A 72,089-nucleotide genomic window follows, 5' to 3' on the forward strand; every position below is an offset into this window, starting at 1 on the left:
GTTGCTGCTTGGCTTCACAGGTGGCACTGCTGCTGCTGCAGCTGCTAAGTCGCTTCAGTCGTGTCTGACCTTGTGCGACCCCACAGACGGCAGCCCACCGGTCTCCCCCATCCCTGGGATTCTCCAGGCAAGGACACTGGAGTGGGTTGCCATTTCCTCTCCAATGCATGAAAGTGAAAGGTGAAAGTGAAGTCGCTCAGTCGTGTCCGACTCTTCGTGACCCCATGGACTGCAGCCTACCAGGCTCCTCTGTCCATGAGATTTTCCAGGCAAGAGTACTGGAGTGGGGTGCCATTGCCTTCTCCCTCACAGGTGGCACAGTGTTAAAGAATTCGCCTGCCAATGCAGGAGGCACAAGAGACGCAGGTTCGATCTCTGGGTCAGGAAGATCCCCTGGAAGAGGAAATGGCAACCCACTCCAGTATTCTTGCCTGAAAAATTCTGTGGACAGAGGAGCCTTGTGGGCTACAGTTCACTGGGTCACAGAGAGTTGGACACAACTGAGCACACACACACACACACCATTGGAACTCCAAGCATGCCAAGGTCTTCCCTATACCTTCCAGATGCTTTCTTCTTCCTAAAACCAGAAAGGGTAAACACCTGAGCAAGGAATCTCAGGTGACAAAATTTAGTTCACCAGTTTCTACTCTGTTGAAGAGCTGGGTTCCCATTCTTGAAGAAACAAGCTCATGGAAGGGTGTGTTTTCTAATTATATACTAATAACTTCTTATACTAATTTGTACCAAAATTTCCTTGACTGACAAGCCGAGTAATTATGAAGTTTTCTTTTTCTGAGTATTGCATGAAGGCTACCAAGTTGGAACAGGCAAGTCCTGGATGTTAAAGTTTTAATTCATCTACCTCATTCATGTGTTATTTTTGCAACTATAGTGTCTGTTTTCCTCTTTGATGATGGCTGAAGTGTTTCCAGGCCCTGTTGTAAACCTAGGAGTTGATATATTGGTGGGAGCAGCTGAAGTTCAAGATGTCGTTGTGATTCTTTTTTTCTTTAATCTCCCTTTTATATATGTAATATTCCTAGAGAAGGAAATGGCAACCACTTCAGTATTCTTGCCTGGAAAATTTCGTGGACAGAGGAGCCTGGCGAACTATAGTCCATGGGGTCACAAAGAATCGGCCACAACTGAGTGACTGAGCACATATGTGATATTAAGCAGACGGTGAAGCACAACTCTTGACGATTTAACAAGGAAGGAGAAAGACTCACACTTCTCGGTGGAGAAGTCATTGGCCCCTGTATGAAGAAGAGTGGATGGTGAATGTTCTCAAGTCTGTCTCTCTGTAATTGCAGAGAGAATGTTTTCTGTTTTGCCGAGTTGTCCCTTTCCTTCTGGAATGGTAAGTGAATACAATAAGAGTACTGTTTACACTGTGAAGTGGATATTGTCACAGAAATTACACCAGAGGCATTCTCACTTGTTAAGCTAATAATGTCTTGTGAATGTATGATCTACAGAAAAACCCCTGTAGTTTTTAACCTGCTGATGCTGTCTGTCTGTTGGGGAATAAATTTTGGATGGTTCTTTTTTTCACCAAAAAAAGGTAAAAGATACATTTTACATTTATTTTAAAATTTAACCCTATGTAAAAAAGGAAGCATATGTATATATATACACACACACACACATATATATACATATTTACATAGAACATATAAAACACATCAAAATGTTTGAGCAGTTACATTATAGATGGCTATAATTCCTTATAGTTCTAGTATTTTCCAAATTTTATATAGTGAGCATGTGTCATTATTTCATAGTCAGGAGATAAAATATTATTTTCAAAAAAGCTGTTTAATCTTCAGAGTCTATATAAAATATGAGTAGACAATGCATGGACCTAGAACTGTCATTTCAAATGCACTGATCTCAAGTAATATGAAATCTTTTTAATGACCAGAAATATTGCAAAGCATAGACACATGGGGGCATTGTAACCAAATTTTTATAATCTCAGGGAAAAAAACCCAGAAACCAAAATCCAAAACAGCAAACGTAGTGTGCACTCACTGCTGACCAGGTTCTGTTATAAGCATCTATATGTATTATCTCATTTCATCCTCACATTAACTCTATGGGATAGTACCATTATTATCCTCACTTAAGACATCTGAGACTCCTAGCCACACAACCACCTAAAATTGTGAAAGCATTTACCATGATCTTTTGTATATAATCAAGCTCCTATTGACAGTTGTTTGGTGATAATTCTATAGTGCGCCTCTGTGCAATTCTCTACTAAAGCCTACTTTACATTCTCAAATGATTTCCCCACTGCTGCACTCCCGGTCTAAGAACAGAGAGTAGAGATGAATATTTAAACTTTTTTAGTATTTTTTTTTTTAATCAGAAATAGGAAGTGTGGAAAACAGGAAAATCCCACTCTCTGTTAGTCTTTTCCTTCCGTATGTATATATATTCAAAACATCTTTTTTGATAATTGGGTAATTTGCTTTTTTCATCTATTATCACATCCATGTATTATGTATCTTTACCATATTACTATATATCTTTCAGAACCACCATTTCAGTGTTACATCATTTTCAATGAAGTAGGTATACCATATGGAGAAGGCAATGGCACCCCACTCCAGTACTCTTGCCTGGAAAATCCCATGGACGGAGGAGCCTGGTAGGCTGAAGTACAAGGGGTCGCTGAGAGTTGGACACGACCAAGTGACTTCCTACTTTCACTTTCCACTTTCATGCATTGGAGGAGGAAATGGCAACCCACTCCAGTGTTCTTGCCTGGTGAATCCCAGGGACCGGGAAGCCTGGTGGGCTGCCGTCTAATGGATCACACAGAGTCGGACATGACTGAAGCGACTTAGCAGCAGCAGGTATACCATAGATTATTCAATCATTTCTCTACTATTGTCTTTTTTAGGTTACAGCAAATTCTTAATGTAAGTAATTCAGCAACAAACGTGTTCATATGTATATTTCCCCTCCCTCCCTCATGTTTATTGCCCTATTCTGCAACTGTTGCCTGAACACCTAATGAATACCAGGCACTATATTAGGTTCTGGGTTTAGGACATTTTCCTCTAGGATAGTATCTTAAGGCTGAAAAATCTTATGCCTCAATACATACTGTCAAACTGCTTTCTTAAAGGTTAAAATCAGGTTATTCTAGATGGATTCTTTAATAATAAGAGAAAAAACAGATGTAAAAACTTTTAGCTATTAGGTGATTGATGATCACAGCCTTATGTGTTGAAGAATCAACATGAGTAGTTACAGTAGTAAGATTTGTAGATTTCAAATCACTTATGACAGGAAAAAATTAATGCCAAAATTTATAATAGTTTTCACTAATTGTGACTCAAAATCCAGATATAATAAAAGAGTACACTGATAAATTCAACTACGTAAAAATGGAAGTTATGGCGAACATCATGTGCTGTGCTTAGTCACTTAGTCATGTCCAACTCTTAGTGACCCCGTGGACTGTAGCTAACGAGGCTCCTCTGTCTGTGGGGATTCTTCAGGCAGCAATACTGGAGTGGGTTGCCATGCCCTCCTCCGGGGGATCTTCCCAACCCAGGGATCGAACCCAGGTCTCCCACATTTCAGGTGGATTCTTTACCGTCCCTGCCCAAGATACCTGGAGTGGGTAGTCTCCCAGGGGATCTTCCCAACCCAGGAATAGGACCAGGGTCTCCTGAATTGCAGGCGGATTCTTTACCAGCTGAGCTGTCAGGGAAGCCTGGTAAACGTCATGCTGCTGCTGCTGCTGATTCCTAGTCGCTTCAGTCATGTCCGACTCTTAGCGACCCCATAGACGGCAGCCCACCAGGCTCCTCTGTCCCTGGGATTCTCTAGGCAAGAGTACTGGAGTGGGGTGCCATTGCCTTCTCCAGGCAAACATCATAAACAAAGTCAAAATACAACTATCAAACTGGGTGTTAATATTTGAAATATATATCATAAACATGTTCATAAGAGAACACTTAACAATCAAGAAAAAAGAAACCAAAACTCTTAGAAAAATGTACAAAAGACACATACACTGCTGACAATAATATTTCAATCATCTTTAAACAAATGAAAAATATCTCTAGCTTCACTATTAGAGAAATGCAAATTAACACTACATTTAAATACCATTTCTCGTCTATCATGTATGCAAAAATCTAAAAGTTTGATAACATTCTGTAATTCTGTTGGTTGAAACTAGGAAAATGAATAATCTCTTCCAGTGCTAGTAGAAATAGAAAGTAATATGACTTCTGTAGAGAATCTGGCATTCTCCAACAATGCTACATTTACGCTTACCTTTTTAACACAATCAAATGATTTATTGAAGTTCTCCTTACGTTAAATCTTTCAAATTAGACACTTCCTTTTAAATACGGCAGGCCATTGATCAAAACAGTTAATCTCATCCAATTGGGTGTGCTTACCTTTTAATCTAGCAGTCTCACTTGTAGGAATCTTCCCTGAAGATACACAACCATAAATCTGAAGCAACATATGTGGAAGATTATTGACTGTGGCATTATTTGTAAGAGCAAAATAAAAATACCCTTCAAGCTCTTCCATTAGAGACTGGTTAAAAAAGAAAAGGTATATTCCCAGAGTGAAATACTACTCAGCCAAACAAAAGAATCAAAAAGGGGACATGCCAAAGGGAAATTAAAAGGGCTAAGTAGCAACTAGTGCACCTGAGGTCCAGATCTTGGTTTGTAAACATAATACCTCACTGAAGGAAGCCAGAGCTCCTTGGAAAAATGGCTGTTCAGATCTGGGGCAAGTAAAGTAGAGGTAGGCCTGAAATGTCTCATGCCAGGGAGTGAAAAAGAACTTAAAAGCTGATGGAGATAGGTCAAAAGGTTACAGTAGTGGCTTAAATGGACTCATTGGCCAACTCGGAGATAATCTGGGCAGCAAAAAAGAATACAGATGACAAAGGATTATAATACACTGAATAAACAAAAATAAAATTCTAAGTCCACAGTGATACTAAAAATATAAGAAGATGAAAAGGAAAGTAAAGGTGTGGAATGGGGGAAGCTCTCTTATGGAGAAAAATGTCAAGGGCATGATAGAATTGGAAAGCCACTATTTTACAACTGCAAAGTAATAACTATTAATAGTCTTGAGTATAATACTCAACTTATTTGTATCGTAAGATCATAAAATGATTTCCTGAAATATATTCTGGCTTTATCTGTGATCTAGGATTAAAAGATTGAAATGGAAAACCTTGATCAGATAAGGGAAGGCGATGGAATCCTTACTTTAGCATGCTTTTTCCTTCTTCCCAAAGCTGAAAACTGCTTACAAGTACAGTCCTTAGTGTCCTGACCTTGAATTCTTTTCATCTTTTCTTATGTGGCTACAAGGTGTATTGGAACGACCCACTAAAAGAGGCTTCATCAGTAACGAAATTGAAAGACAAATGTCAAATTGCAAGTTTGATATATACTTGCACATATAATTGATGTATATATAAGCAATATACATCATAAAGTCTCATGTCCCTGATATAAATATTATGTTGTTTATATATTGTTATTTATGTGTTGTTAAAGCTGTAGAGGGAAAAGATTCTGTTTAGCCTGCTGAGCCAAATAAAGCATCCCATTTCCAGTCTAAAGCACGGATCTTCTGAGGCAAGTAAAACCTCCCAACATCTACCTGATTTCCAAGAGACCAGGCTAGAAGTCTATAATAATGGTGCTTCAATTCAGGATAGGGTCTCCACAGGCCACACATCCATTTCATTCTACTGTGTCTGGTCAGACTAGTGTATACCTGTTGACCTCGTGTAAATGTTAAGGTACTCCCTTTCACTGTTAAAAGTGTCTAAGTTTGGACCATATTTGGTTACCCTACTTCAAGGAGACTCCTGACACTCCTTAGGGAAAACTTGACTTGGCTGATGTTGAAAGGTAAATGTCAAGTGAGAGAGAGAGATGCAAGTAAAGACTCTGCAATGTGGTAGGCAGAATAATGGTCCCCCACAGATACCCTGGTGCTAGTCCCTGGAACTGTGAATATGTTACTTTATAGGATAAAAAGGAAAATATGATTAAATTAAGTATGCTGAGATGGGGAGATTATCCCGGATCATCCAGGTGAGCCTAATCTAATTACAAAGATCCTTACAATTGTAGGAACTCCCTGATGAACTCATAGTTAGAGGATGTGACTATAGAAGAATGCTCAGAGGTACAACATTTGCTGGCTTTGAAGATGAAATAAGGGGACCACAATGCAAGGAGTGTGGGCAGCCTCTAGTGGCTAGAAAAACAAGGAAACAGATTCTTCCCTAGAACCTGGAAAGAAATACAGACCTGCCTAAGGAACTATAAAATAATAAGTTTATATTGTTTTCAGCCATTAATTGTGTGGTAATTTGTTACCATAGCAATAGGAAACTAATACGCAGAACTGACAGCATTTCTAGTGAGGACTGAAGGATCCAACAAGCCATTCATTCATTTAACAAATGTTTAAATCCTTATATATGCCAGAACCAATGTGGAATAAGATGGACTTCTTAAAGAGTTTACAGCTCTGGAGGAAGACAATCACTGAAACATATAATTAAGAGTGGTATGAGCTAGTGGTAAAGAATCCACCTGCCAATGCAGGAGATACAAGAGATGTGGATTTGATCTCTCGGTCAGGAAGATCCCCTGGAGGAGAGCACGGCAACCCACTCCAGTATTCTTCAACTTACTCCAGTATTCTTGCGTGGAGAATCCAATGGACAGAGGAGCCTGGGGGGCTACAGTCCATAGAGTCACAGAGAGTCGGACATGACAGAAGCAACTTAACACATATACACGAGTGTTCTGAAAGGGTTAGTAGGGGGTGGCATGAAACTCGTGAGCACAGGGGAGTAAACCAGGATATACAAACATGGGTGGAAGGCAGCCCAGTTTGAAGATACGGCATGTTTGGCCTGGGTGAAAGTTCAGGCAGGGGTTTCAAAGCATGTGGATTAATGCAGTAATAGCCAGCAGCGTAGTTTGGCTGGACCATAAATAGATGGGAAAGGGTAATAGAAGTGCAATTTGGGTCAACTGGTAAAGGACCATTCAGACTAAGAGTTTGAACTTAATCTTTCAAGCAATGGGAAGATATTTTTAAATAAAGTTTTAAAGCAGGGAAGGGGACATAGTCAAATTTGTATTTTATAGAGATACATCTGGTATAAGCTCCACTAGTACAGAGAACAAATTTGTTTTTGTTCACTGCTGCAGACACTTGTATCAATCAGAACACGCTAAGTTATGCTGTGGTGACAAATACCCCCAAAGTCTCAGTGCCTTAAAACAAAAGAAGTTTATTTCCTTCCCATGCTACATAGATCAGCGTTGGTCTCTGCTTATCTTAGCCATTCAGGGGTGCAGGTCAATGCAGTTACCATGATTTAAAATGTTGCCTGCTGCTAAGCAAGAGGGAAAAAGAGTTCTGGAGCACCTCAAAGCAGCAATTAAAGGCTGAGTCTGAGAGTGACAGGGGTCACCTCTATTCATACCTCATCGATTAGGACCAGGAAGTATAATCCCACTATCAACTGGGGAGGGTTAAAACTGGCAGCATTTGCAGCATTTATTAATGATTAACTCTACGGTTTTTCCAGTAGTTATGTACAGATGTGAGAAATGGACCATAAAGATGGCTGAGCAACGAAGAACTGATGCTTTCAAATTGTGGTGCTGTAGAAGACTCTTTGGAGAAGGCAATGGCACCCCACTCCAGTACTCTTGCCTGGAGAATCCCATGGATGGAGGAGCCTGGTAGGCTGCAGTCCATGGGGTCGCAAAGAATCGGACACGACTGAGTGACTTCACTTTCATTTTCACTATGCTTGCTTACTAAGAACCTCATGATCTATGGGTGCCTGTTCACCTACCCCATCTACTACTTTCTGTCTCCCTTGTTGTGCTGCGGAGCCCCCTGGCTGGAATGCCCTTTCTTCTAAATTTCACTTTATTGCCTCTTAAAAGAATCTTCAGATCTCAGTTTGAGAATAGCCTACACAGAGAAGCCTTCCTAGGCCCTCCATTCTAAAGTGGCCACTCAATCATATATCTAAGATTTTAAATTTCTATAGAGCCTTAATCACTTCGATACATGACACTCATTTTTCATTGTTCATCTCTCCACTCCCCAGTTAAGATCCAAGCGTATAAATTCAGTCCAAAAAGCACTTATCTATACTGGGTACCGATGTATTCTCAGCTTGCAGAACACGAGTTCAGCATGTTATTTATACCCTAGTTGGAGTTTAATCATTTAAGTGGTTAATTGTCATAACAGAAATTGCATAAATTATTTAAAAACAAGTGTTTCATGAGGTGTTTACAAAATGTATCTGGTTATGTTAGATGAAAAATACTTTGGATTAAAGAAAAATAGTGTCAAAAATATTTTCTGGGCTTGATGTCAGAAGAATTATTATCAAAGACTTTCTTTTCAAGAATACTAGCAGTTTTTTGTTTTTTAAATGCCTAGATGAATTGCAATGTACTGAAAGAAATTCGGTTTAATAATTCAATCTAAGATATTTGGAATGAAACTCTAAAAAAACAGACTTTTTTTGCATGTATCTTTGGGCAAACTCTCTGTAGGATTCTTGTTGTTCTTCAGTTGCTAAGCCATGTCCAACTCTTTACGACTCCATGGACTGCGGCCCGCCAGGTTCCTCTGTCCATGGGATTTTCCAGGCAAAAATATTGGGGTGGGTTACCATTTCTTTCTCCAGGGGATCTTCCCAACCTGGAGATCAAAACTGCATCTCCTGTATTGGCAGGCATATTCTTTTACCAGAGTCATCAGGGAAGCCTATGTAGGATACTGGAGAATTCCAAATAAAACCCGAAAAGGTGACATTTGAGTCTGGACTTTCAAAGTGAGTAGACTGAAAATATGAGTAGGTGACAAGGAGAGAAACTGGCAGTTTAGGCAGAGGTGTAAATTTGTAACTGAGCAGTACCCTATGGGGGCTTCCAAGGACAGACCCCTTCTCCATATTGTCTGCTTTAGTTCCTTTCTGCTTTAGTACCTAGATAATAGTATCTGATGCACATTTCCTGTGTTGTTTTACTGACATGAAAACCCCTACCAAGTGGAAGAAACTACTTGATTTTCATAAGAACATGGCCCACAGGCCTACCAGAGCCTAAGGATCATAATAGTAACTCCTGTGACACCACCCTGCTACCTCACTATCAATCAGTCAGAGAATTGTGCATGAGCTGAACACACGAGATGGCCCTCCCTCACCTGGCTTTTGAAAATATTTTGTTGAAACCTATGGGGAATTGTGACTTTTTGAGCACTAGCTATATGAAGAGTACATCATGAGAAACGCTGGGCTGGAAGAAGCAGAAGCTGGTATCAAGATTGCCGGGAGAAATATCAATCACCTTAGAAATGCAGATGACACCACCCTTATGGCAGAAAGTGAAGAACAGCCTCTTGATGAAAGTGAAAGAGGAGAGTGAAAAAGTTGGCTTAACGTTCACCATTCAGAAAACTAAGATCATGGCATCTGGTCCCATCACTTCATGGGAAATAGATGGGGAAACAGTGGAAACAGTGTCAGACTTTATTTTTGGGGGTTCCAAAATCACTGTAGATGGTGATTGCAGCCATGAAATTAAAAGACGCTTACTCCTGGAAGGAAAGTTATGACCAACCTAGATAGCATATTCAAAAGCAGAGATATTACTTTGCCAACAAATGTCTGTCTAGTCAAGGCTATGGTTTTTCCAGTAGTCATGTATGGATGTGAGAGTTGCACTGTGAAGAAGGCTGAGCACCGAAGAATTGCTGCTTTTGCACTGTGGTGTTGGAGAAGACTCTTGAGAGTCCCTTGGACTGCAAGGAGATCCAACCAGTCCATCCTAAAGGACATCAGTCCTGGGTGTTCTTTGGAAGAACTGATGCTAAAGCTGAAACTCCAATACTTTGGCCATCTGATGTGAAGAGATGACTCATTGGAAAAGACCCTGATGCTGGGAGGGATTGGGGGCAGGAGGAGAAGGGGACTGCAGAGGATGAGATGGCTGGATGGCATCACCGACTCGATGGACATGAGTCTGAGTGAACTCCGGGAGTTGGTGATGGACAGGGAGGCCTGCTGTGCTGTGATTCATGGGGTCACAAAGAGTCGGACACGACTGAGCAACTGAACTGAACTGAACTGAACTGTCCTGGACTGCTTGTACAGCACCCTACAATAAGTGCTGCAGTTTCCTTCACCACAACCCAGTGTCAGTAGATTGGCCCATGGACTCAAATTTGCTTTGATAACAGGTTCTGTTTGGAAGAAGAATATAAATGAAATTAGTTGAAAGGATAGCCAAGAGTCATATTATCAAGGAACTTAAAATGTGGGTCTTATTCTATGGGGAAGCCAACAGAGATTTGAAATGGAGTTGTGACATGGTCCTCTGTGGTTCAGTCATTTCAGTTCAATCAATCAGTCGTGTCCAAATCTTTGCAACCCCATGGAACTGCTTCCAGTGAATATTCAGGACGGATTTCCTTTAGAATGGACTGGTTGGATCTCCTTGCAGTCCAAGGGACTCTCAAGAGTCTTCTCCAACACCACAGTTCAAAAGCATCAATTCTTTGGTGCTTAGCTTTCTTTATGGTCCAACTCTCACATCCATACATGAGTACTGGAAAAACCATAGCTTTAATTACTCAGACCGTTGTTGGCAAAGTAATGTCTCTGCTTTTTAATATATTGTCTAGGTTCAGTTCAGTTCAGTCACTCAGTCGTGTCCAACTCTTTGCAACTCCATGAATCACAGCACGCCAGGCCTCCCTGATCATCACCAATTCCCAGAGTTCACTCAAACTCATGTCCATTGAGTCAGTGATGCCATCCAGCCATCTCATCCTCTGTCATCCCCCTCTCCTCCTGCCCCCAATCCCTCCCAGCATCAGAGTCTTTTCCAGTGAGTCAACTCTTCCCATGAGGTGGCTAAAGTACTGGAGTTTCAGCTTTAGCATCATTCCTTCCAAAGAAATCCCAGGGCTGATCTCCTTCAGAATGGACTGGTTGGATCTCCTTGCAGTCCAAGGGACTCTCAAGAGTCTTCTCCAACACCACAGTGCAAAAGCAGCAATTCTTCGGTGCTCAGCTTTCTTCACAGTCCAACTCTCACATCCATACATGACCACTGGAAAAACCATAGCCTTGACTAGATGGACCTTTGTTGACAAAGTAATATCTCTGCTTTTGATTATGCTATCTAGGTTGGTCATAACTTTCCTTCCAAGGAGTAAGCGTCTTTTAATTTCATGGCTGCAATCACCATCTGCAGTGATTTTGGAGCCCAAGAAAATAGTGTCTGTCACTGTTTCCATTGTTTCCCCATCTATTTGCCATGAAGTGATGGGACTGGATGCCATAATCTTAGTTTTCTGAATGTTGAGTTTTAAGCCAGCTTTTAAACTCTCCTCTTTCACTTTCATCAAGAAGCTCTTTAGTTCTTCTCCGCTTCTGCCATAAAAGTGGTGTCATCTGCATATCTGAAGTTATTGATATTTCTCCCGGCCATCTTGATTCCAGCTTCTGCTTCATCCAGCCTGGCATTTTGCATGATGTACTCTGCATAGAAGTTAAAGGTGACAATATACAACCCTGACGTACTCTTTTTCCTATTTGGAACCAGTCTGTTGTTCCATGTCCAGTTCTAACTGTTGCTTCCTGACCTGCATACAGGTTTCTCAAGAGGCAGGTCAGGTAGTCTGGTATTCCCATCTCTTGAAGAATTTTCCACAGTTTATTGTGATCCACACAGTCAAAGGCTTTGGCATAGTCAATAAAGCAGAAATGGATGTTTTTCTGGAACTCTCTTGCTTTTTCCATGATCCAGCAGATGTTGGCAATTTGATCTCTGGTTCCTCTGCCTTTTCTAAAACCAGCCTGAACATCTGGAAGTTCACAGTTCACGTATTGCTGAAGCCTGGCTTGGAGAATTTTGAGCATTACTTTACTAGTGTGTGAGATGAATGTAATTGTGCAGCAGTTTGAGCATTCTTTGGCATTGCCTTTCTTTGTTACTGGAATGAAACAGTCCCGTGGCCACTGCTGAGTTTTCCAAATTTGCTGGCATATTGAGTATAGCACTTTCACAACATCATCTTTTAGGATTTGAAATAGCTCAACTGGAATTCCATCACCTCCACTAGCTTTGTTTGTAGTGATGCTTCCTAAGGCTCACTTGACTTCACATTCCAGGATGTTTGGCTCTAGGTGAGTGATCACACCATTGTGGGTATCTGGGTCATTAAGATCTTTTTTATTGGGTGCTTCTGTGTATTCTTGCCATCTCTTTTTATAGCTTCTGCTTCTATTAGGTCCATACCATTTCTGTCCTTTATTAGACTCATCTTTGCATGAAATGTTTCCTTGGTATCTCTAATTTTCTTGAAGAGATCGCTAGTCTTTCCCACTCTATTGTTTTCCTCTATTTCTTTGCATTGATCACTGAGGAAGGTTTTAGTATCTCTCCTTGCTATTCTTTGGAACTCTGCATTGAAATGGATATATCTTTCCTTTTCTCCTTTGCCTTTAGCTTCTCTTCTTTTCTCAGCTATTTGTAAAGCCTCCTCAGACAACCATTTTGCTTTCTTGCATTTCTTTTTCTTGGGGATGTTCTTGACCCCTTCCTCCTGTATAATGTCATGAACCTCCGTCCGTAGTTCTTCAGGCACTCTTTCTGTCAGATCTAATCCCTTGAATTATTTGTCACTTCCACTGTATAATCATATGGGATTTGATTTAGGTCATACCTGAATGATCTAGTAGTTTTCCCTACTTTCTTCAATTTTAGTCTGAATTGTGGACTTCCCTGGTGGCTCAGAGGTTAAAGCGTCTGCCTGCAATGCGGGAGACCTGGGTTCGATCCCTGGGTCAGGAAGACCCCCTGGAGAAGGAAGTGGCAACCCACTCCAGTATTCTTGCCTGGAGAATCCCATGGATGGAGGAGCCTGGTGGGCTACAGTCCATGGGGTCACAAAGAGTCAGACACGACTCAGCAACTTCACTCGCTTGGCAATAAGGAGCTCATGATCTGAGTCATATCCAGTTCATGGTCTTGTTTTGCTGACTGTATAGAGCTTCTCCATCTTTGGCTGCAAAGAATATAATCAGAGCAAGCAGCTGCCGCGGCGTCCTCCGCTCACCCTCACCGGCTCTGCACAACCGGCCGGTCTCTCCGCAGTTCCGGTCTGGTCCTGTGTCGCTCACCTTCTCCTGACCTGGGCAGGCGCCATGGCACAGGTTCTCAGAGGCACCGTGACTGACTTCCCTGGATTCGATGAGCGGGCCGATGCAGAAACTCTCTGGAAGGCCATGAAAGGCCTGGGCACGGATGAGGAGAGCATCCTGACTCTGTTGACATCCCACAGTAATGCTCAGCGCCAGGAGATCGCTGTGGCTTTTAAAACTCTGTTTGGCAGGGACCTTCTGGATGACCTGAAATCAGAACTGACTGGAAAATTTGAAAAATTAATCGTGGCTCTGATGAAACCCTCTCGGCTTTATGATGCCTATGAACTGAAGCATGCTGTTAAGGGATCTGGGACAGATGAAAAAGTCCTGACAGAAATTATTGCGTCAAGGACACCTGAAGAACTGAGAGCCATAAAACAAGTTTATGAAGAAGAGTATGGCTCGAGCCTGGAAGATGATGTGGTGGGGGATACTTCAGGGTACTACCAGAGGATGTTGGTGGTCCTCCTTCAGGCTAATAGAGACCCTGACGCTAGAATTGATGAAGCACAGGTTGAACAAGACGCTCAGGCTTTGTTCCAGGCTGGAGAACTGAAATGGGGAACGGATGAATAAAAGTTTATTACCATCTTTGGAACACGAAGTGTATCTCACTTGAGAAGAGTGTTTGACAAATACATGACTATATCCGGGTTTCATATTGAAGAAACCATTGACCGGGAGACTTCCGGCAATTTGGAACAGCTTCTCCTTGCTGTTGTGAAATCCATTCGCAGTATACCTGCCTACCTTGCAGAAACCCTCTACTATGCTATGAAGGGAGCTGGAACAGATGATCAGAGTTGTGGTTTCCAGAAGTGAGATTGATCTGTATAACATTAGGAAGGAGTTTAGAAACAATTTTGGCACCTCTCTTTATTCCATGATTAAGGTGGACACATCTAGGGACTATAAGAAAGCCCTCCTACTGCTCTGTGGAGGCGAAGATGACTGACGGGAGCCTGGGGAGCCGCCCCGCGCGGTGTCCGCCGGCACCACTGCCTTCCTGCAGCGCAGCTTACCGCACTCTGCACGCCAGTGCTGAGCACACTGCCTTACTCAGCTAGCATGCTGTGGCCAAAACATAAATGTTGTAGAAGAACGTAGCGGTGCTCCTTTCTCATCTTTAGTTAAGATCTTTCTCTTTAACTGTTGTAACACTAAAGTGTACTTAGGTTACTAGGACTAAAGTCTGGATCATTTATATTTTCCTGTAAGAGGCAGACTGCTTTCACCCTTTTTAAAAAGCTTCATTTATATTAAATTGATAACCATATTACCTTAATCAGAACCTTAGCCTTGAAATTGTGAACTCCTGGAAGTGTTATTAATCAAGTTTGCTACCAAGTTAAGCCAAAAAAATTATAGTGGTTGCAATCAGAAGATTAATGAATAATAAACATTTCCGTCTTCCTGAAAGAAAAAAAAAGAATATAATCAATCTGATTTCAGTATTGACCATCTGGTGATGTCCATGTGTAGGGTCTTCTCCTCTGTTGTTAGTGTTGTTGTAATAGGTAACATCACGACTCATTGGACAACATTAGCTATGTAAGTGGACCAAAATAAACCTTACATACTTAACATCTATATATTCCAGGTAACAGTAGATGATTATGAACTAAAAGATCTTCTAGTAGACCTCAGAATTGCATATTAGAGCCAAATGATATATTAAAGAAGATATATTTATTTTTTAGCAGTAATTTATAGGGTACCACTCATGATCAGGCAGGGGGTTCCCTGGTGACTTAGCTGGTAAAGAACCCACCTGCTAATGCAGGAGATGCAAGAGATGCATGTTCGACACATGGGTTGGGAAGATTCACTGGAGAAGGAAATGGCAACCTGTTCAAGTATTCTTGCCTGGAACATGAGCAAGCGGGCACACATGCATGATCAGGCACGTGGTAAGGGAGGGGCAGAAGGGAACCTTGAAGCTATTTTCATTATGTCAAAAGACCTAACAGGAAACTGCATTTCCCCTCAATGAGGCTGAATAGGGTGATTAAAATTCCATGTTTATTTTCTTTGGATTGGAATTTTAAAAGAACTCATTATGAGAACACTGATCATCTCAGGCTGATCAAAAGCTCTGATGAGATGATAGAGGTATCTGGTTTTTTTCCTTAAAGAGAAAATTACCTGAAATTTAATGTAATTTGCTAAGTAAAATTATCCAAAATCTGGAAAATACCATTGAATGGAAGGAAAATGTGCAAAACAGTAAAGTATGAAATTCAAATCTCACCTCTATAGTCTCTTTTACATAAAAGCCAAACCTGCTTCTCCTTGATTTTCCATTTTAGTGATGGCCTCACCATGTATTCAGGCTTCCCTTGTGGCTCAGCTGGTAGAGAATCTGCCTGCAATGTGGAAGACCTGGGTTTGATCCCTGGCTTGGGAACATCCCATGGAGAAGGGAAAAGCTACCCACTCCAGTATTCTGGCATGGAGAATTCCATGGACTGTATAGAATTCCATGGAATTCTGGACTATACAGTAGTCCAGAAGACTGGGCAGCATTCTCCACTCTTGCCTCAATTTATTTCTCCTATTTAATCACACAGCAAATTATTAACTCTACCTCTAAAACTTTTCTAGAATTTTATCCTCTTCTTTATTCAAACTATTATGACCTTGCTTGGTGTTAGCTTTTTGTTTTGTTTTGCTGAGTAGGTAGAATTAACACACTTGAGGAGACTGAGGTCTGTGTGACCTTGTCCTAAAAGATAAATTATGGTAATACAATAGGGGAAAAAACATGTCATATCTGTCAAATTTCTGTGAGGTGTTCTGCATCCAAGAGTTATGCTTGCTTAGCTACTTAGTTTTTATTAGAAAAGAGGGAGGAATGTGTCCTTTGGTGTCTTGAATGAGCTAGAAAGCTGTGACTACGCATAATGGAAACTCTCTCGAGTGATATAAAGCAGGGTGTGATGGGCTTTCACCATAGGCTCACCATTCTGGCCTCAGAAAAAATTATCATGTGGTCAGATCACTCACCTCCTGGGCAGTTGGTTTGGGTGGTGTTCATGCAGAAATGCAAGTCATAACTATTGCTTAGTGGAGTGTTAGATGAGGTTCAGGATGTGCAGGATGGCACCTTGCCATAATGAATATTGTAAGCTGAGAAGTTAGGGAAAAGAGCAAAAGCAGGAAGATCACTTTGAACCTCCTCCCCCAACTTCTTCCCTGAAACAGGTCATCTGACCCTCCTGTGAGGGGCTCTCTCCCTTGCCTGGGAAAAGAGCATTCTTCTCTCTGTAGACAAAGGGCTAGAGAAGAATCCAAATGAATGGTTTGCCCCAGTTTACTACACTTACCTCAGACTCTTTGACCTATTATATTTCTCCAAGACTGTCTACTCTTCATCAATTTAGCATAAAAATATGCCAGATGAACCATTTCTTTGGGTCATCATTTCCTTATGAAGACTCCTGTGTCATGTAAAAATTATATTAAATAAATGTTTATGTTTTTCTCCTGTTAATCTGTCTTTGTCAGTTTAATTTCCAGACCAGCCAGGGACCCTAAAAAGGTTGAGGAAATCTTTGTCTACCCCTATAATAGGTAATAAAAGTTAAGTGTAAAAATAAATTGCAGGGACTTCTCTGGTTGTCCAGTGTTTAAGACTCCTTGCTTTGACTAAAAGGTGTGCAGGTTCAATCCCTGGTTGGGGAACTAAAATCCTGCATGTCATGTGGCCTCACCAATAATAATAATATATAAAATTTTAAAATTGCAGCTTATTTTATGTCCTGATCTACCATCATTTTTACAACTAGAAAAATCAAAGTAAAACCTAGCTTAGTGAGATAGAAATACTAGGTTGTCCACTCAACAGCCATAGCCATTTTTCCTCCTTTGATATTTTTTAATATAAATTTATTTATTTTAATTGGAGGCTAATTACTTTACAATATTGTATTGGTTTTGCCATACATCAACATGAATCCACCACGTGTGTACACGTGTTCCCCATCCTGAACCCCCCTCCCACCTCCTTCCCCATACCATCCCTCTGGGTCATCCCAGTGCACCAGCCCCAAGCATCCTGTATCATGCATCGAACCTGGACTGGTGATTCGTTTCATATATGATATTTTACATGTTTCAATGCCATTCTCCCAAATCATCCCACCCTCTCCCTTCTCCCACAGAGTCCAAAAGACTGTTCTTTACATCTGTGTCTCTTTTGCTGTCTCGCATATAGGGTTATCATTACCATCTTTCTAAATTCCATATATATGCTTTAGTATACTGTATTGGTGTTTTTCTTTCTGGCTTACTTCAGTCTGCATAATACGCTCCAGTTTCATCCACCTCATTAGAACTAATTCAAATATATTCTTTTTAATGGCTGAGTAATAATCCATTGTATATATGTACCACAGCTTTCTTATCCATTCATCTGCTGATGGACATCTAGGTTGCTTCCATGTCCTGGCTATTATAAACAGTGCTGCGATAAACATTAGGGTACACATGTCTCTTTCAATTCTGGTTTCCTCAGTGTGTATGCCCAGTAGAGGGATTGCTGGGTCATATGGCAGTTCTATTTCCAGTTTTTTAAGGAATCTCTACACTGTTCTCCATAGTGGCTGTACTAGTTTGCATTCCCACCAACAGTGTAAGAGGGTTCCCTTTTCTCCACACCCTCTCCAGCATTTATTGCTTGTAAACTTTTGGATGGCAGCCATTCTGACTGGCGTGAAACGGTACCTCATTGTGGTTTTGATTTGCATTTCTCTGATAATAAGTGATGTTGAGCATCTTTTCATGTGTTTGTTAGCCATCTGTATGTCTTCTTTGGAGAAATGTCTGTTTATTTCTTTGGCTCATTTTTTGATTGGGTTGTTTATTTTTCTGGAATTGAGCTGTAGGAGTTGCTTGTATATTTTTGAGATTAGTTCTTTGTCAGTTGCTTCATTACTACTATTTTCTCCCATTCTGAAGGCTGTCTTTTCACCTTGCTTATAGTTTCCTTTGTTGTGCAGAAGCTTTTAATTTTAATTAGGTCCCATTTGTTTATTTTTGCTTTTATTTCCAATATTCTGGGAGGTGGGTCATAGAGGATCCTGCTGTGATTTATGTCGGAGAGTGTCTTGCCTATGTTCTCCTCTAGGAGTTTTATAGTTTCTGGTCTTACATTTAGATCTTTAATCCATTTTGAGTTTATTTTTGTGTATGGTGTTAGAAAGTGTTCTAGTTTCATTCTTTTATAAGTGGTTGACCAGTTTTCCCAGCAGCACTTGTTAAAGAGATTGTCTTTAATCCATTGTATATTCTTGCCTCCTTTGTCAAAGATAAGGTGTCCATAGGTGCGTGGATTTATCTCTGGCCTTTCTATTTTGTTCCATTGATCTATATTTCTGTCTTTGTGCCAGTACCATACTGTCTTGATGACTGTGGCTTTTTAGTAGAGCCTGAAGTCAGGCAGGTTGTTTCCTCCAGTTCCATTCTTCTTTCTCAAGATTGCTTTGGCTATTTGAGGTTTTTTGTATTTCCATACAAATTGTGAAATTATTTGTTCTAGCTCTCTGAAGAATACCGTTGGTAGCTTGATAGGGATTGCATTGAATCTATAGATTGCTTTGGGTAGTATACTCATTTTCGCTATATTGATTCTTCCAATCCATGAACATGGTATATTTCTCCATCTATTAGTGTCCTCTTTGATTTCTTTCACCAGTGTTTTATAGTTTTCTATATATAAGTCTTTAGTTTCTTTAGGTAGATATATTCCTAAGTATTTTATTCTTTTCATTGCAATGGTGAATGGAATTGTTTCCTTAATTTCTCTTTCTATTTTCTCATTATTAGTGTATAGGAATGCAAGGGATTTCTGTGTGTTGATTTTATATCCTGCAACTTTACTATATTCATTGATTAGTACTAGTAATTTTCTGGTGGAGTCTTTAGGGTTTTCTATGTAGAGGATCATATCATCTGCAAACAGTGAGAGTTTTACTTCTTCTTTTCCAATTTGGATTCCTTTTATTTCTTTTTCTGCTCTGATTGCTGTGGCCAAATGTTGAATAGTAGTGGTGAAAGTGGGCATCCTTGTCTTGTTCCTGACTTTAGGGGAAATGCTTTCAATTTTTCACCATTGAGGATAATGTTTGCTGTGGGTTTGTCATATATAGCTTTTATTATGTTGAGGTATGTTGCTTCTATTCCTGCTTTCTGGAGAGTTTTTATCATAAATGGATGTTGAATTTTGTCAAAGGCTCTCTCTGCATCTATTGAGATAATCATTTATTTTTCAATTTGTTAATGTGGTGTATTACATTGATTGTTTTGCATATATTGAAGAATCCTTGCATCCCTGGGATAAAGCCCACTTGGTCATGGTGTATGATCTTTTAAATGTGTTGTTGGATTCTGATTGCAAGAATTTTGTTAAGGATTTTTGCATCTATGTTCATCAATAATATTGGCCTGTAGTTTTCTTTTTTTGTGGCATCATTGTCAGGTTTTGGTATTAGGGTGATGGTGGCCTCATAGAATGAGTTTGGAAGTTTACCTTCCTCTGCAATTTTCTGGAAGAGTTTGAGCAGGATAGGTGTTAGCTCTTCTCTAAATTTTTGGTAGAATTCAGCTGTGAAGCCATCTGGACCTGGGCTTTTGTTTGCTGGAAGATTTCTGATTATGGTTTCAATTTCTGTGCTTGTGATGGGTCTGTTAATATTTTCTATTTCTTCCTGGTTCAGTTTTGGAAAGTTGTACTTTTCTAAAAATTTATCCATTTCTTCCAAGTTGTCCATTTTATTGGTATATAATTGCTGATAGTAGTCTCTTATGATCCTTTGTATTTCTGTGTTGTCTCTTGTGATCTCTTCATTTTCATTTCTAATTTAATTGATTTGATTTTTCTCCCTTTGTTTCTTGATGAGTCTGGCTAATGGTTTGTCAATTTTATTTATCCTTTCAAAGAACCAGCTTTTGGTTTGTTGATTTTTGCTATGGTCTCTTTTGTTTCTTTTGCATTTATTTCTGCCCTAATTTTTAAGATTTCTTTCCTTCTACTAACCCTGGGGTTCTTCATTTCTTCCTTTTTTAGTTGTTTTAGGTGTAGAGTTAGGTTATTTATTTGACTTTTTTCTTGTTTCTTGAGGTGTGCCTGTATTGCTATGAACTTTCCCCTTAGCACTGCTTTTACAGTGTCCCACAGGCTTTGGGTTGTTATGTTTTCATTTTCATTCATTTCTATGCATATTTTGATTTCTTTTTTTATTTCTTCTGTGATTTGTTGGTTAAATAGTACCGTGTTGTTCAGCCTCCATATGTTGGAATTTTTAATAGTTTTTCTCCTGTAATTGAGATCTAATCTTACTGCATTGTGGTCAGAAAAGATGCTTGGAATGATTTCAATTTTTTTGAACTTACCAAGGCTAGATTTATGGCCTAGGATGTGATCTATTCTGGAGAAGGTTCCATGTGCGCTTGAGAAAAAGGTGAAATTCATTGTTTTGGGAACTATAGATATCAATTAGGTCTAACTGGTCTATTGTATCATTTAAAGTTTGTGTTTCCTTGTTAATTTTCCATTTAGTTGATTTATCCATAGGTGTGAGTGGGGTATTAAAGTCTCCCAATATTATTGTGTTATTAATTTCCCCTTTCATACTTGTTAGCATTTGTCTTACATATTGTGGTGCTCCTATTTTGGGTGTATATACATTTATAATTGTTATATCTTCTTCTTGGATTGATCCTTTGATCATTATGTAGTGTCCTTCTTTGTCTTTTTTTCACAGCCTTTGTTGTAAAGTCTATTTTATCTGATATGAGTATTGCTACTCTTGCTTTCTTGTGGTCTCTATTTGTATGGAATATTTTTTTCCAACCCTTCACTTTCAGTCTGTATGTGTCCCCTGTTTTGAGGTGGGTCTTTTGTAGATAACATATATAGGGGTCTTGTTTTTGTATCCATTCAGCCAGTCTTTGTCTTTTGGTTGGGGCATTCAACCCATTTATGTTTAAGGTAATTATTGATAAGTATGATCCCGTTGCCATTTACTTTATTGTTTTGGGTTCAAGTTTATATACCCTTTTTGTGTTTCCTGTCTAGAGAAGATCCTTTAGGATTTGTTGGAGAGCTGGTTTGGTGGTGCTGAATTCTCTCAGCTTTTGCTTGTCTGTAAAGCTTTTAATTTCTCCTTCATATTTGAATGAGATCCTTGCTGGGTACAGTAATCTGGGCTATAGGTTATTTCCTTTCATCACTATAAGTATGTCCTGCCATTCCCTCCTGGCCTGAAGAATTTCTATTGAAAGATCAGCTGTTATCCTTATGGGAATCCCCTTGTGTGTTATTTGTTGTTTTTCCCTTGCTGCTTTTAATATTTGTTCTTTGTGTTTGATCTTTGTTAATTTGACTAATATGTGTCTTGGGGTGTTTCGCCTTGGGTTTATCCTGTTTGGGACTCTCTGGGTGTCTTGGACTTGGGTTATTATCTCCTTCCCCATTTTAGGGAAGTTTTCAACTATTATCTCCTCAAATATTTTCTCATGGTCTTTCTTTTTGTCTTCTTCTTCTGGGACTCCTATGATTCGAATGTTAGGGCATTTAACATTGTCCTGGAGGTCTCTGAGATTGTCCTCATTTCTTTTAATTCGTTTTTCTTTTTTCCTCTCTGATTCATATATTTCTACTATTTTATCTTCTACTTCACTAATCCTATCTTCTGCCTCTGTTATTCTACTATTTGTTCCCTCCAGAGTGTTTTTTATCTCATTTATTGCATTATTCATTATATATTGACTCTTTTTTATTTCTTCTAGGTCTTTGTTAAACCTTTCCTGCACCTTCTCAATCCTTGTCTCCAGGCTATTGTCTGTGATTCCATTTTGATTTCAAGATTTTGGATCATTTTCACTATCATTATTGGGAATTCTTTATCAGGTAGATTCCCTATCTCTTCCTCTTTTGTTTGGTTTGGTGGGCATTTATCCTTTTTCTTTACCAGCTAGGTATTCCTCTGTCTCTTCATCTTGTTTATATTGCTGTGTTTGGGGTGGGCTTTCTGTATTCTGGCAGTTTGTGGAGTTCTCTTTATTGTAGAGTTTCCTCACTGTGGGTGGGATTGTATGGGTGGCTTGGTTAGGGAAGCTTGTGTTGGTGTTCTGGTGGGTGGAGCTGTATTTCTTCTCTCTGGAGTGCAATGAAGTGTCCAGTAATGAGTTATGAGATGTCAATGGGTTTGGAGTGACTTTGGGCAGCCTGTATATTGAAGCTCATGGCTGTGTTCCTGTGTTGCTGGAGAATTTGTATGGTATGTCTTGCTCTGGAACTTGTTGGCCTTGGGTGGTGCTTGGTTTCAGTGTAGGTATGGAGGCGTTTGATGAGCTCCTCTTGATTAATGTTCCCTGAAGTCAGGATTTCTCTGGTGTTCTCAGGATTTGGACTTAAGCCTCCTGCTTCTGGTTTGCAGTCTTATTTTTACAGTAGCCTCAAGACTTCTCCATCTATACAGCACCATTGATAAAACATCTAGGTTAAAGATAAAAAGTTTCTCCACAGTGAGGGACACCCAGAGAGGTTCACAGAGTTACATGGAGAAGAGAAGAGGGAGGAGGGGGTTAGAGGTGACCCGAATGAGATGAAGTGGAATCAAAAGAGGAGAAAGCAAGCTAGCCAGTAATCACTTCTTTATGTGTGCTCCACAGTCTAGACCGCTCAGAGATGTTCACAGAGTTATACAGAGAAGAGAAGAGGGAGGAAGGAGACAGAGGTGGCCAGGAGGATAAAGGAGGGAATCAAAAGGAGAGAGACAGATCCAGCCAGTAATCAGTTCCCTAAGTGTTCTCCAACGTCTGGAACACACAAAGAGATTCACAGAGTTGGGTAGAGAAGAGAAGGGGGAGGGAGGAGATAGAGGGGACCTGGTGGAGAAAAAGGAGAGTCCAAAGGGGGAGAGAGCAGTCAAACCAGTAATCTCGCTCCCAGGTAAAAATGGGTACTGAAGATTGGGTTCTTAAAGGTACAAAATTGATAACAAACACCAAAAAGCAAAGATTAAAAATCTAGAATAGAGGTTGGATTTTCAAAAATACAATATTAAAGAAAAGAAGAAAAAAAGTCACAAAAATTATTATACACACACACACACACACACACACACACACATATATATATATAAAGTGTGCTTTAAAAAATAGGGTCTCTCTTTTTTTTTGCAAAGTAAGAGTAGGTTATAAAAATGAAAATTAAAGGAGTAATAGAGGACTTAAATTTTTTTTTAATTTTAAAAAATGATAGTAAAAATAGTAAAAATATATATAGGACTTTCTCTGGCGTTGTTGTGGGCAGTGTGGGGTCAGTTCATTTTCGGATAGTTCCTTGGTCCAGCTTATATTTCTCAAGATCTATAGGCCCCTTCCTATGTAGTTGGTACTAACTACAGGGTTTTAATCTATTGCACCTGTCACTTCCAAGGCGGTTCCCTCTGTTTTAGCTTCTTCTGTTTGCTGGTCTCTTCAGTGTCTGATTTCCGCCCTGACACAAGGCGGTGGTGGTGGACACTTTTTTAGGCTCACTTGTTCTGTCGCGCTGTGGGGAGGGAGGGACGCTGCAAACAAATAACACTGGTGTGTACTCACAGTGTCTCAGCCACACTGGCCCTGCCCCAGCTCATGGCGCCTGTGGCCTCCCTGCCCACACTGCTCAGGCTCTAGGTTGCTCTGCCGGGAACCATCCAAGGCCGGTTGCATGCACCTCCCAGGTCTAAGCTGCTCAGGTTCAGGCACTCTGGCAGTCCTCAGAGGCGCAGACTTGGTTGGGCCTGCGTTTTGTGTCCTTCCCAGGTCCGAGCAGCTCAGGTGATGAGGTGTTTGGCGAGCATATTTGCTGCCACTTATCGGCTCTCCTGTCCCTGCCGCTCGGTTTTCTTGGTGTACAACTGGCACACCTTCTCAGGCGGATGTTGACCATCCAGAATCCCAAGAAGTCTTAATTAGCAACAAAGCCTGCTTGCAGTTTGGTAGATAATGCCTTTCTGGGGCTGCGATTGCCCTCTTCCGGCTCTGGCTGCCTGTCACCAGACGGGGATGGTCTGCAGCCGGCTAGCTCTGTTCAGTCCTTTGTTCTGTGAGAGGGCCTGACAGTGTCTTAGGTTAGGGCTTTTCACGTGGTAGCTATCCCACAGTCTGGTTTGCTAGCCCAAGTTAGTTCCCTCAGATTGCTCTTGGGGCATTCAGGCCGGTCCTTACTCTAAGCAATGCAGCCCATGCCTCCCTGCCCAGCCCCCGCTTGGTAGTGGCGGATGCAGACATCTGTACTGCTTCTCCACTGGGGGAGTTACCCTTGGGCACGTAATCTGTGGGTTTTAATTATTTATTTTTCCTCCCAGTTATGCTGCCCTCTGTGGTTCCAAGGCTCGCCACAGACTCGGCAGTGAGAGTGTTTTCTGGTGTTTGGAAACTTCTCTGTTTTTAAGACTCCCTTCCCGGGACGGAGTTCTGTCCCTACCTCTTTTGTCTCTTTTTTTGTCTTTTATATTTTTTCCTACCTCCTTTAGAAGACAATGGGCTGCTTTTCTGGGTCCCTGATGTCCTCTGCTGGCATTCAGAAGTTGTTTTGTGGAATTTATTCAGCGTTTAAATGTTCTTTTGATAAATTTGTGGGGGAGAAAATGGTCTCCCTGTCCTATTCCTCCGCCATCTTAGCCTCTTTTGATATTTGACATGTACTTACACTAAAACAATATTAATTCTGTATTTTTCTTGGCCACCCTACCATTGTTATATCCAACAGTCACATTCCTTAGTAGCATACATAAACACAGTCAGATTCACAAAAAAATAAAATTTTACAGTGATAATTATCTTTTTTCAGAAAAAGAATTTCATAGGTAATGAATTGCACCCATCAATACAAAACTAGGACTCCTGTCCTCATAATTTTGAGTAAGTAATAAAAAGCCATACCAGATTTTTTTTTTAAACAAATATAAACTGTATACTATGGTCAGAGAATTAAGTATCCTGACAACATTCAGTAAAATTTGTGCAAGACTTTGAAATGGCAACAAAAGGTAACTGAGTGTTCTGTCTCGTGCGTCCTCCCTAGATTATCTCCTCTGAGTTTCTCTGAACTACTTACAACTCTGTAAATGGTAGACACTGAGGACAATGCAAATGACTCTTGTCCAAAAATGGGCAAATGAATTCTGTCCAGGGGAGGGACAATTGATTTCTCTCCCCACCCTTGTGGAGAAACTGAGTTTGTATCGTTGTCAATTCATGTCAGCATTCCTTATCTATCACTTTGAATTCTCCTTTGAACCAGTTATAATATCTTACTGGTTTCTTCATTAATTATTGAATAACACATTGAAAGAAGAACTTGGATGCATATTCATTTTATATTTATATGAGAATCATGATTTTTACATTTAAAAAATATATATTCTTTAGCAATACATTTTAAAAGATAAATGAGTTCACTGATATTTGGTCATTTAGGACAAGGATACATTCTCAATAATTTCAGGATGATTTTTGTTTTAGCAAAAATCAAAGTTCCAAAGCAAGTGACTAACACACCATTTTTGTCTTGTTTTACCTCTTTCTGTTATTTCCTCTTCAAAAATGTTCGCCTCCTCAAGAATATACAATGGGGCAAAAATAGACTCTTCAATAAGTGGTGCTGGGAAAATTGGACAGCTATGTGCAAAAGAATGAAATTAGAACACTTCCTAATGCCATACACAAAGATAAACTCAAAATGGATTAGAGACCTAAATGTAAGACCAGAAACTAAAATTCTTAAAGGAAAACATAGGCAGAACACTTGATGACATAAATTAAAGCAAGATCTTCTAGGACCCACCTCCCAGTGTAATGGAAAGAAAAACAAAAATAAACAAGTGAGACAAAATTAAACTTAAAGTTTTTGCACAGCAAAGGAAACTACAAACAAGATGAAAAGACAACCCTCAGAATGGGAGAAAATAATAGCAAAGGAAAAAACTGACCAAGAATTAATTTTCAAAATATACAAGCAGCTCATACAACTCAATATCAGAAAAACAAACAATCCAATCAAAAAATGGGAAAAAGACCTAAACAGATATTTCTCCAAAGAAGATATATGATGGCTAACAAACACATGAAAAGATGCTAATATCACTCATTAGAGAAATGCAAATCAAAACTACAATAAGATACCAATTCACACCAGTCAGAATGGCCATCATCAAAGTCTACAAATAATAAATGCTAGAGAGGATGTGGAAAAAAGGGAACCCTCTTGCATTGCTGATTGGAATGTAAATTGATACAGCCACTATGGAAGCCAGTATGGAGATTCCTTTAAATGCTAGGAATAAAACCACCATATGACCCAGCAATCCCATTCCTAGGCATATGCCCTAAGGAAAACAAAATTGAAAAAGACACATGCACCCCAGTGTTCACTGCAGCACTATTTACAATAGCTAGAACATGGAAGCAACCTAGATGTCCATCAACAGATGAATGGATAAAGAAGCTGTGGCTGATTCTTGTTGATGTATGACAGAAAAACCACAAAATTCTGTAAAGCAATTATCTTTCAATTAGAAAAATAAATTTAAAATTCTGGGGGGGAAAAGTTAAAGAAAAAAAAAAAGTCACCCTTATCGTCAAGTTATTTCTATACCACTTACTACCACTAGCCCAAACCCCTTTGTCTTGGCAATTGTTCACAAATTTATTGTTTCTTTGTCCAAAAGTTATGAGTTTCCTGCTCTGGTCACTTATTCTGACCCTTGGTTTTCTTGTGAAGTCTCCTTTGTACATGTAAAAATTCAATAAAATTTACATGTTTTTCTCCTCTTTGTCTTTGTCAGATTAATTTCCAGACCCAGCCAGGGACCCTAAGAAGGTGAAAAAAGCTTACTGCATCAAAGGGACAGGATTCATAGGAGATTTTTTTTTTTTTTTTTTGCCATTTTATTAACTGAATGATAATTGCTTTACAGAATTTTGTGGTTTTCTGTCAAACATCAACAAGAATCAGCCATAGATACATCAATGCCCCCTCCCTCAAGAACCTCCCTCCCATCTCCCTCCCCAAACCACCCCTCTAGATTGTCACAGACCCCATGTTTGAGTTCCCTGAGTCATACAGCAAATTCCCATTGGCTATCTGTTTTACATACGGTAATGTAAATTTCCATATTACTCTCTCCATACATCTCACCTTTCCCTTCTCCCCCTCCCCCATGTCCATAGGTCCGTTCTCTATGTCTGTTTCTCCATTGCTGCCCTGCAAATAAATTCATCAGTATCATCTTTCTGGAGTCCATATATATGCATCAGTGTATGATATTTATATTTCCCTTTCTGAGTTACTTCACTCTGTATAATAGGCTCTAGGTTCGTCCACCTCATTAGCACTGACTCAAACGTATTTATTTCTATGGCTGAGTAGTATATAGTATTTGGATCACAATAAACTGGAAAATTCTGAAAGAGATGGGAATACCAGACCACCTGACCTGCCTCTTGAGAAACCTATATGCAGGTCAGGAAGCAACAGTTAGAACTGGACATGGAACAACAGACTGGTTCCAAATAGGAAAAGGAGTACATCAAGGCTGTATATTGTCACCCTGCTTATTTAACTTATACGCAGAGTACATCATGAGAAACGCTGGGCTGGAAGAAGCACAAGCTGGAATCAAGATTGCCGGGAGAAATATCAATCACCTCAGATATGCAGATGACACCACCCTTATGGCAGAAAGTGAAGAGGAACTAAAAAGCCTCTTGATGAAAGTGAAAGAGGAGAGTGAAAAAGTTGGCTTAAAGCTCAACATTCAGAAAACTAAGATCATGGCATCTGGTCCCATCACTTCATGGGAAATAGATGGGGAAACAGTGGAAACAGTGACAGACACTATTTTCTTGGGCTCCAAAATCACTGCAGATGGTGATTGCAGCCATGAAATTAAAAACGCTTACTCCTTGGAAGGAAAGTTATGACCAACTTAGATAGCATATTGAGAAGCAGAGACATTACTTTGCCAACAAAGGTCCATCTAGTCCAGGCTATGGTTTTTCCAGTGGTCATGTATGGATGTGAAAGTTGGACTGTGAAGAAAGCAGAGCGCTGTAGAATTGCTGCTTTTGAACTGTGGTGTTGGAGAAGACTCTTGAGAGTCCCTTGGATTGCAAGGAGATCCAAGCAGTCCATTCTGAAGGAGATTAGCCCTGGGGTTTCTTTGGAAGGAATGATGCTAAAGCTGAAACCCCAGCACTTTGGCCACCTCATGCGAAGAGTTGACTCATTGGAAAAAACTCTGATGCTGGGAGGGATTGGGGGCAGGAGGAGAAGGGGACGACAGAAGATGAGATGGCTGGATGGCATCACTGACTCAATGGACATGAGTTTGAGTGAACTCTGGGAGTTGGTGATGGACAGGAAGGCCTGGCGTGCTGCTATTCATGGGGTCGCAAAGAGTTGGACACGACTGAGCAACTGAATTGAACTGAACTGAGTATATAGTATATATGTACCACAGCATCTTTATCCATTCATCTGTTGATGGACATCTAGGTTGCTTCCAGTTCTAGCTATTGTAAATAGAGCTGCAATGAACATTGGGGTACACGTGTCTTTTTCAATTTTGTTTTCCTCAGGGTGTATGCCTAGGAATGGGATTGCTGAGTCATATGGTGGTTTTATTCCTAGCTTTTTAAGGAATCTCCATACCATCTTCCATAGTGGCTGTATCCAGTTTGCATAAAGGTTGACTTTAATAAGGTTGCTGCTGCTGCTAAGTCGCTTCAGTCGTGTCTGACTCTGTGAGATCCCATAGATGGCAGTCCACCAGGCTCCCCCATTCCTGGGATTCTCCAGGCAAGAACACTGGAGTGGGTTGCCATTTCCTTCTCCAATGCATTAAAGTGAAAAGTGAAAGTGAAGTTGCTCAGTCGTGTCTGGCTCTTCGCGACCCCATGGACTGCAGGCTATCAGGCTCCTCCGCCCATGGGATTTTCCACGTTAGGTTGTACAAATTTCTTGGCTCCAAATTCCCATCGTAATAATAAGACTGTCTTTGCTCCTCCTAGGGTACCTCTCACATGGGAGTTTTATGACCTATTTCAGGGAAGTAGGGGAAACGGGTAGGTCAGAATGAAATTCAGGAATCTACCTTTCTTAAAATTTTTATTCAGCTAAAGCCATTTAATATGCCAAGTTGCCATAGTTTGGGGTAGTATGTCCTGAACCTCATCAATGCCTTAATTATGTGTAGGGACTGTATAGACTGTATGGACTGTAATTATGTGTAGGGACTATATAGTAATATAAGAAGTAGCACGTACGGGAATCAGCAAACTGGATGGTGGGCGATTCTGGAGTGGATCCAGCAGGAGAGAGGAGCTGGAAGGAGGGAACAACTACAGAGACATGGGGTGTATGGCTCTCTCTTGATTATGTAGTCACTAAGTCATGGGTGACTGATTTGTGGCCCCATGGACTGTAGCCCACCAGGATCCTCTGTCCATGGGGTTTCCCAGGCAAGAATACTGCAGTGAGTTGCCATTTTATTCTCCGGGGGATCTTCCCAACCCAGGGATCAAACCTGAGTCTTCTGCATTGGCAGGTGGATTCTTTACCACCAAGTCATCTGGGAAGCCCCTCTTTCTGAGTACCAAGCACAGTTTTATCAGGCTCCTCAGAGATGGCCATTTACAGATGCAGAGCAATACCTTAAAAAAAAAAAATTTTTTTTTTTTTGTGTTACACTGCAGGCAGCCTATGGGATCTTAGTTCCCCCACCAGAAATCAAACCCAGGATCTTAGCTCCCCACTAAGGGTCAAACTCAAGCCCCTTGCATTGGAAGTGTAGAGTCTTAATCATTGGACCACCAGGGATGTCCTCCACAGTAGTACTTTCTCTCCCTCTTTCCAGGGCCCAGCCCTCCAGCCCCTCATCAGCAGCCAGCTAAGAGCAGTCCCAGGGTAAAAGGCAGAGGTATGTGAAGTCCTGAACACCAGTTATGAGGACAGAGTGTTGAGGGGTGAGGGCATCGTGGTGTGAGTATAGAGCTATGATCTGACAACAGTAGCAGGATTCTAGCATTAAACTTGTGAATTTGGTGAGGACAGGGCCATTTCCCCATTTCTGGGCTATTCTCATAGCTCCCAGAGCCCTGAAAGGCCCCGCTATTGTACCCACAAGTGTAGGCAAATAGGGTAGGGGGTCTGGAAGGAAAAGAGCTAGACATAATTTTCCTAACATAAGAGAAGCCATGTTAGGCCTAAGTCATTTTGGGATCTAAGCCTGGGCACAGTGCTTGCTTTTGCAGGAGAATGGATCTCCATAGTTAATAAGGAAAGAAAGTTAAGGAAACAAAAGGATTGTAAGAATAAACAATTGCTATTAGGCCAAGAAAATAATTTAACAGTGTGTGTGTGCTTGGTCATGTCCAGCTCTTTGTGACCCCTTGGACTGTAACTGCCAGGCTTCTCTCTCCATGGGATTTTCCAGGCAAGAATTCTGGAGTGGGTTGCCATTTCTTTCTCCAGGAATTTAACCATACTGAAGACAATATATCAGTTGCAAAGAGTCCTAGTTCTGTTTTGAAGGTAGAGATTAGCCTGAAACACATTCTTGAGCTGTTTTGCAGGATCTAAACCTTCTTGAACATGCAGCCACTAGACTAACTGGAACCTAAGGAATGATGATGCCGACTTTGCTGACCCTGGTGACTTTAACTAGAGCCTGGATTCTATCAACCTTTGCCTTAATGCTCTGCTGAATTCTCCTCTGTTTAAGCCCCTTCATCAGTATGAATAAACCAACCAAACCCTTTCATGAGTATACAGGTACCCTTAGCTTAAAACTTCCCCAGTTTTGCTGCTTGGGGAGACATTGCTTTGGAAAGATCCTAGTGTACTCCCTAGTTACTGGGAGTAATAAATCCTCATTTCTCCCACTCTTTGGCTTGACACCCACAAAAGGGGCAAAACCAAGTTTGGGGGTAACACAACCCTAATGAGAGTTGTGGGTTCCAAAAATGACTCTCACTCTAAATGATTTTTTTTAATTTTGTGTTAATTGTTGGGCACAGCATTGCCCTTCCTCCACTCATGGTTGCTATTTCTATTCCAGATCAAAATAACTGTAGCAACTTTTTCTGATTATATACTTTATTAAATACTGCAGCATATCTATTTTTATAATCTCTAGTTTTCCAAATAACTCTGCAGGACAGCTATTATTAAAAGCTGGGACTTGAATAGTATAAGCAGCTAAAGAGGGATTTAGCCAAACTGTGAGGATGGCTGGATCCTCCAGAACATAAGGAACCACAGTAGTGTGTGCTGCAAAGTCTGGGGTCTCCAGTGTCCCCTGTTCCCTGTGTACCCTCAGAATATGTCCTCTTCCAGCTAGCAGAGGCTGCTACAGGAAGAGATACTGCCTTCACCCTCACATCTAAACATCCTTCCTGAGTCTTGGTTCAGGAGAAGGCAAAGACCCAGACTTCTGCCAGGGAGAAATTAAGCCAGAGCCCTGATGAATGTGGCCATAGTTGATATGGTTTTAGCCCAAGTCAGTCACTCTTACACAGCCCACTAAAGGAGCTCCTGAGTATCATACTGTCCTGGAAATCAGGCTCAGATCTGATTAGAAGGGTGGCAGAGCGCCAAGAAGGCAGACTAGATGCACAGCTTCACCAGATCTTCTATGTCAAAGTCAGGGCCCTGATAGGAAAGAAAGGGGCCCTGAACGTGGGATTGAGGGGATGAGTCTGAGAACCTTACATCTCAGATTTCCCTGAGCCTTACTATCAGAAACAGCTGTGTCCATATTAGGGCCCTGCAAATAGGTCTCAGTTCAGTTCAGTTCAGTCGCTCAGTCGTGTCCAGCTCTTTGCAACCCCATGAATCACAGCATGCCAGGCTTCCCTGTCCATCACCAACTCCCAGAGTTCACTCAAACTCATGTCCATTGAGTTGGTGATGCCATCCAGCCATCTCATCTCTGTCGTCCCCTTCTCCTCCTGCCCCCAATCCCTCCCAGCATCAGAGTCTTTTCCAATGAGTCAACTCTTCGCATGAGGTGGCCAAAGTATTGGAGTTTCAGCTTTAGCATCAGTCCTTCCAAAGAACACCCAGGACAGATCTCCTTTAGAATGGACTGGTTGGATCTCCTTGCAATCCAAGGGACTCTCAAGAGTCTTCTCCAACACCACAGTTCAAAAGCATCAATTCTTCAGCGCTCAGCCTTCTTCACAGTCCAACTCTCACATCCATACATGACCATTGGAAAAACCATAGCCTTGACTAGATGGACCTTTGTTGGCAAAGTAATGTCTCTGCTTTTGAATATGCTATCTAGGTTGGTCATAACTTTCCTTCCAAGGAGTAAGCGTTTTTAATTTCATGGCTGCAGCCACCTCTGCAGTGATTTTGGAACCCAGAAAAATAAAGTCCGACACTGTTTCCACTGTTTCCCCATCTATTTCCCATGAAGTGATGGGACCAGATGCCATGATCTTAGTTTTCTGAATGTTGAGCTTTAAGCCAACTTTTTCACTCTCCTCTTTCACTTTCATCAAGAGGCTTTTTAGTTCCTCTTCACTTTCTGCCATAAGGGTGGTGTCATCTGCATATCTGAGGTGATTGATATTTCTCCCGGCAATCTTGATTCCAGCTTGTGCTTCTTCCAGCCCAGCGTTTCTCATGATGTACTCTGCGTATAAGTTAAATAAGCAGGGTGACAATATACAGCCTTGATGTACTCCTTTTCCAGTTTGGAACCAGTCTGTTGTTCCATGTCCCATTCTAACTGTTGCTTCCTAACCTACATACAGGTTTCTCAAGAGGCAGGTCAGGTGGTCTGGTATTCCCATCTCTTGAAGAATTTTCCACAGTTTATTGTGATCCACACAGTCAAAGGCTTTGGCATAGTCAATAAAGCAGAAATAGATGTTTTTCTGGAACTCTCCTCCTTTTTCCATGATCCAGCAGATGATGGCAACTTGATCTCTGGGTCCTCTACCTTTTCTAAAACCAGTTTGAACATCTGGATATTCACAGTTCACATATTGCTGAAGCCTGGCTTGGAGAATTTTGAGCATTACTTTACTAGCGTGTGAGATGAATGCAATTTTTCAGTAGTTTGAACATTCTTTGGCATTGCCTTTCTTTGGGATTGGAATGAAAACTGACCTTTTCCAGTCCTGTGGCCACTGCTGAGTTTTCCAAATTTGCTGGCATACCGAGTGCAGCACTACCATAGCATCATCTTCCAGGATTTGAAATAGCTCAACTGGAATTCCATCACCTGAACTAGCTTTGTTCATAGTGATGCTTTCTAAGACCCACTTGACTTCACATTCCAGGATGTCTGGCTCTAGGTGAGTGATCACACCATCGTGATTATCTGGGTCATGAAGATCTTTTTTGTACAGTTCTTCTGTGTATTCTTGCCACCTCTTCTTAATATCTTCTGCTTCTGTTAGGTCCATACCATTTTTGTTCTTTACTGAGCCCATCTTTGCATAAATTGTTCCCTTGGTATCTCTAATTTTCTTGAAGAGATCTTTAGTCTTTCCCATTCTGTTGTTTTCCTCTATTTCTTTGCATTGATCGCTGAGGAAGGCTTCCTTTTCTCTCTTTGCTATTCTTTGGAACTCTGCATTCATATGTTTATATCTTTCCTTTTCTCCTTTGCTTTTCACATCTCTTCTTTTCACAGCTATGTGTAAGGCCTCCCCAGACAGCCATTTTGCTTTTTTGTATTTCTTTTCCATGGGGATGGTCTTGATCCCTGTCTCCTTTACAATGTCACAAACCTCCATCCATAGTTTATCAGGCACTCTGGCTATCAGATCTAGTCCCTTAAATCTATTTCTCACTTCCCCTGTATAATCGTAAGGGATTTGGTTTAGGTCATACCTGAATGGTCTAGTGGTTTTCCCTACTTTCTTCAATTTAAGTCTGAATTTGGCAATAAGGAGTTCATGATCTGAGCCACAGTCATCTCCTGGTCTTGTTTTTGCTGACTGTACAGAGCTTCTCCATCTTTGGCTGCAAAGAATATAATCAATCTGATTTTGGTGTTGACCATCTGGTGACGTCCATGTGTAGAATCTTCTCTTAGGTTGTTGGAAGAGGGTGCTTGCTACGACCAGTGCGTTCTCTTGGTAAAACTCTATTAGCCTTTGCCCTGCTTCATTCCATAGTCCAAGGCCAAATTTGCCTGTTACTCCAGGTGTTTCTTGACTTCCTACTTTTGCATTCCATTCCCCTATAATGAAAAGGACATCTTTTTTGGGTGTTAGTTCTAAAAGGCCTTGTATGTCTTCATAGAACCGTTCAACTTCAGCTTCTTCAGCATTACTGGTTGGGGCATAGACTTGAATTACTGTGATATTGAATGGTTTGCCTTGGAAATGAACAGAGATCATTCTGTCGTTTTTGAGATTGCATCCAAGTACTGCATTTTGGACTCTCTTGTTGACCATGATGGCTACTCCATTTCTTAGGGATTCCTGCCTGCAGTAGTAGATATAATGGTCATCTGAGTTAAATTCACCCATTCCAGTCCATTTTAGTTTGCTGATTCCTAGAATGTTGATGTTCACTCTTGCCATCTCCTGTTTGACCATTTCCAATTTGCCTTGATTCATGGACCTAACATTCCAGGTTCCTATGCAATATTGCTCTTTACAGCATTGGACCTTGCTTCTATCACCAGTCACACCCACAGCTGTGTATTGTTTTTGTTTTGGTTCCATCCCTTCGTTCTTTCTGGAGTTATTTCTCCACTGATCTCCAGTAGCATATTGGGCACCTACCGACCTGGGGAGTTCCTCTTTCAGGATCCTATCATTTTGCCTTTTCATACTGTTCATGGGGTTCTCAAGGAAAGAATACTGAAGTGGTTTGCCATTCCCTTCTCCAGTGGACCACATTCTGTCTGACCTCTCCACCATGACCTGCCCATCTTGGGTGGCCCCACACAGCATGGCTTAGTTTCATTGAGTTAGATAAGGCTGTGGTCCATGTGATTAGGTTGACTAGTTTTCTGTGATTATGGTTTCAGTGTGTCTGCCCTCTAATGCCCTCTTGCAGCACCTACTGTCTTACTTGGGTTTCTCTTACCTTGGACGTGGGGTATGTCTTCAAGGCTGCTCCAGCAAAGCACAGCCGCTGCTCCTTACCTTGGACGAGGGCTATCTCCTCACATCCACTCCTCCTGACCTTGAACATGGAGTAGCTCCTCTCAGCCCTCCTGCGCCCGTGCAGCCACTGCTCCTTGGACGTAGGGTAGCTCCTCTCGGCCACTGCCCCTAGGTTTATCTGTACCATTTTTCTAGATTCCATGTATATGCATTAATACTTTATTCTGTATGACAGACTAGGTCCATCCACATTTCTATTAAATGACCCAATTTCATTCATTTTTATGACTAATATTCCATTTTTTATATGTACCACATCTTCTTTATCCATTCATCTATTGATGGACATTTAGGCTGCTTCTATGCAGATGTAGACAATGGACATGTGGACATGGGGTGGGGGTCGGGAAGGGGAGGGTGGAATGATTGGGAGAGTAGTACTGACATAGATACACTACCATGTGTGAAATAGATAGCTCGTGGGAACCTGCTGTATCACACAAGAAGCTCAGTTGGTGTTCTGTGGTCACCTAGGGGGCAAGATGGGGGACAAAGGAGGCAGGTACAATAGGGAGGGGATATATGTATACACAGAGCTGATTTACTTTGTTGTGCAACAGAAACTAACACAACACTGTAAAGCCATTATACTTCAATAATAATAATAATAAATGAAACAGCTCTGTCTTTCTCTTGCCTAGAAGCAGGCAATGACCCTTTGTGATCCCCATATCTCACAAGATGATGCTGGTTCTCCTCAAGGCCTTCCGCTACAACCCCTTATTATCTCCAGGCTTATAACCAGTCAGTTCTAGGCCCAGCCTTAGAAGTGAAACACGAGCCTTATTCTAGAAACAAATAAAAAATCCACCAAAGGAATTGCAGAACTTTGCTAATGCAATCAGAAAAGAACGAGGGGAAAGATATGTGAGTAGATCTTGTTATTACCATTGAGCTCTGGAGAAAGGGGATTTGTTGACATGGAGGTACTTACTGATGACTCAAGACTTAACCTCTGGCAGAGACACTGGAATCAGTTTGAAGTGTTGTGATGGTGGTTTGAAACCTGAACATAATGAAAGCTTACCGTAACTGAAGTGGAGTTTCCAGAACTTCCTTGCCATGGAATTGAGTTGGATCTCGGCATAGGAAATATTAGAATAGATTTACTATGGAAAGTCTAAGAACTCTTAACCTGTGTTTCCCAGGAGGGCCAGATGCACTTGCTTTACTTAGATAATAAGAAATGCACTGGTGAGAAGCCACTGCCATTTACCCGAAAAGTCTGGTCATTGCTGTTTTCTGCAAGTTGTATGGTTGGTATCTTGAAATGGAACTCCTAGATATCAATGGGGATGTTGGGATTCTAGAATGGTAGAGGTAGATAGCATTTGAGTATCAGAGGCAAAACTGTGTAGTTACTGCAGCAAGGCCAGAGTGCTGTGGGGGCCTTGGTCTACAGTATCTACAGCGATGTCTGAAAGATGACAATGTTCCTACATGTGAGATGGGTGAGTGTCCAAGTGAGGTGGTGCTTAATTTTGGAACATTAACTTTATCAGTTTTGTTACAATGATACATAGTAATTGTAAAAAATTACCATTTTGGGGACCATTCATCCAGATTTCTCTCTGTGATTTTGTTTATAATTTTTCATGTGTAGGATCTGGTTGTATGTGTTGTTCTTTAACTATATTTTTAGGCCATTATTTTGTAGTCATCTTTCCTTATCAATAAAGATAAACATGCTAGAGAGTTCTGAAGATATAAAGACAGCATGACATAGTTTTAAGCACATAGACGTTGAACCAGACTGCTTGAATTCAAATGCTAGTCCCATCAATTTCTAGCTTTGTGAAATTAAGTTGAATTCTATGTCTCAGTTTGCACGTCTCTAAATTGGGTAAAACAGCGCTATCTTCTTTTTAAGATTATTGCAACAATTAAATGAGTTAATATATACTTAGATCAACGCTTGACAAATGTTGCTGTTATTAGTTATTGCTTTATAGTCTCCCAATAATGGGCATTTAAATTATTGGTCTCTTTTAACTTGTGTAAGAAATATTGCAGTGAACTTTTTGCCCTTATATCTTCTTATATCTGTGTGATTATCTTCTTAAGAACATTCCTAGAAAAATTGGATTTCTAGAGCAACAGTCATGACCCTTTTCCTGAATGATACTTTTTATATTTTCTAGACTTTACCACAAGTTTCTAGCTTGAGAATTGTGTACTCCCCAGTCTATATTTGTAAATATGGATGTGTCCTTTAATCTCTTTTTAATTATTAAATAGGAATTTGAACCCAAGCAAGAGGAAATTAGAAAACATGGGCTCAGATGATCATTTGGTGCTTTGTGACTGAAATTGCTTTTAATTTTATCCTCTGCATATTTTAGCTTGAATGCAGCAGCACTGGATCTCAACCAAGGGTCTCATTTTCAGAACAAGTCAGTTAAATCAGTGACCTTGTACTGTGACCTTACATGGCCCATGTAAGGGCCATGCTCCTTTGAAAAGGGGTTTCTGCAACATGACCCCACAGTTGAATGGATAATACCTGAGTCTTAAGAAAAATATTTCATTGATCCCCCCACCTCTGCACCCAGATGTAGCGTTTAGATGCTTCCATTTCTGTCACGTTTATATCTTATCTGATCCTTATGGCAATGGTTGCTGGCCAGACACTATAACTCCCACGTGGCTGCTGCTGCGGGGGCGGGGAGCGGAGAAGGCAGACGTGGTGCTGGGCAAGGACAAGTGCGGGGAGCAGCGGCTGCTGTCATTGCCCTTGTCCCACATCTGCGTCTTCATAAAGAGCTCCCCCGTGAGGTGTCCAGAAAGCCCTGGTGCTCACGGCCAAGGTCACGCAACATTGTTCACTATCTCACCACCTATTCCTGTAGCAACCCGAGTGGAAAAGAAAAGAAAGCACTCACAGTGATTTATCAAATACCACAGAGGAATTGGAAACTTTTTAGCCTCTTGCAGATACACCATCAAGGACGATTTTAGCTAGTAGATATCTGAAAATGTTGAAGAGGGAAGAGGAGGAGAATGACAACAGCGATGAGAGCGATGACGACCATGTGGAATCCTAAACCAAAAGGTGCTTTGAAGCTCAGCCTGGTGAGGGCCCGCGAGGATTAGCTCCTGTACTCTCAAGCAGGCAGTAGTCAGTTCACTCTTCAGAAACCTGGCGGACGTTGTATTCTTTCCTGGCTGAGATGGAGCATAATGTACCTCTGCCATAAACAGCCCAAAGGAAAGAAACCCAGATAGCAGCTTCTTCCCCAGACCGTCAATGCAGCTCGAGTGGGAGGGAGGGACGGATATATGGCTGCGAACCCTTGGGCACGGCCAGCCTGCAGCGGTAAGCTCTAGCGGCAAAGACGAGTTTTCTTCACCTCCTAGTTTACAGATGAGCTTCCCTGGTGGTTCAGTGGTAAAGAATTCACGTGCCAATGCAGGAGACCTGGGTTCAATCCCTAGGTTGGGAAGACCCCCTGGAGAAGGAAATGGCAAGCCTCTCCAGTATTCCTGTCTGGAAAATCCCATGGACAGAGGAGCTGGCAGATTACAGTCCATGGGGTCTCAAAAGAGGGGTCTCAAGAGTCAAACATGACTTACCGATTAAACAACAACTAGATTACACATAGATTTTGGAGAACTTCTAAATATGTGTAAATTCCCATATGTATATTTTGAGATTAGTTCTTGTAACAACTGGATTCTGCTTTAGTATGTTTAATATGTTGAAACTACATGTTTTAAATATGTAGCCTATGGGTAGTATGTTACCTTTAAATTTTTGTACTTCAAGAAAATTTGTTTGAGGCTCATTCCCTAGGAGTGCTTAAAATAGACAATAATCACATCACCTAGGTCAATTTGTGGAGATTTTATCTGAAGGCAGAGGAATGAGCTACCTAGAATTTTTATGCATTTTATTCCTTTGGTGATTCACTAATATGGCTCAGTCATCCTTGAAACAATATTCCAATCCTAGACTTTGATCCCAAGTCACATGTGAACCTTTAAAGTGTTGTTTATATCCATTCTACATTTTGTTTCCTAAAAGTTTCATTCTGTAATGAGTTAATTATGCAATGTCATTCAACTTCAAAGTCATGCTACTTGGTTTTATTAAAAATGTAGATGCTCTTTAAAAAAAAAAAAAAACAAGAAGAAAATAGTTACTGGCTTGCTTCACTTCCCATGGCTCCTTGTCTCTGAGTCTCTGAACTGTTTATTTTCTTCTAGGACAAAGGACGGAGAAGGCAATGGCAACCCACTCCAGTACTCTTGCCTGGAAAATCCCATGGATAGAGGAGCCTGGTGGGCTGCAGTCCATGGGGTCTCGAGGAGTCGGACACGACTGAGCGACTTCACTTTCACTTTTCACTTTCATGCATTGGAGAAGAAAATGGCAACCCACTCCAGTGTTCTTGCCTGGAGAATCCCAAGGACGGGGGAGCCTGTTGGGCTGCCGTCTATGGGGTCGCACAAAGTTGGACACGACTGAAGCGACTTAGCAGAAGCAGCAGCAGGACAAAGGAGCTTAATCCTTCCACTCTGTGTTTTCTGCCCCTCTAAGGATATCTTTACCTTTACTCTCTGCCCTTCTAAAAGTTAACTTACTCTTTTCTTGAAACTTTTTTTCCTAACCTAAGCTCTGAGTGCCTCTCTCTAAGCTCTGTTTCTGTGTAACAGTCCTGTTTTAGGGATTTCATCGTTCCTCTCTTTGCAGTGTTCTAGCAGCTGGTTCCTTCTCTTTGCAGTGTTTTAGCAGATGGAAGCATGGGAGGTGGTGAAGTCAAGCATTCAGATAGATTCAAACTGGTCTCAATTCATGTTTTTATGAGTTCATTCTTCATTTACGCTTCCATTCATGTTTTCACATAGGTATTATTCACTTGCTTAGTCATTATTCACTTATTCCTGCATGAAATATTAATACATTCTACCATCTGCATTCAATTCTCACACATTCATCTCAACACTCATTCATTCATTTATGCCTTTATTCATTCAGTTATTGAATTCATTTACATAACATTTATTTATTTTAAAGATTTTTAAAATGTGGACCATTTTTAGTCTTTATTGAATTTGTTACAATATCACTTCTGTTTTATGTTTTAGTTTTTTGGCCATGAAGCATGTGGAATCTTAGCTCCCCAACCAGGGATTGAACCAGCACCCCCTGCAAGGGAGGGCAAAGGCTAAACCACTACACCACCAGGGAAGTACCCGTTTACATAGAATTTATATACTCAACAATTTTTTAATTAATTTTTTTTATGTCAGCCAGGAAAGCAGGAAACCAATGGCACATTTAAATCAGGATAATTGAAGGGATTATGAGAAATAGATGGGGAAACAGTGGAAACAGTGTCAGACTTTATTTTGGGGGGCTCCAAAATCACTGCAGATGGTGATTGCAGCCATGAAATTAAAAGACGCTTACTCCTTGGAAGGAAAGTTATGACCAACTAGATAGCATATTAAAAAGCAGAGATATTATTTTGCCAACAAAGGTCCGTCTAGTCAAGGCTATGGTTTTTCCAGTAGTCATCTCCGGATGTGACAGTTGAACTATAAAGAAAGCTGAGTGCCAAAGAATTGCTGCTTTGAATTGTGGTGTTGGAGAAGACTCTTGAGAGTCCCTTGGACTGCAAGGAGATCCAACCAGTCCATCCTAAAGGAGATCAGTCCTGGGTGTTCTTTGGAAGGACTGACGCTGAAGCTGAAACTCCAATACTTTGGCCACCTCATGCGAAGAGTTGACTCATTGGAAAAGACTCTGATGCTGGGAGGGATTGGGGGCAGGAGGAGATGGGGATGACAGAGGATGAGATGGCTGGATGGCATTACCGACTCTATGGACATGAGTTTGAGTGAACTCCGGGAATTGGTGATGGACAGGGAGGCCTGGTGTGCTGAGATTCATGGGGTCGCAGAGAGTCGGACACAACTGAGCGACTGAACTGAACTGAACTGAATTGAAGGAATTATTTACAAAGGCTTCGGCAGAGTATAGGAAAACCACAAGGATTAGTGCAAGACTAATACTTTGGCCCCCTGATGTGAAGAAATGACCATTTGGAAAAGACTCAATGCTGGGAAAGATTGAAGGCAGGAGGAGAAGGGGACGGCAGAGAATAAGATAGTTGGATGGCATCATGGACTTGATGGACATGAGTTTGAGTAAACTCTGGGAGTTGGTGATGGACAGGGAAGCCTGGCGTGCTGCAGTCCACAGGGTCGCAAAGAGTCGGACACGACTGAGCGACTGAACTGAACTGAAAGTGTAACACTCTGGAGCTAACAACAGCCAGTCCCGGTTACCATCTCTGGCTCTGAAAGGAAAAGTGGGAGAATAATTGAGACTTTTCATTGTGGTATCCCTGCCTGGATGGGAGAGAATCTGGGCATAAATACCAGATTGAATTCTCCTTCCTTTGGCAGATCTTTTGCCAATGCCTCCACTCTACAAGTATTTTCTGCATGGGAACTATGTCAGTGTGCGACACAGAGGGCAGAGGCAGTCGGCACTAGTCAGCCTTCTGGGGGCAGGGCAGGATGAAGGCTGGTGGAGAATGTATCTGGAGAGGCAAAGAAATGGAGAGAGCAGTCCCCATGCTCTCTGAAGCAATGCATCTTCCCTCTTCTTTTATAATTAAAAAATACTGTATTTATTTTAAACAATTAAAAATTATTTTCCCATTGAGGTTATTAAAGAATACTGAGCAGAATTCTGTGTGCTGTACAGTAAGTCCTTGTTGGTAATCTATTTTAAATACAATGGGATGTACATGTCAATCCCAAACTCCCAATCTCTCTTCTCCTTTCTTATTACTGAGGAAGAACCAGTAAGAATGGGCAAAAAAATTCCTGCTTAGGAAATTACTTTCATCACAGAGAGCCACATAGACTAGAGTCAGCCTGGTTACACATGCTGGCTATCTTGGATTTTGCTTTTTTGGGAAAGTCTTTCCGGTTCTTCCATCACCCCCATCCCAAAAAAGTGCTGTTTCCTACGACAATGTTTTAACGATAAATTGTGTCTGGATGACTGCATTCTGCATTCTACACACCTCGATTATCTTAGCCAGGGCCTGGCAAAGAGTAAATGTCAAACGCAACAGTGAAAGGACACCTGGGTGCTGAAGCATCAAGATGCTGTGAATTTCTTCCACTCTACCACAAGGTGGCAACAGTTACCATGGTCCAATTTTCTTATCTGCAGGACTCAGGCACACATCTTCATCCACTATCCTGTGAATAGAAAAAATCTATTCTTAAAACTCAACATTAAAAAAACTAAGATCATGGCATCTGGTCCCATCACTTCATGGCAAATATAAGGGTAAAAAGTGGAAACAGTGACATTTTATTTTCTTGGGCTCCAAAATCACTGTGAACAGTGACTGCAGCCATGAAATTAAAAGTCCCTTACTCCTTGGAAGGAAAGCTATGACAAGCCTAGCCAGCGTACTAAAAAGCAGAGATGTCACTTTGCCGACAAAGGTCTGCATAGTCAAAGCTATGGTTTTTCCAGTAGTCATGCCTGGATGTCAGATTTGGACCATAATGAAGTTTGAGTGCCAAAAAATCGATGCTTTTGAATTGCGGTGCTGGAGAACATTCTTGAGAGTCTCTTGGACTGCAAGGGGATCAAACCAGTCAATCCTAAAGGAAATTAATGTGGAATATTCATTGGAAGGACTGATGCTGAAGCTAAAGTTCCAATGCTTTGGCCACCTGATGCCAAGACTCTTTGGAAAAGACCCTGATGCTGGGGAAGATTGAAGACAGAAGGCACAGGGGAAGACAGAGGGTGAGATGGGTAGATGGCATCACCAACTCAATGGACATGAATTTGAACAAACTCCAGGAGAGAGTGGAGGACAGGGAAGGCTGATGTGCTGCAGTCCATGCAGTCTTAAAGAGTTGGACTTGACCTATAGACTGAACAACAACAAAATTTTAAAATAACTATATCAAGGAGAGAATAATACACTGATGGTGAGGAAGAGAAAAACAATTGCATATCTACTTTCACTAATATTATTAGATATGGCACTGTAAATTTTACTTTAAACAGCATTTGAAAAACATTACTAAATTTCTGAAACAAAATTGGCCTCTGTGCAAATGTTAGATAAACAAATGGATTATCCCTGCCCTATACGGTTCCGAGCTATATAATTTGTTCACCCAAAGTCTCTTCTCTGGGCTCTTCCCATACACCTGGCCCTTCTTCTTGCCCTCAACGTTAACAAGTCCCATAGGTTCAGGTTCTCAGTGACTTGCTTCTGTTCCCTCTTCTCTGCAGCCATCTCTATCTGTGCAGAAACTATATACTGTGCTTCTTATACTGGCCTGTGGATGCTGAAATTCATCCCTGTTTCTGGTCTTTTTAACTCTTGAAGAATGGCACCATTTTTTAGAAATTGTTGCTGAATGTTCTTTACAAGCTCAGGGATGAAGCTGTCCTAGTGAGGTGAAGTGTAATTTATCTAGTTTTTTTTTTCTTTTTTAAAATACTTACATTTCTTGAATGTTTTAGAAACAATGTAGAGCGTTGTGCCTGCATATTTTTTAATCTGCAGAAAACTTGCTTCTATTTTACTACGTTTGCACTTTGGCAAAGATTACCAAGACTTGTCTAACACTTACCAACAATTCTGGATTTAGCAATAAAATTTTCCCCTATAGTTTAAAATAAACTATGTCCAAAGGATTAAGAAAAAGAATGCTAAATAAGATCAGACTTTTTTTTTTTAATAATCAAGGGGTCTCTCAGTCAGTCAGTTCATTCACTCAGTTGTGTCCGACCCTTTGCGACCCCATGGACTGCAGCACGCCAGGCTTCCCTGTCCATCACCAACTCCAGGAACTTGCTCAAACTCACGCCCATCAATTTGGTGATACCATCCAACCATTTCTTCTTCTGTTGTCCCCTTCTCCTCCTGCCTTCAATCTTTCCCAGCATCAGGGTCTTTTCTAATGAGTCAGTTCTTTGTATCAGGTGGCCAAAATATGGGACTTCAGCTTCAGCATTAGTCCTTCCAGTGAATATTCAGGACTGATTTCCTTTAGGATGGGTGGTTGGATCTCCTTTCTATCCAAGGGACTCTCAAGAGTCTTCTCCAACTCCACAGTTTAAAAGCATCAATTCTTTGCTGCTCAGCTTTCTTTATAGTCCAACTCTCACATCCATATATGACTACTGGAAAAACCATAGTTTTGACTAGATGGACCTTTGTTGGCAAACTAATGCCTCTGCTTTTTAGTATGCTGTCTAAGGGGTCCCTACAGAAGATGGATAAGAAACCATGGGGGTGGATGGCTGGACCATGAGTAATTCCTGAAGCTGAGAAGAGGAGCCTAAGAGCTCAGAGCAGGAGGAAGGGGTGAGATGGGTAAAATTTTCAGCTTCTCAACACAGAAGACTTAAGAACTTAAAAAATTTCAGTTAAGGTGTCTGCCTTAGTAAGAGACAAGAATAAGATGAGCAGTAGGGAGAGAACAAAGAAAAGAACGAGGCACATCTACAGTTGTGTTGGTGTACACTGGAGCCTGGCAGTGAGTGGAGAGAGTCCCTAATATGTTGCCTCTCCTGAATCTTCCAGGCTTTTCTCATTGCTGAGGGAGAGCTCACACTCATTGACTACCTACCGTGTCCCAGGAACCATATTAATCTTTTCCATATTATATCACTTGAGTTTTATAATCGTTCCACATCAAAGTACAATTCTCAAAAAGGTAAAAACATGATTTTCACAGGAAGATATAATGAATGTGTGTCAAAAATATATTCAACTCATTATGAATGAACTAGTAAGATGGCAAAACTGATTTCCAAGACCATTTGAGGAAGAGGGGTATATATAGCATACCAGGAAAGGAATCCTTAAAAGATTGTTAATGTCTACAGATAATAAAATGGTTACCTTTGTTTTTATTATATTTGTACTGGACAGCAATCTGCAAGTTAAAATGTAACTCCATATTTTGGGGCCTCTAATCAAAAAGCAAATTGGAAAGTCAAACAAAGGTATATTCTAGGGAATGAGTTCTGGGCCAGGCCTGATTAAATGCTGACCAAGCATGAAACTGAGAGGACATGAAGTTACTCTCTTTACTTACAGTTTTTGTTTAGCCTCCAGTCTTTCCCTCTCTAGACTGAAAACTCCACGGAGTCAGGAACTGGTGTGTCTTGTCTTTTTCACCATGGTGACAATCGTGCAAGTGCATAATACACACTGACAGGCCCTAAGTATGCGGTGAATAAATGTCTGGCTGAATTGAATTGAGTTAAGCAACAGTTAGAACTGGACATGGAACAACAGATTGGTTCCAAATAAGAAAAGGAAAAAAAAGAAAAAAGAAAAGGAGTTCGTCAAGGCTGTATATTGTCACCCTGTTTATTTAACTTATATGCAGAGTACATCTTGAGAAATGCTGGACTGGAAGAAACACAAGCTGGAATCAAGATTGCCGGGAGAAATATCAATAACCTCAGATATGCAGATGACACCACCCTTATGGCAGAAAGTGAAGAGGAACTCAAAAGCCTCTTGATGAAAGTGAAAGTGGAGAGTGAAAAAGTTGGCTTAAAGCTCAACATTCAGAAAACGAAGGTCATGGTATCCGGTCCCATCACTTCATGGGAAATAGATGGGGAAACAGTGGAAACAGTGTCAGACTTTATTTTTCTGGGCTCCAAAATCCCTGCAGATGGTGATTGAAGCCATGAAATTAAAAGACGCTTACTCCTTAGAAGAAAAGCTATGCCCAACCTAGACAGCATATTAAAAAGCAGAGACATTACTTTGCCAACAAAGGTCAGTCTAGTCAAGGCTATGGTTTTTCCTGTGGTCATGTATGGATGTGAGAGTTGGACTGTGAAGAAGGCTGAGTGCCGAAGAATTGCTGCTTTTGAACTGTGGTGTTGGAGAAGACTCTTGAGAGTCCCTTGGACTGCAAGGAGATCCAACCAGTCCATTCTGAAGGAGATCAGCCCTGGGATTTCTTTGGAAGGAATGATGCTAAAGCTGAAACTCCAGTACTTTGGCCACCTCATGCGAAGAGTTGACTCACTGGAAAAGACTCTGATGCTGGGAGGGATTAGGGGCAAGAGGAGAAGGGGACGACAGAGGATGAGATGGCTGGATGGCATCGCTGACTCGATGGATGTGAGTCTGAGTGAACTCCAGGAGTTGGTGATGGACAGGGAGGCCTGGCGTGCTGCGATTCATGGGGTTGCAAAGAGTTGGACACAACTAAGCGACTGATCTGATCTGATCTGATAACTCAATTCAATTTCTATAGAAAGGTTAGCAACTTTGAGAGCATAAAACCAAAATAGTAGGTGAGTGGCAGATTCCCCGAGATTTCTTATACCCTCTCAATAGGAATGTGTATTAGTTCCCTACGACAGTTGTTAACAAGTGATCCCAAGCTGGGTACCTTGAAACGACAGAAATCTATTCTCTCCCAGTCCTGGAGGCTAGAAGGATGTTGCTAGGGGCCCTATAAAGGGGTTGCAGGGTTGTGACTCCTCTGAAGGCTCTAGGAAAGAATCTTTCCTTGCCTCTTCCTAGTTTCTGGTGCCTGCCAGCATCTCTGGTGTTTCTTGGCTTTTAGCTGTATCACTGTAATCTTTGCCGGTCTTCACTTTTCTGTCTTCCCTCTTTGTGTGTCTGTTTTCTCTGTGTCTCCTCTTTTAAGGATGCCGGTGATTAGATCAGGGCCCACCATAATCCAGGAGGATCTCGTTTTAATTTATATCTCCATTAAATCTACAAAGACTCTAGTTCCAAATAAGATCACATTCATAGTTCCATGGATAAGGACTTGAACATATCTACAGTGTTAGTCGCTCAGTCGTGTCCAACTCTTTGTGATCCCATGGACTGTAGCCCACCAGGCTCCTCTGTCCGTGGAATTCTCCAGGCAAGAATATTGAAGTGGGAATTCCTTCTCCAGGGGATCTCCCTGACCCAGTGATTGAACTTGGGTCTCAGATTCTTTACCATTTCAGCCACCAATTCAACCTATACAGGAGGCCTTGGAATCAGAGGATTGTGGATACCTTTATTTTACTTACTTTTTTTGCCACTCAGAGTGGCATGTGGGATTTTAGCTGCCTTAACGTGGAGCACAGAGTTTTAACCACAGGCTCACCAGGGAAATTCTGGGTTTGAATTCCTTTAGCTCATTTAGTCAGGTCAGGACGTCTCAGCATTGTCTGTAGGCTTTCTGCTTTCCCAGGTCCTGGGGAAAATCCTGTTCCAAACCAGGTGGAATTTCAGGAGCCCCAGGCACTTATCATGGCTATTTTGCATCATCAATTTATTATTATTTAATAGTAAATCCCTTTCAGGTTCTCTGAAATAGTCCTTGTCTTTAATTCATGTTCTCAGAAATGGATCCTTATCTCAACCCTGCCTTGTCTGAGGTTTTGGCACCTGCCCAAGAGATCGGTTCTTCATGGCCCAAGTCCGCGCCATGCTCTTGCCTGGTACTGAACAAGCTGAGTTACTACAGAGCAGGGAGGCAGCAGATGCTCCACTCTGACGGAAAGAGAAAAGGGGCTGGAAGTGGCCAGTTCTTTTTGCAATTGGTCTGGCTTTCTAGAAGGGGTGGTCAGCAAATCTGAATGGCTGTTAGTGGACTCCCATTAAGGTGCCTGTGTAAGAGAGGCCTTATGGGGTTTAGGAACAGAAGCGGTTCTCAGCCTTTTGTAGCTGTAGAGAGCAGCAGTCTTTAAGTTTTTAACTTAAAACTTTCAAATTAATTTTGAAAAATTATAAACTCCCACACACATCTTTAAGTTAACATCTAAAATCTTTCATCACCAGTTTAAATAATTACAAAAGATGTAGCATTGGACATTTTGCAGTATGTTAGTATTTTAAAATAAAATTGTTCAGTAACTCTTTTTAAAGTGTCCAGTGGAATCTAAGTATTATAATGATTTGATATACACTACTTGTCTTTTCTGGTAAAGAATCCACCTGTAATGCCGGAGACCCCGGTTTGATTCCTGGGTTGGGAAGCTCGCCTGGAGAAGGGATAGGCTACCCACTCCAGTATTCTGGGGTTTCCTCCATGGCTCAGATGACAAAGAATCTGCCTGCAATGTGGGAGACCTGGTTCAATCCCTGGATTGAGAAGATCCCCTGGAGAAGGGCATGGCAACCCATTTCAGTATTCTTGCCTGGAGAATCCCAATGGACAGAGAAGCCTGGTGAGCTACAGTCTGTGGGGTCTCAAAGAGTGAGACATGACTGAGTGACTAAGCACAGCCAGCGCCATGTCTTAGGCTTCCCAGGTGGTGCTAGCGGTAAAGAACTCACCTGCCAAGGCAGGAGACGCAAGAGATGAGGGTTCCATCCCTGGGTTGGGACGATTCTCTGGAGGAAGAAATGGCAACCCACGCTAGTATTCTTGCCTCGAGAATCCCACGAACCTGGCAGGCTACAGTCCATAGGGTCACAAAGAGTAGGATACTACTGAAAGGACTTAGCACATACACGTCATGTCTTTACATATTCATGAATGGGTCCTTTTAAACTAGTTGGAAATTTGCACATTTCTCTTTTCTTCCTTGAACTCACATTTCCATTTTAATTCTCCCACAGAATTTAACCTTCAAGTAATACATTTTTAGGCATGAAAGTCTTATTGTTTGTACTACTTTTCTGCAAATATATATATATATAAATAAACATATATATATATATAACTTAAAAATTGTCTTCTTAACAGGTATATGGTTAAAAATTTTTTTTTGGTTTAAGTTATTATAGCCATGACCAGTACATAATACAATATAAAAATAATAATTTTTGATAAATAATCAGTAAATATAAAATTAAAGTTTTGTTGGAAATCCAATTTTTAATGAAATACCTGGGTTTTTTCCTCCAATTAATCCATGAATCTATGAACAATTATTACTTATTGCTGGAATGAGACAGAATTTGTATTCTATTGCTTTTTTCCATTTTTACATAAAAATGTGCTAGGAGATATTGTTCATATAAGTAGCAAAAATGAAGTGAGTTATATAATAACAAGACTATTCAATCCTTTGAGCTCCTTCTGAACTATGTGTCAAATAATAATAATAAATAATTATTTTATCTCATCTATTAACTGACGATTTAATTAGATCATCTTTCAAATTGGCAAACGAAATGAATTGGAAACTATACAACTTTCAAAGTAATTGTTGCTCAGCCATCACAGGCATTTGGTTTTTCAAATTTCTTGCAAATATATCAAAAAGGATTTACAAAACTTAGCAAGTGATTACTAATTAAACTTATTACTTTTTCAGTTTCAGATATTATAATTAACTTGATATACCCAAAGAGACAGTTTCCCTGGTCGCTCAGGTGATTAAAGCATCTGCTTGCAATGAGGGAGACACAGGTTTGATCCCTGGGATGGGAAGATCCCCTGGAGAAGGAAATGGCAACCCACTCCAGTTCTCTTGCCTGGAAAATTCCGTGGATGGAGGAGTCTTATAGGCTACAGTCCCTGGGGTTGCAAAGAGTTGGACATGACTGAGCGACTTCACTTTTCACTTTCACCCAAAGAGAACTGAAAAAATTGAAATATTGCTTTTTTCTACGCTTTTTCCAAAGCAATATATTTTATAAAATACTTTTATCACACCACTTATGCATACTTTCAACTAAATGTTGGAACTGACAACTTTATTTGGCAAACCAGTCATCTTTTTTAGCCTATTAGTTCCAATCAGATTACTGTCAGTCAGAAAAAGTCTGATCTCATTTTTCAGTTTAATTTATATGTGTTACACATTTGCAAAAATAGTATAAAAACCACTGGGAAAGGTTATAGAATACATTTTGTAAAATAGATTACCAAGAGCAGTCAAGATTTAAATGTTAGGTGTAGCTGTTGCCCTTTTAAGCCACGGGGCCGCCGCCTCCTGCCGGTGGAGTCAGTTACAAAGGGAGCAGCCGCCCAGGCCGCCGCAGCACCGCTCGTTGAGGCCTCGGCGTCTCTCGCCATTTTCCAGCCCCACGAAATTAAAAAAAAAAAAAAAAAAAAGATTTAAATGTTATAGATCTAACATAGTTAATTCATCAATGTTAGAACAAGTTATAAAAAGGAAATAAATAATAAATCAAAATGCTATTTTTCATTACTTAATTTATAATGATACAGTGTAATTTGTAGCTTAAAATATTACTTATTTATGAGGTAGAGAGTATGATTAAGAAGTATGCTCAGAGGCTGTTGTTCAGCTTCTGGGATTAGCTAAATAAAAATCATATATAAAATTAGAACTAACTCCACTAGTGTTGTTAGACATCATGATCAAGCTTTCCTATATATTTAAAGAAATGTAAATAGAACTATTAAAAATAATCAATTCAGCAGCTAACTTTTATTTTTTCAAAAAGAAAATACTAAATGTTTTAAGATAAAATGCAATTGAAGTAAATATTTTGTTGATTTGATAAAAATAGATTATAACTGCATATTGAATAATGTTTATCAACTTTTAAAAAATTTTGTAAAGTTTTATGTGTCATTTTTATCCAGTGAGTCACGAAAATCTTGCTAGATCAAGAAAACATTTTAGTCACATGAAGAATCAATGATTCTTAACTGACTTCCCCATGATTCTTGTCACATGAATTCGTGTGTAATCCCTTCCCTTGATTCTAACCAACAGCACATGGCAAAGGTGACGGGAAGTAGTTCCTTGATTATGTAAAGCCATATAAGATATCTGTGTTGCTAGGAAACACTCTGAGCCTCTCCTTGCTGATTTGATGAAGGAATTGGCCATACTGGGGCTTCCCAGTTGGCAATAGTGATAAAGAAGCCCCCGCTGCCAATGCAAGAGACATAAGAGACATGGTTTCAATTCCTGGGTCAGGAGGGTTCCCTGGAGAAGGGAACAGCAACCCATTCCAGTATTCTTGCCTGGAAAATTCCATGGACAGAGGAGCCTAGTGGGCTACAGTCTGTGGGGTTGCACAGAGTCAGACACAACTAAAGTGACTTAGCATGCACACAGGCACATATACATTGGGCATATTGAGGAAGCTCATGTGGCAAAGAACTGTGGGTGGTTTCTAGGAGCCGACTATGGTCTCAGGAAGCTGAGGACTGCTGCCAGTAGATAGCCAGCAAGAGGCCAGGGCCCTCAGTCCTACAACTGCAGGGAATGAATTCTGCCGAGAATCTGAGTGAAACTGGAAGTGAATCCTTCTCCAGATGAGAATGCAGCCTGACTAAAACCTTGATTGCAACCTTGTGAGACCCCAAGCAGAAGACTCAGCTGAACTCTGACCAGAGCCCTGACCCAAAGAAACTGTAAAATAACAAATCAGTATTGGTTTAAGCTGCTAAATTTGTAGCAGTTTGTTGTATCAGTTCAGTTCAGTCGCTCAGCTGTGTCTGACTCTTTGCTACCCCATGGACCACAGCACATGGCAACCCACTCCAGTACTCTTGCCTGGAGAATCCCAGGGATGGGGGAGCCTGGTGGGCTGCCGTCTATGGGGTCACACAGAGTCAGACACGACTGAAGCGACTTAGCAGCAGGACCACAGCAAACCAGGCCTCCCTGTCCATCACCAACTCCCGGAACTTGCTCAAACTCATGTCCATCGAGTCACTGATGCCATCCAACCATCTCATCCTCTGTTGTCCCCTTCTCCTCCTGTCTTCAATCTTCCCCAGCATCAGGATCTTTTCAAATGAGTCACTCTTCGCATCAGGTGGCCAAAGTATTGCAGTTTCAACTCCAGCATCAGTCCTGCCAATGAATAATCAGGATTGATTTCCTTTAGGATGGACTGGTTGGATCTCCTTGCAGTCCAAGAGACTCTCAAAAGTCTTCTCCAACACCACAGTTCAAAAGCATCAATTCTTCAGCTCTCAGCTTTCTTTATACTTCAACTCTTACATCTATACATGACTACTGGAAAAACCATAGCCTGGACTAGACGGACCTTTGTTGACAAAGTAATGTCTCTTTAATTGGAATTTCTCTTTAATTTGGAATTTCTCTTTTTATTATGTGATCTAGGTTGGTCATAGCTTTTCTTCCAAGGAGTAAGCGTCTTTTAATTTCATGGCTGCAGTCACCATCTGCAGTGATTTTGGAGCCCAAAAATTATAGTCAGCCACTGTTTCCCCATCTATTTGCCATGAAGTGATGGGACCAGATGCCATGATCTTAGCTTTCTGAATGTTGAGCTTTAAGCCAACTTTTTCACTCTCCTCTTTCACTTCCATCAAGAGGCTCTTTAGTTCTTCTTCACTTTCTGCCCTAAGGGTGGTGTCATCTGCATATCTGAGGTTATTGATATTTCTCCTGGCAATCTTGATTCCAGCTTGTGCTTCTTCCAGCCCAGCATTTCTCATGATGTTCTCTGCATAGAAGTAAAAGAAGCAGGGTAACAATATATAGCCTTGACAGACTCTTTTCCTGATTTGGAACCAGTCTGTTCCATGTCCAGTTCTAACTGTTGCTTCTTGACCTGGATACAGATTTCTCAAGAGGCAGGTCAGGTAGTCTGGCATTCCCATCTGCTTCAGAATTTTCCACAGTTTATTGTGATCCACACAGTCAAAGGCTTTGGCATAGTCAATAAATGGCATAGTCAATAAAGCAGAAATAGGTGTTTTTCTGTAACTCTCTTGTTTTTTCAATGGTCCAGCGGATGTTGGCAATTTGATCCCTGGTTCCTTTGCCTTTTCTAAAACCAGCTTGAACATCTGGAAGTTCACAGTTCACATATTGCTGAAGCCTGACTTGGAGAATTTTGAGCATTACGTTACTAGCATGTGAGATGAGTGCAATTGCGTGGTAGTTTGAGCATTCTTTGGCATTGCCTTTCCTTGGGATTGGAATGAAAACTGACCTTTTCCAGTCCTGTGGCCGCTGCTGAGTTTTCCAAATTTGTTGGCATATGGTTTGCAGCATTTTCACAGCATCATCCATTAGGATTTGAAATAGCTCAACTGGAATTCCAGTTTTTGTTGTATAGCAACAAATTCCAGAATTTGTTGCTTGGCAATAGATAACTAATCTGTTAATCTATTCAGCTTTGGCATGTTTTAAGGTGCTTTTCTTTATAAATAATTATGAATCCTGCTGCTGCTGCTAAGTTGCTTCAGTCGTGTCTGACTCTGTGTTACCCCATAGACGGCAGCCCACCAGGCTCCCCTGTCCCTGGGATTCTCCAGGCAAGAACACTGGAGTGGGTTGCATTTCCTTCTCCAATGCATGAAAGTGAAAAGTGAAAGTGAAGTCACTTGGTTGTGTCTGACTCTTAGCGACCCCAAGGACTGCAGGCTACCAGGCTCCTCTGCCCATGGGATTTTCCAGGCAAGAATACTGGAGTGGGGTGCCATTGCCTTTTCCAATTATGAATCCTAGGAGACAATATATAAAAAGAATGCTTTGTGTTAACAATTAATCTCAAAAACATACAAGCAACTCCTGCAGCTCAATTCCAGAAAAATAAACGACCCAATCAAAAAATGGGCCAAAGAACTAAACAGACGTTTCTCCAAAGAAGACATACAGATGGCTAACAAACACATGAAAAGATGCTCAACATCACTCATTATCAGAGAAATGCAAATCAAAACCACAATGAGGTACCATTTCACACCAGTCAGAATGGCTGCCATCCAAAAGTCTACAAGCAATAAATGCTGGAGAGAGTGTGGAAAAAAGGGAAACCTCTTACACTGTTGGTGGGAATGCAAACTAGTACAGCCACTATGGAGAACAGTGTGGAGATTCCTTAAGAAACTGGAACTAGAACTGCCATATGACCCAGCAATCCCACTGCTGGGCATACACACCGAGAAAACCAGAATTGAAAGAGACACGTGTACCCCAATGTTCATCACAGCACTGTTTATAATAGCCGGAACATGGAAGCAACCTAGATGTCCATCAGCAGATGAATGGATAAGAAAGCAGTGGTACATATACACAATGGAGTATTATTCAGCCATTAAAAAGAATGCATTTGTATCAGTTCTAATGAGGTGGATGAAACTGGAGCCTATTATACAGAGTGAAGTAAGTGAAAAAGAAAAACACCAATACAGTATAGTAACACATATATATGGAATTTAGAAAGATGGTAATGATGACCCTATATGCGAGACAGCAAAAGAGACACAGATGTAAAGAATAGTCTTTCGGACTCTGTGGGAGAAGGTGAAGGTGGGATGATTTGAGAGAATAGCATTGAAACATGTATATTATCATATGTGAAACAGATCACCAGTCTAGGTTCGATGCATGAGACGGGGTGCTCAGTGCTGCTGCACTGGGATGACCCTGGGGGATGGGATGGGGAGGGAGGTGGGGAACACATGTATACCCATGGCTGATTCATGTCAATGTATGGCAAAAACCATTACAATATTATAAAGTAATTAGCCTCCAGTTAAAATCAATAAATTAATTTTTTTAAATCCAAAAAAGAAAAAAAAAAGAGAATACTTTGTGTTTAAACATGTGGGGGAGGACCTTTTTTTTAAACATTCAATACATCTTGTTTCTTTCTTTGCTTTGTTTTCATGGATTGTTCCATAATAATGTTTATTTATGTATTTATTTATTTGAGAGTAGGCAGAGAATGGAAGAGGCAGTCCTTACATGAGAATTTTTAGTAGTCCCACTATCATACTACTGCATAGCAGAATCTAAGGCCAAAATGTTGTTTGTCAGACAAAGTTTTACTCTTAACAAAAATATATATATAAAGCTAGGAAGCACAAGAAACTCTGTGTTTTTTATATCTTGATTAATCATTAAAGGAGTCTGTTCCTTTGTTTAGCTCCCTTGCAGGTTTTTACACTCCAAGAAATGCTTCACTGCAAGACTTGGTATCCATCACTTCATGGCTAATAAATGGGGAAACAATGGAAACAGTGACAGACTTTATTTTCTGGGGCTCCAAAATCACTGCAAAATCACTGTGATTGCAGCCATGAAATTAAAAGACACTTGTTCCTTGGAAGAAAAGCTATGACCAACATAGACAACGTATTAAAAAGCAGAGACATTACTTTGCTGACAAAGGTCCGTCTAGTCAAAGCTATGGTTTTTCCAGTAGTCATGTATGGATGTGAGAGTTGGACTGTGAAGAAAGTTGAGCACCAAAGAATTGATGCTTTTGAACTGTGATGTTGTAGAAGACTCTTGAGAGTCCCTTGGACTGCAAGGAGATCCAACCAGTCCATCCTAAAGGAAAGTAGTCCTGAATATTCCCTGGAAGGACTAATGCTGAAGCTGAAGTTCCAATACTTTGGCCACCTGACGTGAAGAACTGACTCATTGGGAAGGACTCTGATGCTGGGAAAGATTGAAGGCAGGAGGAGAAGAGGACGACAGAGGATGAGATGGCTGGATGGCATCACTGACTCGATGGATATGAGTTTGAGCAAGTTCCGGGAGTTGGTGATGGACAGCGAGGCCTGGCGTGCTGCAGTCCATGGGGTCGCAAAGAGTCGGACACAACTGAGGCACTGACTGAACTGAAGACTCGGTATGGGTGAGAGGTGTGGCTGTATGTAAAAAGTGGGTGAAGGGCTGATTGAACACAGGCACATTCTCTGATACATCAGTTTTGGGAAAGAGTATCTCTGGAAGTTAAGTATCTGGAAATCATTATTCTTTACATTTTCCCTGCTTGCATGTCCCTTGGAAAGTTTTAGGACCTAGTGATTAATCAAATCCCTAACAATTAAAAAACCCAACCTTCTGCAGCTGAAGCTCAGAAGCAGGTTTCAGTTCTCATGGGAAGAAAAAACAATCTTTTGAGCCGTTTTTCCAGTGGAGTGAGATGTACGTTAAAAAACAAAATAGTTATATTGTATGTTAGGAGGTTAAGTGTCACAAAAGAAAATAAAATTAAAAAGTAGGATAGGGATGATGTGAAGACTGCAATTTAAAGAGTTGGCCAGAGGGATTTCCCTGGTGGGACAGTGGTTAAGAATCTACCTTCCAATGCAGGGTATGTGGGTTCAATTCCTGGTCAGGAAACTAAGATCCTACATGCTACAAGGAAGTAAGAATGTTTAAGGGAAAGTAAGTAAGTAATATTTAAAGTAAGGGATTGGGGGCCGGAGGAGAAGGGGACGACAGAGGATGAGATGGCTGGATGGCATCACTGACTCTATGGCCATGAGTCTGAGTGAACTCCAGGAGTTGGTGATGGACAAGGAGGTCTGGCGTGCTGCGATTCATGCGAGATTCATGGGGTCGAGAAGAGTTGGACACGACTGAGCAATTGAACTGAACTGAAGTAAGTAATATTTTAAAATTAATTATTATAGTCAACAAATTAAAGAAAAAATAATAAATAATTTTCCCTATAGGTGAAAAAATACATTTGATAAAATTAAATATTTATTTCTGACTCCTAAAATCAACTCTGGAGTATTCCAGGCATTCCAGTTAAGACTCTGTGCTTTTACTGAGGTGGCCTGGGTTCAGTCCTTGGTTGGGGAACCAATATCCTGCAAGCCATGAAGTGCACCCCAAAAAACAAAGAAACTTAAAATCAACTCTGTTAACTAGGGAAAGACAACTACATTAATGAGATCAAAATTATGTTTCAGGAATTAAAAACAGACATTGTACTTGAGTGAAATATTAGACTACACTTATTTCCATAAAGTTTAGAAACTAGGGCTATCCATCATTTTTTGCTATTTTTAACATTCAGTCAATGTTATTAGAAAAATAGACAAAAAGCATGCATCAGAAAGGAAAAGCAAAATCATTTTTTGCAAATGATATAATCTGGATATATACTTAGGAATATCTGGCAGTCAATTTAAAAACATATTAGACAAGAATTACTAAAAAAACTTACAGTAAAAAAAAAATAGACCAATAAATAGATCAGATATCTAGACATGAGAGAAATATTTTTTAAAAACTGACTATATAGCATGGCCACATGAACTAAACAGGCATTATAGGTTGGCTGCTGCTGCTGGTGCTAAGTCACGTCAGTCGTGTCCGACTCTGTGTAACCCCATAGATGGCAGCCCACCAGGCTCCTCTGTCCCTGGGATTCTCCAGGCAAGAACACTGGAGTGGGTTGCCATTGCCTTCTCCATTATGGGTTGGCAAACAGTGATAAACATATCCAGCACAATGGCTGCCATAATATTAACACAAAAATTGATAAAGTTTAGAATAAGATCACACACACACACACACACACACGCACACACAAACCAATATTAGTTATGCAATAGCTTTTGTTAGCTATAATTCCTAAGAAAGCATAGTGAGGGGAAAAAAACCCTAATAACAATCTATAAAATACCTAGGAATAAACTTAAACCAAGGAATATCTAAGACATAAATATACTAAATTTAGAAGAAGACAAGGGAATTACTTGCTGATCCAGTGATTAGGACTCCATATTTTCATTGCCATGGGCCATGCAGTGTGTCCAAAAATAAATAAATAAATGATAAATGAGTAAATAAAAGAAGACAAATAATTTGAGAAATATATCATACTCCCGTATGAGGAAGTTCAACATCGCTAACTATGACAATTCTCCCCCCAAGATTCAATGATGCCTTTGCCCAAACCTCAAAAAGAGTGTGGGGGGATGTGGAGAAGAGGGAAGAAATATACATTCTAAAATTCCCTTGGAAGAATAAATTAACTCATTAAAACATAAATATTTTGAAAACAAAGATTAATGATGGGTGACTTGCCCTATATCAAAACATATTGCTATATTTTAAATTATAGTTATTAAACAGTGTGGTACTAACCCAAGAATGAGTACAAACTGAACTCAGAAATTATATTCTAAATATTAGTCAAATATATAAGTAGAATATGATAAAGATACTATATTTCCATATTTCTAGTCAGTGGAAGAATACACAGATTTTTCAATATATAGTGCTGTCTAAATTTGATAGCCATTTGAAATATATATTAAAATATCCAAGGAAATTCATATATTGCTACTTTATATCATGTATTAAGTAGTTATAAAGAACTTGAAAGATTTATTTATAAAAGTAAAAACATTGAAGTAATAGGAGAAAATCTTAGAAAATATAATCTTTGGAGTGAAGTTTCTGTTAGCATGTACCACAAACTGATAAGGGCAGAGTAAAGGGACAAGTAAGTGATTAAACAGCTAATCCCACTAGGGTTTTGCAAGTAGAAAAATTATGGAAGACCCATGTAAGTTAATGACTACTCAAGAGAGCTATTTGCTTAACCACAAAACCAAGTAAGCTTGCTTAGCAGCAAAAGCCATGCAAAAGAAGCACGAGACATGCCCCCAAACAATAAAACAATATAGGAAATTGATATATTTATTAACTAATTGCCTCACTCACCTCCAGGATACTTTTCTCCATACATATTTTGGCTAAAAACTCCTTGATCTTCTCTTCACAAGACAGCAGTTTTGCAATCAAAACTGCCAGGCAGCATGCAGGATCTTAGTTCCCCAACCAGGGATCAAACCCAGGCCCTGGCAGGGAACTGCCAAGTCCTTAAACACTGGGTGGCCAGGGATTTCTCCTCAGAATAACATTTGTAAGAACATGAAATTAAAACATATAATTTCAAAGAAAACGAATTAGAATGGACTATCAGACATCTGCGGGCCCATGGTAGGAACTCCTCAGTGGAGTAGCTCTTATTTGAGTCTTTCCTCCCTGCCTGAATGACCACATTTGGTCCCTTGTACGTCAGGTGAATATGCACATTGCTGGGGAACGATGCAAGGATCCCAGGGACTTTGTCCAGAGTGTGGATCTTCAGGACTTCCCTGGTGGTCCAGTGGCTAAGACAATGCATGGTCCCAATGCAAGGGGCCTGGGTTCAATCCCTGGTCAGGGAACTAGATCCCATATGCCTCAACTAAGAGTTTGCATGCCACAGATAAGACCTGGTGCAGCCTAATAAATAAATGCTGTGCTGTGCTGTGCTGTGCTTTTAGTCACTCAGTTGTGTCCAACTCTTTGCAACCCCACAGACTTTAGCCCACCAGGCTCCTCTGTCCTTGGGGATTCTCCAGGCAAGAATACTGGAGTGGGTTGCTATGCCCTCCTCCAGGGGATCTTCCCAACCCAGGGACTGAACCCACGTCTTCCACGTTGCAGGAGGATTCTTTATCATCTAGCCACCAGGAAGCCTGAAGGAATAAATAAATAGAAAAAATTTAAAAAGAGTGTAGATCTTCAAGGGCAGCACACCACTACTGTCACAGCCATCCTGGGCAGCAACTACTTGAGAAAATCAGCTAAAAAAAGAGGTCAGGTATTCACTGGTGATAGTGTCCTGTTTGGAAGCAGCAGGTCTGATATTTCTGAGTGAGCCCAGGGTTCTTGGACAAAGGAGAAGAAGGAAAGGAAGCTTCAGTAAGATGTGGGCTTCCTGCTTATAGGTGCTTAGGGGGCACTTATGAGTGATTATGGGAAAATAAAAGAGATGTTACTCTAGTTATCCCTCAAACTGGTGAAGTGGGTCATACCTATTTCATTCATTTCTGTATTGTTCGATGAAAAACAAAATTTTTTTTTTACAATAACAGAGTGCAACTTCTGTGACAGAAAGAAAATAACCTACGTAGAACTTTCATTTCATTAATGATATTGTCTCATTCATGCTTCCTGAATTCAGACATCATAAGCCTTTTGGCAGATGTTGTGGAATCTGAGAAAGGATTATCAGACCCAGAATCACTGAGACCCAGAGAACTTCTCTGCCAAAAGAAAGGGACAGGAGAACTCCATAAATTCTTACCCTCTAGACATATTTCCATGATTCTGATAAACAGTAAATCAGTAATAAATGCTCACTGTAGACAGTGCTGAGACTATTGTTATTGAGCCCTGAATTGAGGGATTAGTAAGAATAATATATGCCTGGAGACATGTGTCTTCACACTGTGTGATCTCAGAAAAGCAGGGAGTTTGTGGAGCCCCCTTGGGAGTTGTAGGCAGTAGAAGGATGAGTTTGGAGCCAGAATGGAGCATAGCTGCTTAATTTAGTTTTTATATGTTGAACTTGCTTATCCTTTGAACAATTAGGGCTAAAATAAATATGAAAACAACAGCACTGAAACCTATTATTTATGAGAGAACTAGATTCAAATTGGGAGAAGTAAAGTTCTGGGTGATGGAAAAGATGTTACTGACTCTCTAATAAGCATACACAAGTCAATTCTGTGGCTACTCAAAGTTCAGTCATGCCACTCCCATGGTGGTCCACTGGTTAAGAATCAGTCCTCCAATAAAAGGGACATGGGTTCAATCCCTCGCTGGGGAACTAAGACCCCACACACTGTGGGAAATCTAAGCTTGTCTGCCACAATGACTGAAGCCCACTAGAGCCTGTTCTCTGTGGATTGCAAGAGAAACCTGCACACCACTACTGAGATTGAGAGCAGCCAAAAAAAAAAAAGTAACAAGCAGAAGGCCAGCAAACAGCTTCCCAGGTACCAGAAAACTCTCCAGATGACTGGATTGTACATACATCTGTGACAATGTAACACAATGATTTATGAAAACTTCTCTGGGAGAGGATTATAGGTAGTTGGAAAGCATAAACTCATTTATTCACTAAAATTCACTGCATGCTTCCTGTGTGCCTATCATGGTCCTAGATGCTGAGGATAAGTAGTGAACAAAATACCAGAGCCCAGCTCTCATGGAGACTACACTTTAGTGGGGGTCATAGACAATACAGAGTAGATACAGAAAACGCAAGAGTGATAAGAGCTATGAACATGAGTAAAGCAGATTAACACCCAAAAAAGATGTCCTCTTTGTTAGGGGAAGCACACTGATTGAAACTGCCCACCCTGGCCAGGCACCATAGTAACCATTTGCATGAGTTGTTTTATGACAGGAGATCCTGATAAGGAATACAGAACTAATAAGCCACCACCAACTGGAAGAGTTTGGGAAAGGTCGAAAGGAGACAGTACGTGTCCGTCCACTTCCCAGAATCCCTCTCGCTAGCATCCATCTTGGCTGAACAATGCATGCGCCACCAGGAAAGACTCTGAATTAGAGTGATTGGCCAAAGACCACCTGGAAACTAATCCCATCACCATAAAACCTGAGACTTCGAGCCACGTGTCAGAGCAGTTCTCCTGGGTTCCCTTACCTACTGCTCTCCACCCGAGTGCCCTTTCCCAATAAAATCTCTTGCTTTGTCAGCACGTGTCTCCTCGGACAATTCTTTTCCGAGTGTTAGACAAGAGCCCAGTTTCAGGTCCTGGAAGGGGTCCCCTTTCCTGCAACATTTTCATTATAGGGGACTGGAATGCAAAAGTAGGAAGTCAAGAAATACCTGGAGTAACAGGCGAGTTTGGCCTTCGAGTACAGAATGAAGCAGGGCAAAAGCTAATAGAGTTCTACCAAGAGAATGCGCTTGTCATAAAAACACCCTCTTCCAACAACACAAGGGAAGACTCTACACATGGACATCACCAGATTGTTGACACTGAAATTAGATTGATTATATTCTTTGCAGCCAAAGATGGAGAAGCACTATATAGTCAGCAAAAACAAGACCGGGAGCTGACTGTGGCTCAGATCATGAGCTTATTGCCAAATTCAGACTTAAATTGAAGAAAGTAGGGAAAACCACTAGACCATTCAGATATCACCCAAATCAAATCACAAGTATACAGTGGAAGGGAGAAAATAGATTTAGGGGCCTAGATCTGATAGACAGAGTGCCTGATGAACCATGGACGGAGGTTCATGACATTGTACAGAAGACGGGGAGCAAGACCATCCCTATGGAAAAGAAATGCAAAAAAGCAAAATGGCTGTCTGAGGAGGCCTTATAAATAGCTGTGAAAAGAAGGGAAGCCAAAAACAAAAGAGAAAAGGAAATTCAAATTAACCCATTTGAATGCAGAGTTCCAAAGAATAGCAAGGAGAGATAAAAAAACCTTCCTCAGTGATCAATGCAAAGAAATAGAGGAAAACAATAGAATGGGGAAGACTAGAGATCTCTTCAAGAAAATTAGAGATACCAAGGGAAAATTTTATGCAAAGATGGGCTCAATAAAGGACAGAAATGGTATGGACCTAACAGAAGCAGAAGATATTAAGAAGAGGTGGCAAGAATACACAGAAGAACTGTACAAAAAAGATCTTTATGACCAAGATAATCATGATGGTATGATCACTCACTTAGAGCCAGACATCCTGGAATGTGAAGTCCAGTGGGCCTTAGGAACCATCACTATGAACAAAGCTAGTGGTGGTGATGGATTTCCAGTTAAGCAATTTCAAATCCTAAAAGATGATGTTGTGAAAATGCTGCACTCCATATGCCAGCAAATTTGGAAAACTCAGCATTGGCCAAATCACACATACCTATACATTTCAGAAGAAATTTAGTGATGAGTTTTGCTCGTTGATCAAGCCTCCTTGGAGGTCTCATATCCACACCCATCACCTTCTAAAAGTGTTCAGACTCATTTCCTTTCCTGGTCTTCCTCCACTCCAGCCACACTGGCCTCTTTGCTGTTCCTCAAACAACCCTGCAATTTCCTCAAGTTCCTGCCTTGTAGCCTTTCTGCTTTTGTTTCCTTTTTCTGATATGTTATTCCCCAGGAGTTGTGCTCCTTTACTTCTTCTTCCTTTTTTTTTTTTTTTAAGTAATTAATTAATTTTAATTTGGCTGCACTGGGTCTTGGTTACAGCATACATTATCTATTTCCTTGACCAAAGATGGAACCTTGGCCCCCTGCATTGGAAATGTGTAGTTTTAACCACTGGATGACCAAGGAAGTCCCTTTTCTTACTCTTTTTAGGTCTCTGCTCAAAGTTATCCTAGTAGAAAATTATTCTCTCCACCCTGTGGAAAATGCTCTTCCCCACCACTCCACCCCATTAGTCTGCTTTGTCAGTTCAGTTTAGTCGCTCAGTCTTGTCCAATTCTTTGCGACCCCATGGACTGCAGCACACCAGGCCTTCCTGTCTGTCACCAACTCCCGGAGTTTACTCAAACTCATGTCCATTGAGTCAGTGATGCCATCCAACCATCTCATCCTCTGTCTCCCCTTCTCCTCCTGTCCTCAATCTTTCCCAGCATTAGGGTCTTTTCAAATAAGTCAGCTCTTCGAATCAGGTGGCCAAATTATTGGACTTTCAGCTTCACCATCAGTCCTTCCAATGAACACCCAAGACTCATTTCCTTTAGGATGGACTGGTTGGATCTCCTTGCAGTCCAAGGGACTCTCAAGAGTCTTCTCCATCACCACAGTTCAAAAGCATCAATTCTTTGGCACTCAGCTTTCTTTATAGTCCAACTCTCACATTCATACATGACTACTGGAAAAACCATAACGTTGACTGGATGGACCTTTGTTGACAAAGTAATGTCTGCTTTTCAATATGCTGTCTAGGTTGGTCATAACTTTTCTTCCAAGGAGTAAGCGTCTTTTCATTTCATGGCTGCAGTCACTATCTGCAGCTATTTTGGAGCCCCCCAAAATAAAGTATGTTTCCACTGTTTCTCCATCTATTTGCCATGAAGTGATGGGACTGGGTGCCATGATCTTCGTTTTCTGAATGTTGAGCTTTAAGCCAACTTTTTCACTCTCCTCTTTCACTTTCATCAAGAGGCTTTTTAGTTCCTCTTCACTTTCTGCCATAAGGGTGGTGTCATCTGCGTATCTGAGGTTATTGATATTTCTCCCGGCAATCTTGATTCCAGCTTGTGCTTCTTCCAGCCCCGCGTTTCTCATGATGTACTCTGCATAGAAGTTAAATAAGCAGGGTGACAATATACAGCCTTGACGTACTCCTTTTCCTATTTGGAACCAGTCTGTTGTTCCATGTCCAGTTCTAACTATTACTTCCTGAACTGCATACAGGTTTCTCAAGAGGCAGGTCAGATGGTCTGGTATTCCCTTCTCTTTCAGAATTTTCCACAGTTTATTGTGATCCACACAGTCAAAGGCTTTGGCATAGTCAATAAAGCAGAAATAGGTGTTTTTCAGGAACTCTCTTGCTTTTTCGATGATCCAGCGGATGTTGGCAATTTGGTCTCTGGTTCCTCTGCCTTTTCTAAAACCAGCTTGAACATCTGGAAGCTCATGGTTCATGTATTGCTGAAGCCTGGCTTGGAGAATTTTGAGCATTACTTTACTAGCATGTGAGATGAGTGTAATTGAGAGGTAGTTTGAGCATTTTTTGGCATTGCCTTTCTTTGGGATTGGGCTTCCCTGGTGGCTCAGAGGTTAAAGCGTCTGCCTGCAATGCAGGAGACCTAAGTTCGATCCCTGGGTCGGTAAGATCCCCTGGAGAAGGAAATGGCAACCCACTCCAGTATTCTTGCCTGGAGAATCCCATGGATGGAGGAGCCTGGTGGGCTACAGTCCATGGGGTCACAAAGAGTAGGACACGACTGAGCGACTTCAATTCACTTCTTTGAGATTGGAATGAAAACTGACCTTTTCCAGTCCTGTGGCCACCGCTGAGTTTTCCAAATTTGCTGGCATATTTAGTATAGCGCTTTCACAGCATCATCTTTTAGAATTTGAAATAGGTCCACCCCCTACCTCTCCATTAAAATGAAGAGAGTGGGGCTACTTCAAAAAATGAGTCGATAATCTTGAAGCACTCTCCTTTTTCTCAGAGTTGATAGACCATTTCCCAATATTCTCAGTCCGATTTTTTTTAGGGGATGAAAGGACTGAATTGACCACATATCGGTTATCTGTAAGTTGACCTAGAATTTACAGGCTGAAAACATAAAATGTTCATTATCACGTTTCTCTGGGTCAGATGTCTGGGTGCAGTTTAGCAGGGTAGCTCTGGCTCAAGTTGCAGTTAGGTTGATATCTAAGGTCTGAAGGATGGGGTAATCTCCTTTCATGCTTTCTCACATGGCCACTGGCAGTATTCAGGCCTTCATGGGTTGTAGGGTGATGAGCTTCCCTTCCTCGCTGGCTATGGGCACAAGTCCTTCCTCAGTTCTTGGCCAAGTGGTCCTCTCCACTGGGTACTCACAACATGGCAGCTAGCTTTCCCCAGAGTCTTTTGCAACCCAATTTCAGGAGTGGCATCCCATTACTTTTGCCATATCCTATTCATTACAAGTAAGTCATTGGATGTAGCCCATACTCAAAGGGAGGGACTGTATAGGTTTGTGAATACTGGGAGGAAGGAATTATTTGGGGTTATCTTAAGGGCTATCACAACCACTATCTCAGATTTTTTTCCAGTTGAACATCAATTTAAAATGCCATTGAAAAGCTACACTTATGATTACTGCAGCAACAGTTTTAGATCCACCCAGTAGACATGGACACTGAGAAATATGCCGCAATTTAACCCCATCAAAAAGAGATAAATGTAGAGGATGTGACACTAGAAAATGGTGCATCCCAGAAGCAACGACTTGCAACATAGTTACTAAACTTTTAATTAACAAATATAAGGACTTATATCAAACAAGGAGAAGCCACAATACAATTATTATTATTATATACTGTGATAATTATAGAATTTCTTTATACTAGATCAATTTTTCCCTATAGAGTTTGCAAGTGAGTTTGCAAACAACAAAACAACAAAAAGGCAGGAGATGTGTATTTAAATAAGCAGGGTCTAAGAGCAAGCTATTAGAAAAGTAGAAGTATTAAATATTAAGCCAAAGCCAAATTCTCCTTTACTAGATATCATTCTGGGCCAGCAGGAAACCCACCATACTAATCAAAATAATAGAACTGATACATCACAACATTCACAGAAACCAAGAGCATGTCTTTGATTATTGCTAGAGTAATTTAATGGCACCCCACTCCAGTACTCTTGCCTGGAAAATCCCATGGATGGAGGAGCCTGGTAGGCTGCTGTCCATGGGGTCGCTAAGAGTTGGACACAACTGAGCGACTTCACTTTCACTTTTCACTTTCATGCATTGGAGAAGGAAATGGCAACCCACTCCAGTGTTCTTGCCTGGAGAATCCCAGGGACAGGGGAGCCTGGTGGGCTGCCGTCTATGGGGTCGCACAGAGTTGGACACGACTGAAGCGACTTAGCAGCAGCAGCAGCAGGGTAATTTAATACAGATTAAAAATGAGACACGTCAAATGTAATTTCCATAAAGAAAGATTGTTGGTATTAAAAAACTGAAAATTAATAAGTGTTTATGAATAGTAGCATCTTTGAAAGCATAGATATCACTTATATTTGGCTGGTTTTATATAGCAGGCATATACACATTTTGAAAAATATTTTTACTGTTCCCCTTTCTCTATTTCCCTTTTGCTTTAGTTCAGTTTCCTTTTCTTTACAAAAACAAACCCTAAACAATTAAGAAAATGTCAATTGGAAAATATACATTAATTTTCTTTTCCTTCTCTAATGTTTTCTATTTCTCCTATTTGTCACTTCTTAAGTTATTGTTTGTTAGAATTTGCTTCAAGTCTTATGCAAAGACTTAAGTCTTAAGTCAATACAGTCTTTTAAAAACCTAATTTTTTTTCTCAGATTATCAGTTGGCAATGTACATAGGGAAGGTGGGATTCCTCCTGAGCCCCCAAATATAACCTATAATTTGCCCATTCTGGTTTATCCCTGCTTTTACGTAGGTAGATGACCCAGTTCTGGACAATGACATATAAGTAAAGTCTGCAGGGCACTTCTGAGAGAAAATCTTCCTCTTTGTCAGCCATCTTGGGACTACAAGGAACAAGCCAACATACTCAGGCCACAAAATGGAAAGATGAAGGAATCTAGGTCTTTGGCCATCTTGTTGAGCTGTTAAATTAATTAACCTTGCATCAGGCCCACCTCTGAAGTTTTTATTATGTGATATTATAAATAGACTTGTCAGAGCTACTATATTGCATAACTTCAGGGGGAACCATTCACATCCGAGCAACATTGTGGTCCTGGATCTTACTGTTTAAGCCACTTGTATAAAGATTTTCTAAGGTTGTAGCTGAAAGCCTCCTACTCCATAAAATGGGGAAGATAGGGCTCCAATATTAAGAAACTGTCTCTTAAGTGTACCATTTGATGCCTTGCAAGGGCCTATTTCTGAAAATATTTTAAATGACATGTCACAAAAGCCACAACTCACATCTAAAGAAAAGGAATTCACTGGATCATAAAAATGAGAAGTGTTGAGGTAGAGCAGGCTTTAGGGACTATGATCTAGAAGTTCCAGGTGCCAGGACTTCAGTAGCTGTGGTATGTTGGCTCAGTAGTTGCTGTTCACCGGCTCCAGAGCACAGGCTCGGTAGTCGTGGAACTGGATTAGTTGCAGGCTCCACATGTTATCTTGATGTTATCAGTAACCCGGCTTCTTTTGCTGCCTGAGTTTCTCAACTCTGTGCTTCAATTTTTGGCTTCTTTTTCAGGTTGACTTTCTTCAAAGCAGCCAAACATTTGCAAGAGTTTCAAAGCTCACACTCCCAAAAACTCTGGCTGAGGCATCTGATTGGCCAAAGGGCTGAAATGTTCTGATTGGCTTAGTCTAAGTCACATGCTCAATCTCAGGAGCAGAGTTTAGGCTCAGATTTCCCAGAAGCTCATGAATCCAAACTGGAGATTGGAAAGAAGAAACGAAATGCTGAGACCCAGTGATGAAGTGTCTATTCCATGGACTGAGAATTATACTGCAAAGGAACTTTAAAAAATGTTTGGGATTTATATTCTATCTACTCTCAAAAGAATGTGAGATGGAGATAACCAATGATGTTAGGTCAATGGATTGTCAATAAAGCACGAGAGTTAGTGAGTTCTTTAGGAATTAAGAATAAACCTGATTGAGAATCTCTGCTCATTCCTGGTTTGAACATTGGTGAGATAGGACTTCTGTTTATTACCAATACTAGATTTCAAGGCAATTAATTGTGATTTAAAACAGCTGCTTCAGGAGAAATGTCAAACCCTTTGCTCTTTAAAAATGTTAATGAAAAAAATTTAGAATCTGTGAACTGTTTTCAACACCTTCACTTTTCTGAAATCCAAAATTACTAGTATAAAAAAAGAATGCAATGCAATTCAGTCAAATCCACAGACACTTACTAGCACAGCTGTCATTTACACCAGAAAATGGAGCAAAATTGGCAGGATACACAACCAGATATTTGCAGACATACTTGAAATACACAGCCTAAGTTTGCACAGGTTCCTGACATGTGATGCTCAGTGGTAAATCATGGTCCTCTGAGAGCTTAGTTTAGCTGTTCATCACCCTGTAAGTGTCCGTTTATTTCACACCTGCTTTTGAAATCTGGAAGTACTGTCAACTTGTTTTTCCAGGTGGACTTGGCAAAAACTCCAATGTATTGTACAAAATTATAGATCAGAGTAAATCCACTTCTCAAATTCACTGGACATCTGGAACTAGTTTTAAAAAATGTCTCAGAAAGGAACCCAATGAGCAGGACCTGATGAGAAGTCCTTATCATTTTGAAAAGAGCTACTCAAACTAGAAATGGAGAAGCTGTGGTCATGGGGTTGGTTCATCCAGGATTTTCCCTCAGAAACATTCCTAGACAGGTGAGGTTATCCATGCCCAAAGCTATAACGATTTTGCTACGTTCTCTTAGAAAATGATTCTACAAGCTAATTACTTTTATTATGGAAATGTATTCCTGGATGAACTGCAAGGATATTTTGAAAATCCAACGTGGTGCAATGTGTATATAAATAAGCTCGTTATGATAGGGAGAAAAGAGGTAGCCAATGATAATTCTTTACTAATGTTTTGAGATTTCTGTGGCTTGAGCAATTAACCTTTGATTTTTTTTCCCTTGAATTTTTAAAGAAGACAATTTGGGCACTTTAAATAACCACAGCAGTGCTATATTCACACTGTAGGTAGAAAGTGCAAGCAACATAAAACATTGAGATTTCCCCCAACCATAAACTCCAGCTTTCCTCTTTCATATACTAAAAAGGGTGTACAAGGTAGTGGTTAAGAGCTTGGATCCAGATCAAACTGCTGAACCCTAGCTCTGTCTTTTGTTAACTGGATGATCTTCCATACATTATACACTTTCTGTGCCTAGGCTTCTTTATTTGTAAAATGGGATAATAACTACCCATGTCATGGCTGTTAGAAGATTTAAGGAATGAACATATGTTCGTTTGAAGCATTTGAAGCAGCAAGCACTATTTTAGCATTAGCTATAATTATTTATGAACCTTCAGATATATTTACTGAAAGAAGTTTTATTGGAATCCCAAGATAACTAAGTCAATATAAGTTCCATACTACATAAGCTTGCAGACAAGAGTATTTGCTTTGAAGTCACTCAAGTCTCTTATCAAAAGGTGAATGGCATATTTGTCATTACAAGTAATTTAGAATGTTATATTAGAAGTAGTCTGTGTTTGTGCAAACATTCTAAAATGTTTATTATTTACCATTTAGCAAATATTTATTGAGCACCAACCATGTGTAATAAATATTTTCTAAATGGTAAATAATATACATTTGGAATGTTTGCATACACAAACGCTCTTTCTAATATTTATTGAGTATCAACCATGTGTAAGGGCTTCCCTGGTGGCTCAGATGGTAAAGAATTTGCCTGCAATGTGGGAGACCTGGGTTTGATCTGTGGGTTGGGAAGATTCCCTGAAGGAGGGCATGGCAACCCATTCCAGTATTCTTACATGGAGAATCCCCATGGTCAAAAGAGCCTGGTGGTCTACAGTCCATGGGGTTCCAAAGAGTCGGACACTACTGAGTGACTAAACACAGATAGCCACATGTAAGGTATTGTTCTAGCATTGGATTGATGTGTGTGTGTGTGTGTGTGTGTGTGCATGCACATGTGGGTAAAATCCTTGCTGACATGGATTTATATCCTTTCAGGAGGACACAGACTGTAGATAGATGATATGTCAGGTGGTGATAAGTTCTATGAAGAAATATGAAGCAGAGTCAGAGTAGAGAGTGATGGAGAGTAGGCTCCTCTGTATAAGATCACACTGAGAAATGAGTTTAGAGAAGTAAGGGAATGAGCCATGGGAATATTTGAAAGCAGAGGTATCCAGAAAGAGGGTATAACAAGTGAAAAAGCCCTGATGGGAGAGAGTGCTCAGTATATTTAAGGAAGGGTGGTATGCAGTTTAAAACCAAGCAGTCGGTCTCCAGAGCCTGTATCCCACATTATCTTCTGTACTCTCCTCCATAAACTCTCTGCTTCAGACAGGAAGATTTCGTGAAAAACGATTATTACAGTTATATTTAAGTTATATATATTTACATTTGGTGTGACGTTGACTAATGCAGAGTCCATTGAATCAGTGTGGTCAAATAGGCCATCTGAAATGCCCTTTAGTCTACAAAGACCATTAGCTTAGAGTTTTTGTGTAAAATTTTGCCTCTGTAAGTTTTTCTGGGGCCAGTAATGGATCCCTGAAGGGTTTCTAAACCTAATAAAATTTGAGAAACACCACATTAATAGTGTTTTAGAACCTAGTGGGTATTTTTTGTTTTGTTTTTGTTTACAAATTGGCACTTGCCATGAGCATTGCTGTTGACTAAACAATGGGCATTTGTGGCTCAGAGAGTAAAGAATATGCCTGCAGTGCAGGAGACCTGGGTTCCATCCCTGTGTCAGAAAGATCCCTTGGAGAAGGCAATGGCAACCCACTCCAGTATTCTTGTCTGGAAAATTCCATGGGCAGAGAAGCCAGGCAGGCTATAGTCCATGGGGTGGCAAAGAGTCGGACACGGCTGAGTGACTTGCATTCATTCATTCATTCTGTGGAGATTGAACCCTGTGCTGCTGCGGCTATTGACCTTCAACACTCCCTGAGGGAGTTCTGGGTGGAGTGAGGCTCTCTGTGCTCCAGAGAATCTGGTGGAACAGGTCTTTTAGATAGTTGGATGATTTCAGAAACTGATTTCATGATCCCAATCCTTTCATGTCTTCATCTAGAAAAATCACTAAATCCCTTCATGGTGACATCAGCTCCTGGTGACTAGCAGAAAACCTTTTGCAAAGTAATTAATTGCCCATTGAACTCCCTCTTTACCAAAACCTTCTATAGTGACTTTCCCTGCCTGACTCTTTACGCAATCTCTCAGAGCTCTCTGAGGTGTTGTCTCTCGGACTGCAGTCTTCATTTTGCCCCAAAGAAAACTTGACTTGCAACTCTCACATTGTGTATCTTTTTTGTTGACATTTAAAAAATCTCAGTGAGCAAAAATGTAACAGAGAAAGAAATGTATCTTTGATTGTTTTGCTTTAAAGAGGGAAGTGTAGAGGAAACCAACTGCTTATTTTTTCCTTTCAGGTTTTGTGACTATGACAGCATTTAGAGAATAATTATTAACCAGTTGAATTAAAATTGAGGAAGTAAGCCTGGAAGAGCTTATTTTGAGGGCAAGCTGTAAAGAGTAGCAGATAACTTCATAGACGAGCAGCCACCTGGCTAGAGGAATATTCTGAAGAACATGCAAAGTGGAGTATTAAAAGCTTTCTATTTCTGAGGCAATGCCAGAAATTCTGGATAAAGAGAATCTAAATCAGTAGTGATAAACTACAAAAGTGTGTTATTCTAGGTCCTCGAGAATCAGCCAAAACAAGATTTGACGTGAAAGGATTTTATTAAGGGAAACATTTG

The 72,089-nt window shown here is 40.7% G+C and overlaps 1 protein-coding gene and 1 pseudogene across 1 annotated transcript; both read left to right on the forward strand.

Annotated features, from left to right (window-relative positions):
• Positions 1–13,162: 13,162 nt before the first annotated feature.
• Positions 13,163–14,711, forward strand: LOC147379432 (annexin A5-like). Its single transcript, XM_086392616.1, is given in 2 exon segments — positions 13,163–14,079; positions 14,081–14,711. Coding segments are annotated over 2 exon segments (954 nt in total). The 5' UTR covers positions 13,163–13,282; the 3' UTR covers positions 14,238–14,711.
• A 22,212-nt stretch (positions 14,712–36,923) lies between these two features.
• LOC147379433 (chromatin accessibility complex protein 1 pseudogene) lies at positions 36,924–38,663 on the forward strand (annotated as a pseudogene).
• The last annotated feature ends 33,426 nt before the right edge of the window (positions 38,664–72,089 follow it).

This window comes from Bos grunniens, chromosome 1, assembly GCF_055505025.1.
Source record: "Bos grunniens cultivar Pamir isolate PY7600 chromosome 1, Bosgru_T2T1.0, whole genome shotgun sequence".
In the NCBI taxonomy this organism is placed as follows: domain Eukaryota; kingdom Metazoa; phylum Chordata; class Mammalia; order Artiodactyla; family Bovidae; genus Bos; species Bos grunniens.